The following is a 72,089-nucleotide window of genomic DNA, read 5'->3' as shown; positions in this document are numbered from 1 at the left end:
TGCACTCCAGCCTGGGTGACAGAGTGAGACTCTGTCGAGAAAGAGAGAGAGAGAGAGAGAGAGAGAGAAAGAGAGGAAAGAAAGAAGAAAGAAAGAACGAGAAAGAGAAAGAAGGAAAGAAGGAAAGAAAGAAAAGAAAGAAAAAAGAAAGAAAGAAGGAAAGAAAAGGAAAAAGAAAGAAAGAAGGAAAAAGAAAGAAAGAAAGGAAGAAAGAAAAAAATGAAACGAAATGAAACAGGAAGGACATAAGAAAAAGGTTGTTTTTTTTTAAGTTAGCAGAGACAAAAGAGAGAAAGAGCTGAGGCAAAATCTTGAAGTGATGATAACTGAGAACTTTTCAGAATTAATGAAAGACATGAGTCTATAGATTCAAGAAGTCAAACATCCTGAACAGGAGAAATAAAAAGAAATCCATGTCTAAACACATCATATAAAATTGCAGAAAACCAGTGACAGGAAAAAGTCTTTAAACAGTCCAAAATAAAAAGATGAATTAACTTCAAAAGAGCAACTGTTAGACTGATGTTGTCTTCTCTGCAGAGATAATCAAAACAAAAGAGTACTATGATATCATCAAAAATCTGAAAGAAATTAACTGTCAAACTAGGATTCTAAACCCAGGGAAAATATTCTTTCTAGAATGAAAGACAAATAAAGACATTTTAAGAACACAAAACTATCAGAGATGACTACAAATAAGTTTACACAAAGAAAATGCTAGCATGGGTGCAATGGCTCATGCCTGTAATCCTAGCACTTTGGGAAGCCAAGGTGGGAGGATGACTTGAGCCTAGGAATTCAAGACCAGCCTGGGCAATATAGGGAGGCCCCATTTCTACGAAAAATTTAAAAATTAGCTGGGCATGCTGGTGCACACCTGTAGTCCCAGCTACTCAGGAGGCTGAGGTGGGAGGATTGCTGAGTCCAGGAGGCAGCAGTTAAAGTGAACCAAGATCATGCCACTGTACTCCAGCCTAGTTGACGGGGCAAGATGCTGTCTCAAAAAAAAAAAAAAAAAAAAAAAAAAAAAAAGAAAGAAATACTAAAGAGGGAGAAGAAAAAGAAAAAGAATATCAGATGGAAAGTCAGATATTCAGAAAGGAATAAATATCACAGAAAGTGGTCAAAACAAAGTAAATGTTGACTATATAAAACCATAACAATAATATCATGTTGCATTAATAAATCTACATATACTTAAAATGCAGGACAATAGCATCTATCAGGAGGATTAAGTGAAAAGACAGTATTTTAAGGTCCTCAATGGTCCAGGAAGTTAATGGTGTTGATCAACATTAGACTTTGATAAGATAAAGATGTATGTTATCAGCTGTAGAGCAAACACTAAAAAATAGAAATACAGTGTATAATTTTCAACCTAATGGAGAAAAAAATGGGAAATTTTTAAAAAAATCAATCCAAATTAAGAAGATAAAAACAGCAAGCAGCACAAATAGCACAAAATAATATCATAGATTTAAATCTAAATTTTATCAGTAATTCACTTAAATATAAATAAATTGTTCCAGTTAAAAGGTAAAGATTGTCAAACTGAGAAGCAAATCTAATTGTGTGTTGCTTATGAGGAAAACAGGCATTTCATAATAAAATTAATGGAAGCATAAATCGGGAAGGTACTTTGGACCTTTCCAAGGTATTTTCAGTGAACAAACTACCAAGACTTTAACATACCCTTTGAGCCAGCAATTTCACTTATTGCAATTTACCATCCAGTTTTGCTCTTATTCATGCACAAAGATGAACATGTGAGACCGTTATTGCAGTGTAGTCTATAACAGCAGAGGACTGGTCTTCGTGTAACTACTTACCATCAGGAACCTAGTTACGTCGTAATAATCTATATAATGGTACGTTCTTCAAAAATAAAAAAATGAATGAAGTATATTTTTATGTGCTAATAGAAAAAGATATCCAAGCTGTATGACAAAGTAGAAAAGAATAAGATGCCAAGCAATCTGTAGGGTATAATCCTTTCTGTATAATAGAATATATTAATGTATACATTTTGCTTATTCATGAATAAAGCATTTAGGAAGAATACACAAACACATACCCAAAACAGGCAAGAGTGGTTTCCCCAGAGAAGGAGACTGCAGATGGCAGGAGGAAGGGAAAGAGATAAAATATTTAAACTGTGTGTACAACTTTTATATAATAAAATAATACAAAAATGATGTAAAAATTTTCTTTTGTCACAGTAAGGAGTTTTGCAATTGAAAGCTGTCTCCTGGCCAGCCACGGTGGCTCATGGCTGTAATCCCAGCACTTTGGGAGGCCGAGGTGGGCAGATCACTTGAGGTCAGGAGTTCGAGACCAGCCTGGCCAACATGGCAAAACCCCATCTCTACTAAAAATACAAAAGTACAAAAAAAAAATTTGCCAGACATGGTGGTGCATGCCTGTAGTCCCAGCTATTCAGGAGACTGAGGCAGGAGACCCGCTTGAACCCAGAAGGTGGCTGCCGAGATCGCACCACTGCACTCCAGCCTGAGCAACAAAGGAAGACTCTATCTCAAAAAAAAAAAAAGAAAAGAAAAGAAATAAAGCTGTCTCCTATTTGGCTGGAGCATCACCTTTGCCTTTCATTTTCCATTTCTGCCTATCACACACACACACACACACACACACACACACTTTCTCTCTCTCATACACATCATCCACAAAAGTCTTCTTCCTCCACACTATGTCAGAATCCCAGCTACTCAGGAGGCTGAGGCAGGAGAATCACCTGAACACTTAGGTAGTGTTCATATTTATAACAATGTACCAGCAACATAGGCCAGAAAAACTTTTATTTTATTTTATTTTATTTTATTTTGGAGACAAGGTCTGGAGCACAGTGGCATGATCTTGGCTCACTGCAACCTCTGCTTCCTGGGCTCAAGTGATCCTCTCACCTTAGCCTCCCAAATAGCTGGGACTACCATAGGTTCACCATCATGACCAGCTAATTTTTTTTTTTTTTTTTCGGTAGAGATGAAGTCTCGCTAAGTTGCCCAAGTTGGTCTTAAACCCTGGGGCTCAAGCTATCCTCCTGCCTCGGCCTCCTAAAGTGTTGAGATTATAGGTGTGAACCACCATGCCCAGCTTCCAGGGAAACTTTAATCACCACAAATTCAGTATGAAGTAACTAGGTGAGATATTGCTGTTTTAAATATGATTGTGGTCTTAGGTTGCATTGTAGAATAATATGATGGCTTTATTCTATTCTGTGGTGGCCAGGCCCCTGCATTCATTTCAAGCAACACGTGGCCAGGCTTGATGATGCATGCCTATAATCCCAGCACTGTGGGATGCCGAGGTAGTGGGATCATTTGAGCCCAGGAGTTTGAGACTAGCCTGGGCAACATAGCAATGCCCCATCTCAATTGAAAAAAATAATAATAAAACAAACAACATCATTTTTAAGATCCTTATTAAAATATAAATTACATACCATAAATTCACCTGTATTAAGTGTTCAATTCAATGTTTTTTAACATATTTACAGATGTATGCTACTATAGCTATAATCTAATTTTAGAAGATTTTCATCGCCCCTAAAAGAAATCTAGCACCCATTAGTGGTCACTCCCCATTTTTTGCATCCTCAGCCCCACATAACCAAAAATTTTTCCTTTTTTTTTTTTTTTTGAGACAGGGTTTCACTCTGTCACTCAGGACGGAGTGCAGTGGGCATGATCATGTCTCACTGCAGCCTTGATCTCTTGGGCTCAAACGATCCTCTTCCCTCAGCCTCCCTAACTACTGGGATTACAGGAGTGAGTCATCTCGCCTGGCCATAAGCACTAATCTCGATGTCTCTACAGATTCACCTATTCTAGAAATTTTATGTAAGTGAAATCACACAATATGTAATCTTTTGTATCTGGCTTCTTTATCATAATGTTTTTGAGGTTTATCCATGTTGCATGAATCAGTACTTATTTTATTTATTTATTCATTTTTTAGACAGTCTCACTTACTTGGTCACCCAGGCTGGAGTGTAGTGGTGCAATCTTGGCTCACTGCAACCTCTGCCTCCTGGGTTCAAGTGATTCTCCTGCCTCAGCCTCCTGAGTAGCTGGGATTACAGGCACCTGCCACCACGCCCAGCTAATTTTTGTATTTTTAGTACAGATGGGGGTTTCACCATGTTGGTCAGGCTGGTCTCGAACTCCTGACCTCAGGTCATCTGCCCACCTCAGCCTCTCAAAGTGCTGGGATTACAGGTGTCAGCCACCGCACTCAGCCCATATCTTTTTATTGCCCAATAGAATTCCATTGTATATACCACATTTTCCTTATCAGTTTATAGGTATTTGGGTTGTTTCTACTTTGGGGCTATTATAAGTAATACTACTATGAGCATTTGTGTACAAGTCTTTGCTGTATCATATAGTAACTATGTCTAACATTTTCTGAAACTGCCAACTATTATCCAAAGCGGCAGCACCATTTTCCATTCTCACCAACAACGCATGTAGGTTCCAATTTCTCCACATCCTTCTTAGCACTTGTTATTGTCTTTTTTTTAAATTATTACAGCCATTCTAGTGGGTGTGAAGTGGTATCTCATTGTGGTTTTGATTTGTATTTTCCCAAGTGACTACTGAAGTTGAGCATCTCATGTCGTTAACAGCCATTCATATTATCTTCCCGGAGAAATTTCTATTCAAATCGTAGGCCCATTTTGAAATTGGTTTGTTTGTTTTCTTATTAGTAACCCCATCTTAACAGGGAACAGTGACAAAGCGAGCACATTCAGACAAAGACCAAGAAGAAAGTAAAAGTGTTGTTAGGAACTAGAAGAGAGAATACCTGGAGGCAGAGAGAAACACAACCATTGTCTTCAAGGGTCTGAAGGGCTGTCATGCGAGAGAGAACAAAAGCCTTCTAGTTTATTCCAGGTGGGAAGAGGGATCAGGAGACAGAAGCCATGGAGAGCCATATTTTTCCCTACTTATGAAAATATGTTTTTTACCAGTTAGAGCCACATAAAAATTAAAGAGGAGATATTGAGTTTCTAGTCACTGGAGGAATTCAAGAAAATCTGGCTACCTATTTGTCGGAGGTGTTGTAAAACAGACCAACACATGGGAAGAGAAATAGATCTACCTTCATTCATTCAAAGAATATTTGAAAATATAGTGAGGCCGGGTGCCGTGGCTCATGCCTGTAATCCCAGCACTTTGGGAGGCCGAGGCAGGTGGATTGCATGAGGTGAGGAGTTCAAGACCTGACTGACCAACATGGTGAAACTCCATCTCTACTAAAAATACAAACATTAGCCAGGTGTGGTGGAGGACGCCTGTAATCCCAGCTACTGAGGAGGCTGAGGCAGGAGAATCACCTGAACCCGGGAGGCAGAGGCTGCAGTGAGCCAAAATTGCACCACTGCACTCCAGCCTGGGTGACACAGTGAGACTTCATCTCACATACAAAACAAAAAGTAAAAGAAAAAAGAGTGCAGGCCAGATACTGCCAAGCAACGGAAACAGAGAGGCCGTGACAAGCCTCAGGTAGGGGTGTTCAAGAAACTCAGCTGTGAAACAGGAGCAATAGCTGAGGGTACTAGAACTAGAGAAAAAGAGGGCACTGTCTTGGGGTTAATTGCAGTGGACTGAGAAAGAGAATAAAATGAGACCTATGCACAGGGTCGAAACACAAAGGTAAATAAAGCTGAGTGAGAGTTCAGAAAAGCAGGGCAAGACCAGAGGGGCTAGGAATTGAGATGGCTGATATCAGCACTGTTTGAATGTGAGCCTCTGAACCACACTCTCAGAGCGTGATCCTTTGTCCCCCTGCTTCAGAATCCCAGTGGGCAAGGTGGAATTGCAGGGCCCCCATCCAGCATCACAGAATCCGCATCTCTGAGGGTCGGGCCCAGATATGTGGATTTTAGCATGTCCCTGGATCATTCTTACGCTCTTTAAAGGATGAGAACTGCAGGCCAAGAGACACATACTCAGTTTCTGAAACAGAGCAGAAACCCCCAGGTTTGACATTCTGGTTTTGCAAGTATACCGAATGCATCCTCAGTGGGAAACTGTGCAGATCCTGCCAGCAAATATCCATAAACACATACTTAAAACTCTAAACTTGCTAGGCCCAGAGAGTGAACAGTAGCAGCAGCAGCAGCAGCTGCTAGTCATGGGGAGCCTGCCCTGTGCCAAGTACTGTGCTGATTGTTTCACTGACATTAACACATTCAATGCTTACTTATGAGGAGGGTGCCATTATTATTCCCAATTTATAGATTATGAAACTGAGACTGAGAGAAACTGAGCAACTTGTCCTGGGCCACCCAGCTATGCTATAGCAGCTTCATGTTCTAGGCCAATATGACTCCAAGACCTGTGCCCTTTCCATTTGCCGACAGGTGGCAAAGTTTTTCAACAATAGTTAATAAAGGGCGGTGGAGGTCGCAGCATCATCAGTTGATGATAAGTCCTTGGCTAATTGAGAAACTTTATTTATCCCGGGATGCCCAGGACATTATGAGAAGCAAGCTTCTGCTGTCTTTTCTAATCATCTTGATCCCTGAGCAAAAGGTATTTTCAGCATTTGTAATGTCGTTCAGGCCTTTTTTTCATTTCAGTGAAGAAGGATCTGAGATTAAGTTTGGGAGATTGAAAATCAAAGCTCATAGGAACAGATTAAAATGATGCAGAGACATCCTGAATCTGGAGGGAAAAAAATGATAGGACCGTGTTGATGGAGCTGCTGAAGGGAGATAAGACACCAACCTCATCTCAGAAGGAGGAGAGAAGGGGAAAGAAATAAATAGAACAGAGGGAACAGAATAAACAGGGTGGAGAATGGATATAAGAGGTGGAACAAGGGCAAGGCCAGGGAGCAGGATGGTGAGACCAGGCTTCTCTAAAGGAGAGTAGAACCCAGGCCACCTCCTTTTTTCTTTCTTTCTCTCTCTTTTTTAAGTCTTTTTGCACATTCTTTAAAAAACGAGAGGTGGCAAAATTTCTAGTATAGTTTAATGTTTGAACCTGATCATTTAATCTCTGTGCTTTAATATATGACCTCATTTGGAGATCTGGGTCTAAACTTGGGTCTCTTCAAGAAGGTGAGACCCAGCCAGGTGTGGGTGGCTCATGCCTGTAATCCCAGCAATTTGGGAGGCTGAGGCTAGAGAATCACTTGAGCCCAGAAGTTCGAGACCAGCCTGAGCAACATGGCAAAACCCTATCTCTACCAAACACACACACACACACACACACACACACACACACACAAATTAGCCAGGCATGGTGGCTTGTGCCTGTAGTCCCAGCTACTCAGGAAGCTGAGGTGGGAGGATCACTTGAGCCCAGGGGGATCACGCCACTGCACTCCAGCCTGGGCGACAGAGTGAGACCCTGTCTCAAAACAAACAAACAATGTGAGACCTAGACCCAAAGAACTTTCTAGCTCCATGCTCTTCACTCTCCACCCATCTCCATATTAGTGGCATTCAGAGAGTCAAAGGATGGAGAACACATTGATACAGGCGTTAAGAAGAAATCACTCAGGCAGATAGCAAGAGTATGAGAGTCCTCAGTAAGGCTTTTCTTTTTAATGAAGAGCAGCCCCAAATAATTTTCTAACAAAGAGCAGCCTGCAAGCTGGGAGCTTGCATGGGTGAATGCCGGCAGAACTAGGGACTAGACATGTTCAAGATGGCGGCTCCATTGTCCCTTCTCTGCCAGCCACATGTATAGTAAGAAGCAGACCAGATGGCCACGATCAACTGGAAAGTCCATTTGCATAAGAAGATTAGGATGGGTCGACCAGCCTTCCTCGTGCGCTATGTAAACGTCATACCTGATCAAACCAATCTATGAGCCCTATATAAATCAGACACTGCCCCCTCAAACCAGACTATAAAATTCTGCATATTCACCACCAGCAGGTCTTTTGCGCTGGGAGACCCCTTCCTCTATAGAGGAAGCTGTTTCTCTCTCTCTTATCCTCTACCTATTAAACCTCTGCCCCTAAACTCCTCGCGTGTGTCTGTGTTGTAAATTTTCCTGGTTCGCTACAAGGAACCCCAGGGTATATACCCCAGGCAACGTAGCTGCTCCAGCATCATCTTACTAAGGTGATTAGAGGGAAAATGGGAACAACCTAAAAGTCACAGCTGAATAGTTCTTTCTAGCTTCCACGTGTATGTAATCATTAAGAGATCAAAAAAGTGCTTTTATTTACCTGAAGGGCCAGGGCACGTGGGTTAAGGCCCTGGGCCATGGAGGTGCTTCTTAGTTAGAATCCCAGCAGACTAGCCTCTTTATCTGACTGAGCTTCCGTTTCCTCATCTGTCAAACAGAGATAAAAGTGACAACTACCTCAAGGGGTGATTGTCATGATTAAATTTAAAAGCCTATTTAAAGTGCTTAGAGCAGTGTCTGGCTTATTGTACATGCTCAAATAATATTAGTGATGATGATTGGCCATGTTATGAATTCCAAGCACAAAGCCAGGGGCACATGGTGAGCATCCCATAAAGATGGCATGGATCCGTTGATTTGAGGAGGAATCAGGACACTTGACTCTAGTCCTGTCTCACTAACCATGGTGGGAACACAGTCACTTGGCTTCTCTGTGCTTCCATTTTGCTCCTCTGTGAAATGCAGATACACTGTCCCTCTGACCCAGAGCACCAATGTTTGAAAATGCCTAGAAAAGTATGAAGCAGCATAGAAATATAAAGTGAGATTTATTTCTATTATTCTCACATCTGTGATAAAGCCGACTATCTTCTGCCAAGCTAAGAAAGTTCTGCCATAGCTAAGAATTCTTTATCTAATTTGCCTTCACCACCTAGGTCTGGATGTTTCACCTCCTTCCTCCATTGACTGGTGAGCCTTACAGCAAAGGTACAGGTCCACAATTTCAAGAACGTATCTATATATATGCAGAATTTCTAAGCATATTATCCCTTCACTCTTTTTGTTTCTCAGGCACATCAGAAATGATCCAAATATTTGGAATCATGAAATGGATGATAAAGATAGAAATGGCTTTCCAGACTGTAAGCTGCCTAGGATCAGGGACTGGTACTCTCTTGTTCCTCACAATGCCCTGGCTCCCCACAAGGCCCTTTGGCATGTAGGAGACAACCAGTAACCTTGTGGTGGATGAGTGACTATGGCAGAAATCAAGACTATTCACCCCACAGCCATTCCCAGTTTCACCCATGCTAACGGATCCTAGTCAATATGCATAGCCTAGAGAATGAATAATGATTGATTAATATAAATCATCTTAGCAGTTGCATTCCCCTTTGCCAAGGTCTGGGTATGTGACCCAGTTTGGACAATCAAACATAGGAAAGTCTTTTAGTAATGTCTGTGAAAGATGTCCCTTTTTGATAAAGCATCATATTAGAGGAAAAGCCCCATTTGCCACTTGCTTCCTTTCTTCCTACTTGGCTTTTTTTATTTTTTTATTTGTATTTTATTTTTTTGAGACAGGATCTTGCTCTGTTGCCCAGGCTGGAGTGCAGTGGTGCAATCAGCTCAATACGGCCTCAAAATCCTGGGCTCAAGGAATCCTTCTGCCTTAGCCTCCTGAGTAGCTAAGTGAGCAGGTACATGCCACCACCCACAGCTAATTTTTTAAAAAAAATTTTGTAGAGATGGGGTCTTGCTATGTTGCCAGGGCTCTTTCTTTCTACTTGGGATGCTTTTGTGGGAGGGCATATCAGAGCTGTGGCAGCCATCCTGCAACCATGAGGGAAGTGCCAATGAAGACACAGAGACCTGACTAATACCTCATTCTCGTGAAGCTCCTGAACGAACCCTACAACACTCTAAGTCCCAACTCTAGTTATGTGAAATGATTCAAAGTCTTTGCTAATTAAATCATTATTTCTTTGTATTCTCTTACTTGCAAAAAAATACAATCTTACTGAGACAATGAATGACTGCTTGTTCCCTACAGAAGATCTCCCGTTATATCTAAGTACAAAAGAAAACATAGTTGCCTTTTTACCAAGTTCCTTATTGTGTAACAAAGATTACCACTTAACCAATCTCCCACGTTTCTCTTACAATCTTGGTGTCAAGACATCTTTCCGGTGTCTTCTGAAGAGATTCACAGTGCCACCCTGACCCTAAGGACATTCCTTCTCTGATTATCTTTTGTCTTTTCTTATTATCACTTTCCATAGACTAAATATTATATCTTGGTTTGTAACTACTTTACTGGGCCTCTTCCATAGTAATTGGTTATTATCTTTATGCCTCAGATCTTCTTGAGCAACATTGATGATTTCCATATGCAAAATCATGTGGGGGTAGTAGAACCACATAAACTTAGGCCAAGCTTTGTTCTGACTAATTAGAAACATTACTTTCTGGTGCAAAGCTACCCCCTCTTTAGGGCTGAAGTTTGCAAACATTGCTGTATATTCAAATCACCTGAAGTGCTTTTAAAACTGATGCCCATGTCTCCTCGTTGTCAATCAAATCAGGACCTCAGATGGGAGCCAGGCATCAGTATTTTTAAAAATGTTTTAATTATTTATTTGTTTTATTATTTTATTTTTTGAGATGGAGTTTCACTCTTGTCACCCAGGCTGGAGTGCAATGGCGTGATCCTGGCTCACTGCAACCTCCACATCCCAGGTTCAAGTGATTTTTCCTGCCTCAGCCTCCTGAGTACCTGGGATTACAGGTGCCTACCACCATGCGTAGCTAATTTTTGTATTTTTAGTAGAGATGGGGTTTCACCATGTTGGCCAGGCTGGTCTCAAATTCCTGACCTCAGGTGATCCACCCTCCTTGGCCTCCCAAAGTGCTGGGATTACAGGCGTGGGCCACCGCGCCTTGCCTAAATTTATTTTTAATTGACAATAATTGTGTATATTTATGGGGTGCAAGGTGATGTTTTGATCTATGGATCAGGCATCAGTATTTTTTAAGTTTCCCCATGTGATTCTAGTGTGCAGCTCAGTTTGAAAATCAATGCTTTAGACCAGGACTTCTCAAACTTTCATGTGCACATGAGTGACCTAGAAACCCTAGACGTTACAAGGTGAATTCTGATTTGGAGGGTCTAGGGTAGGGCCTCGGATTATGCATTTCTAACATGATCCCAGGTGATGACAAAACTGCTGGTCTGAATCTCACACTTTGAATACAAGGGTCTAGATATAAAATGTAGATCTAGTAGTAGTCTGTTCTAACAGCGGATCTGAACAAACTAAATTCCATTTGGGTTCAACTGCAAAGTCACAGGAAAAGTGATCACTGCAATACAGTCAAGAGCAGGGGCTGTGAGTGAGAGAACTGAGAGGATGGTTGTTTTTGATCTCTAGTTTATAGACTTAGGTTGACCAACCATCCAAGAGAAGCCATCTTTGCAAAATTATAATGGTGAGAGAAATCTGACACAGTCGACCCCATTTTGCATAGTTGACATATTTTGACCCCATAGTTTCCACAATCCCTTATTGCTCAGGAGTCATATAGCCAGAGATCACAAGATTTGTGACTTCCCCAGTTGCTCGTATAGGTAACATCACTATTGTAGAACCTAAGATTGGTTTTTTGAAATATTTTTTCAACTGATCCCACCCAGACTTGTGACTCATGATTCACCCAGTACTGTGGCCCCACACAGAGTTGGACTCAGCACACAAGGAAGTTTTCCACACCACTATGATTTCATCCCCAACTAATCAGCAGCACCCTTTCTCTAGCCCCCTGCTCTCCAAACTGTCCGTAAAAACTCTAACCTTCAAGCCTTTGAGGAGATTGATTTGAATAATAACTCTATTTCCCATGTGGCTGGCATCATGTCCATTAAACTTTTTCTCTACTGCAATGCCATGGTCTCAGTGAACTGGTTTTGTCTATGCAGATGGCACAGGAAGAACCTATTGGGTGATTACACTAGTTTGCCCAGGACTGAGGGGTTCCTGCCATGTGGGACTTTGAGTTTTAAAACCAGGAAAGCCCAGAGCAAACTGAGACAAGTGGGTCACCACAGTTATGGTGCTGCTAGGAGACCAACAGAGCAGCCAAGCTGTGTGCTTTTTGCATTCTGATTCCTCTTCCTGGGGGCAGCAGCCCACTATAAAGCCAGGGGTGTGCTAAGAGAGATGGCTCACGGAAAAGAAACGCTGAATTGCATGGCCACACCAACAAGAACTTAATTACTTGACTCCAGAAGGGCAATAACAGGACAGATTCTGTGAAAACTCCTGAATCTTAGCCACAGAGACAAGTCTAGAAAACACTATTTAGTGCTTTGCTCTAGCACTGGTTTACTGTGGGACCTGGGCAACTCATGCTCCCTTTCTGAGCCTCAGTTTCCTTGGCTGAAAATGGGAGTGAAACTGACAGATGTATGTGGGTCTTTGCTGTGCTCCCGCCCCATTATTTCACATATAATATGGATAATGCATATAACTGCACAATAGCACCTTTTCAGCACAAGCAGCAAATCCACCTTCCGTTTTGTGAACAGCCATTTCCAGTGCTCCCCAAACTCCCTCTGGATAGCATTGGCATTCATCTTTTTCCGGAACACTTCCCTTCACTGTCCTTTGATGCTCAGAGAGCTGAGAACTCACAGTGCTTTTTTTTAAGGCTGTAACATATTTACAAATCTAAATGAAGCTCTATTTCCAGACCCAGTCTTTCAGTTTTGAGTGGCTTCCTCCTTCTGCTCTCACCTCCACCCAGGGAGCCCACTTCTCAACTTCCTGTTTTCTTTAGAGAGACAGAGTCTCCCCAGCCACCCATTGCTGGATTCCTGTTAACCTTTCATTAAGCCTGCTGACAGCTGGCTTCGGCTCTTCATGAGTTAGTTCAACACATTCCCATTTAAATGTGTCCCACCTGGCTTCATTAAGGTTCCTGCCAGGTTCTCCCTTTACAGCTTCCTCTGCAAATGCAAATCAGATTCTGAGTAAATAATATGGGGACAAGGGAAGATTGAGCTATAATAGGGTTGTAACTGGAAAGCCATTGATATACTTAGGTTGCTGTAGATCTGAGGACACTGAAATCCATTTGAGTCCAACACAGGTCAGTGTTACAGAGCCATATGCATGAAGTCTGGAAATTGGAGCCCTCACTGTGAAGTACAGGGTAGTGGTTAGAGTGTGCAGTCCTTCAAGCCTGGTTCAAAACCCAGCTCCACTACAGGAGATTGGATGACGTGACCTTGAGCAAGTTCCTTCACTCTGCCTGTGCTTCTGTTTTCTTAGCTCCAAAGCCAAAGTAATACACCTGCTTTATCGAGCTGCTGTCAGGAGTCAATGAGATAATTGCCTTGAAACAGTTAATAGAGTACCCAGAATATAGTAGGTGCTCATTACAAATTGATAGTATCTCTTGTATTTAGCCTAGAAAGGCCATGGTGAGAAATTAGGTTGCTTTAAATTGAGCTTGCATGCGGCCCAGGATGGCTTTGAATGCGGCCCAACACAAATTGGTAAACTTTCTTAAACATTATGAGATATTTTTGCGATTTTTTTAGCTAATTAGTTATAATTAGTGTTAGTGTATTTTATGTGTGGCCCAAAATAATTCTTTTTTCTTCCAATGTGGCCCAGGGAAGGCAAAAGATTGGAAACCCCTGCTTTAAATTGTGAGGTTTGATTGTGGATCCACCATATAATCATTAGCTGTAAGAACCATATACTGCATCAAATTCCTTCCTTATGGAAATGGAAAAACAACATTGATTCCATTCTATTGCATTACCTTTTTGTCTGTTTGTTTGTTTGTTTTTTGAGACAGAGTCATAATCCATTTCCCAGGCTGGAGTGCAATGGTGTGATCTTGGCTCACTGCAACTTCCTCCTCCCAGGTTCAACCGATTCTCCTGCCTCAGCCTCCCGAGTAGCTGGAATTACAGGCACCCGCCACCAAGCTTAGCTAATTTTTGTATTTTGGGTAGAGACAGGGTTTTGCCATGTTGGCCAGGCTGGTCTCAAACTCCTGGCCTCAAGTGATGTGCCACCTTAGCCTCCCAAAGTGCTGGGATTGCAGGTATGAACCACCACACCCGGCCTATTCTATTGCATTTCCCATGTGTGCTTTGTCTCATTCAGATGTGAAGCTCCTTAAAAGAGGCAATTCTCTCTCCTGGGTCCCACATACAATAGATACCAAAAAGTTATTTATAGATGCTAACAATTCATCCTCATTACACAAAGAGGGAATGAGAGGAACAACTACAACCATAGCCTCCTTTGATCAAGGAGTCTCAGTATAAGAATTATATATTTATTTAATTCATCTTTTACTAAAATCCACCCCTTACTCCCAGTCTCAAACTGGCTACCTTGTTTTAGCCCACAGCCATGCTTTGCTTGCCCAGGAAATTATTTTAACTAATTTTAAATTTTAATGCCCTTAAGTGGACATACGCACACTCCAATTTATCATGGCCCAGGTCATCTGCCTTCAACTCCCTCAACTGTATCAGCTGCCTGGCCTCTGAAGTCATCAGAGTTTGCCACTTCTGCCCCAGCCAGAGCTAAGTGTGCTGCTTCTAGGTAGGTCTAGGGGCCAAGGATGAAAAGGGTTGGAAGTCAGGGGACAAATCCCATACCTGTATTGAAAGAGGGTATCTCTGCCACAGCATGGAGAACAGAGAGGAAAAGGAGTAAAGTCGGAGATTATAATTAGGAAGATACTGCAGGAATCCAGGCAGAAAGTGACGTCAGCTTAAAGGAGGTGAAGCAGCAGGGCCTTTGCCCCCAGTACTGGAAGCTCCTGACCCTCTGTCTGGCCAAGCCCACCACCACACAGCCCTGGTAAAGGGAGATTCTTCTCTTGAACGCTTAATCTGTTAGGAATTACTACGGTGCAACATTTCTCAAACTCTTAACGTGCATCAGAATCATCTGGAGGGTCTGTTAAAATACAGTTTGCTAGGCTCTACCCCCAGAGTTTCTGATTCTGGAGGTATGGAGTGAAGGACATGAATTTGCATTTCTATCGAGTACCAGTGATGCTGAGGCTGCTGGTCTGAAGTGGATGGTTTGAGAGCCACCGGGCTAGACCAGCATTTTTCAGACCTTGGTTCCACATTAGAACCACTTTGGGACATTTTTCAAAAATTCAGATGCCCAAGTCATACCCTGGACCAATTACAGAAAGAATCTCTTAAAGGGTAGGACTCAGGAATTGGCATTTAAAAAGCTCCCCAGTTGATTGTTCAGCTAACATTGAGAACTACTAGGACAGAGGCTCCTGGAGGCTACTACCAGCTCTAAAATACTATGATTGCCCATGTCAGTGTTTGAGTTGGTACAAGGAGTTTCAGAAATATATTTGGGAATCGATTGAAAATACCTCTTTGCAAAACAGAAAAGTAATATTCATTGAGTTTAAATGTTCTGTTTACGAAGTGTCTGTTGTCTTCTTTTTCTAGTCAGACCCAAGTTGGTAGTGACATTGATAATGGCAGTGTTTTTGGAAGGTGGATAGGGAGCGTGAGCTAAGTTAGGGATAGCTCATGCTAACCTACTAATGTATCATTACCTCACAAGATATTATAACCTGACTACATACACAAAGCCATCTAGCCCCACTCCATTTGCCAGATGGGGAAATTCAGGCCCTGAACCTGGCTCTAGACCCACTTCCCCAACGTTTCTAAATAAATGTTGGAGTTTAGCACACTAGACAAAATCACTTTAAGTATCTTAAGCTGACATCAAAGCCAAGTTTACCTAAAAAATAAAAATAAAAAAATAAAAGGGCCAGGCACAGTGGCTCATGCCTGTAATCCCAGAACTTTGGGAGGCCAAGGCGGGCACATCACCTAAGGTCAGGAGTTCAAGACCTGCCTGGCCAACATGGCAAAACCCATCTCTACTAAAAACATAAAAATTAGCCAAGGGTGGTGGTAGGCGCCTGTAATCCCAGGTGCTTGGGAGGCTGAGGCAGGAGAATCATTTGAACCCACCAGGCAGAGGTTGCAGTGAGCCAAGATCATGCAATTGCACTCCAGCCTGGGCAACAACAGCAAAACTCCATCTCAAAAATAGGAGAAAAGAAAATAGAAGAGAAAAGAAAAGAAACAGCTGCCAATCTGCTGCTCATTGTTTTCATCATTTGCGCCAATCATTCTGCCCAACCGCAACTGAACAAATCAGAAGTCAGGCTGCCCTGGGCCAGTTTTTCCAAGTACCCAGGTGAGGGGGATTTTTACTAACTGCTGGATCAGTGTTGTGTGAACTAATAGGACAAAAAAATCTATAGGCTTCACCAGTCAAGTAATTAGACTTGACTTTTTTCTCTCTCAAATGTAATGTCAAGAGAGTTGAAATCCAAAGATGGCTACCTTTAGAGAACCACGTACTTATTCCATTAATGTTGCTATTGCTCTAAACATGCTGGGAAGTCCTTCACAGAAACGTCTTTCAGATCTGGTTTACTTTCCACATTTCTACCCAGCCAGAAGCCCCCCTCACTCAGGCACACATGTTTTTTATTCATTCATTCAACAACTGTTTGCTTTAATCTCTCTCCCAGGGCTCCTCGTGTTAGTAGTTATTAAAGTTTTAAATTAAACCTGTTGTTACTGAGGAGCGTATTTCCATGAATTATATTTAGAGAAACTTATTTGGATTGCCTTGCTTTCACATCCACGCACTGCCCCTGGTTGAATATCCCTGTCATTCACCACATTTTACTCCCACGGACTCTTCCCTGTTTCCAAAATTAAATTCCCCAAGCAAGAATTAGGATGTGACACTATGGTCACCTCTAAAGACACTCAAATGTGAAAAGAAAATAATAGAAAATTTAGGAGTTTTAGAAGTGATTCAATGTTGGCCAAGTGTAGTGGCTCAAGCCTGTAATCCCAGCACTCTGGGAGGCCGAGGCAGGCAGATTACCTGAGGTCAGGAGCTGGAGACCCACCTGGCCAATACAGTGAAACCCCATCTCTACTAAAAATACAAAAATTGGTGGGCGTGGTGGCACGCACCTGTAAACCCAGCTGCTCACTCAGGAGGCTGAGGCAGGAGAATCGCTTGAACCTGGGAGGCAGAGGTTGCAGTGAGCCGAGATTGTTCATTGCACTCCAGCCTGGGCAACAGAGCACACTCCGTCTCAAGAAAAAAAATAAAGAAGTGAGTCACAGTTATGGTGTGATTCCATGTCATTTCCTGCATTGTTAATGAACCATAGGCTCTGTGCTGCTCATATCATACCTGCAGTGAGACAATGAACTCTGAAAGCCAGACATAAAAGGAGAGATACAAATACACATGAGATGAAGGCGATTAGGGTAACAAAAGAACAAGAAATTGTATCCCAGAAGCAAGGAAATTCAGAGAAACATGAGATTCTCCTTCCAATACCTGAAGAGTGAACAGCTCTCCAGTACTTCCCAGCATGCTTAGAGCAATAGCAACATTAATGGAATAAGCACATGTTTCTCCAAAGGTAACCATCTTTTGGATTTCTACTCTCTTGACATTACCTTTAAGAGAGGAAAAAAAAATCAGTCTTATTGACTGACGGAGCCTATAGATTTTTTGTCCTGTTAGTTCACACAACACTGATCCAGCAGTTAATAAAGAAGAGATGTTCTGTATAGGCATAAGGAGCTCAACTAGGACCTATAGGCAGATGTCATCCAGAGACAGATTTTGCTTTAAATATTTCTTAATCTCAGAACTGCTCTGAGATTGAATGGACTCCCTTGTGTGTGGCAAGGAGTTCACCGTGACTGAAAGTGTTCAAGTGTACTGTGAAAGATCACTTAGCAGTGATTCTACAGGGATGATTTAGAGCATGGACAGAGAAGTTGTGGTCTCTAAAGTACCTTTCATTCATGAAACTAAAGCAAAACTGGATCGATGACATCCATGGAATAAGTGAGTCTTTTTTATGAAACAAAGAAACCTACTAAGACTTATTCTGACACTGGAGTGTCATGCCCCCATCCTCAATCTAACATGCTACTGCATCGTTAGAGGGTAAAAAGGCCGTCTTCGTCTTCCCTTCCATGCTGCACGTCATTGAGGACATTTTTACTATCTCCAAAGCCGTCTAGCCTGTAAACAGAAAAGAGGGGCTCATAATGGGAAACACAAGACTAGAAAACAAAACAAAAGACAGATGCTGCTAAGTTACAATGCAATTACCCTTAAAGTTCAAAGGGCTCACAGTTCATTTAGTCAAAGCTCCACATTTTACAGATGGGAAAACTGAGGCTGCAGGGGAAAAAGAGTTTCTGCCAATCCATCATAATGAGATTAAAAAAATACTTAGCAAAATATAAAATCATGATTTCAATACATTTATTTACCAAAAGGTCTCTAAGTGTGACCTTGAAAGGTCACGTTGCTGGGCGTCAATTCTCCTTCTTGTTAATACATATTGTGGTATTAATGCAACTAATTAGTGAATGCAATTAATTAGGTAAGGCCTTCATTAATAATTTACACCTTTTTTAAAATTTCTTTTCCAAAAGCTATAGAACAGGGCAGATAGCTAAAATCCCTTACTAGAGAATCTTCAAGTACTATTTTTAAAAAGGCCCCAAAACAAGCTGCTCCCATGGTCTAACTGGGCAGAGGAACCAACTCCCAGGAATAATATTCTACATGTTTTTTTCATTTTCCATATTGCCAACTCTCCTCAATAAACTCAGTTTAACAATGGCCTATTAAACTAACTTACCCATAGGTGAACAAAAAATTTCAGAGTAAAGTGCCATATCACCTTCTTTCTTTTGCATGCTATACTTCTGTTAATCCCACCTGCCTTGGTACTGGCATTTTGCTCAGAGTGTTAACCAAGACACAGGTTAATGTGAGCTAAATCTGCACAACTTTTTCACTTCTAATGTCACATCTTTCCAACTCTATGTTTAATCGTAACACAAGCTCAAGTCATTAAAGCACTGAGTAGTATCTAATCATTTGTAACAGCTTGTACAAGCATTACAACAGCCATTCATGCAAGAAAAATTACCTTGTGTGTTTCTGCGAACAATAGGTTTCCATGAGTTTCCCTGAAAAGACAAGGCCACAGTGTGAGCAGAGTGGCTGTGGTGCATAGAACGTGCAAAATGCTGGGGGAATTCCAGTGCTGCCTCCCAAAGAGCAGACGTGGGCCAAAGGTGAGAACCAGTGGCTGGCTTTGGCAGAAAAAGCCATTCCCTTTCCCAGGTCAAACGCTTGTTATTTTAACCACAGTCAGTGCTCATCAATTACAAAGTTGTTCCAACATTCTGGGCAATGCTGTTAAGCTATTTCATTCTGAGTCATCTGCCTATCCAGAATTCAAGTACTCACTTGGATTTTAAAACATTTCTTTACGAGACATACTCAGAATTTTCCAAAACTGTAATCATGCCTTTGTATGAAGGCTAACAGCAGGATTCCAGTAAATTTTAAATTTCCTTTTGCACCTGGGGCAGGTGTTGAACTATACAAGTTTCACTATTATTCAAATCAGCTGAGATGGTTACTAGCCTCATCTCCTGATGTACTGCCCTGAAACAGCTTTTGTTAATGAGTCCAGAACAATTTATCCCCATTTTACAACAGTACCAGGTGCCATGTGCCTATAGTTTGCATGAAAACCGTAAGCTGTTTCATGGCTACTTTTGTAGTATTTTAAAACTTTTGGGGGCGGGGAGCGGGGATGGGATGGAGGTGCAAGGTCATGGAGCAGCTTGCGAATTTAATGAAAACTACAGACCTTGTCCCCTGAAAAATGCAGGCATGAACACATAAACACTTTTGCATGTGATTTCAAAGGATTCACATTACCCTTGAAGTCCATCTGTGGCCTCCAAGTTAAGAAAGCTTGCTTTAGGGAACATATAAGAAAGCCAGGATCAGGCCAGGCATGGTGGCTCATGCCTGTAATCCCAGAGATTTGGGAGGCCTAAGTGGGTGGATCACCTGAGGTCAGGAGTTTGAGTCCAACCTAGCCCACATGGTGAAACCTCCCCTCTACTAAAAATACAAAAATTAGCCCCGTGTGATGACGTGAACCTGTAGTCTCAGCTACTCAGGAGGCTAAGGCAGGAGAATCACTTGAACCCAGGAGGCGGAGGTGCAGTAAGCTGAGATCATGCCACTGCACTCCAGCCTGGGCAACAGAATGAGACTCTGTCTCAAAAAAAAAAAAAAAAAATTAGAAGAAGAAGAAGAAAACCAGGATTGTTCATAGTCTTTGTCCTGCAACAATCCTAGCCAAAAGAAGAGACAAGCTAGGGTTTTCTCAACCAAAGAACAGAGAAAGTGAACAAAATGAACAAGGAATAGTACTTTCCTCTTAAGGCAGTAATAGGGATAAAATGAATTAGGCCCATCAAGAGTACACCATCAGGACTGGCACAGAAATATCCAATAAATGGGCAGAGAGGTCCACGGCGCCAACGCAGAGAGGCGCACAGGAGACCTCAGGCCCAGGCTCCACTTCCCAGCTGTGAAAGGCTGGGCATCGTGGTGCATGCCTGTAATCCTAGCTACTCAGGAGGCTGAGACAGGAGAATCACTTGAACCCAGGAGGCGGAGGTTGCCGTGAGCTGAGATCACACCATTACACTCCAGTCTGGACAACAAGAGTGAAACTCCATCTCAAACAAACAAAAGAAACAGCTCGGGGTGGAGCCAAGATGGCCGAATAGGAACAGCTCCAGTCTCCAGCTCCCAGCCCCAGCGACACAGAAGACGGGTGATTTCTGCATTTCTGCTTGAGGTACCGGTTTCATCTCACTAGGGAGTGCCTAACAGTGGGTGCAGGACAGTCAGTGAAGCGCACTGTGCGCGAGCCGAAGCAGGGCGAGGCATTGCCTCACTCGGGAAGCGCAAGGGGTCAGGGAGTTCCCTTTCCTAGTAGAAAGGGGAAACAGACGGCACCTGGAATATCGGGTCAGTCCCATCCTCATACTGCGCTTTTCCAACGGGCCTGGAAAATGGCACACTAGGAGATTGTGTCCCGCACCTGGCTCGGAGGGTCCTATGCCCACAGAGTCTCGCTGATTGCTAGCACAGCAGTCTGAGATCAAGCTGCAAGGCGGCAGCGAGGCTGGGGGAGGGGCGCCCGCCATTGCCCAGGCTTGCTTAGGTAAACAAAGCAACCAGGAAGCTCGAACTGGGTGGAGCCCACCACAGCTCAAGGAGGCCTGCCTGCCTCTGTAGGCTCCACCTCTGGGGGCAGGGCACAGACAAACAAAAACTCAGCAAGAACCTCCACAGACTTAAATGTCCCTGTCTGACTGACAGCTTTGAAGAGAGTAGTGGTTCTCCCAGCATGCAGCTGGAGATCTGAGAACGGACAGACTGCCTCCTAAAGTGGGTCCCTCACCCCTGAGCAGCCTAACTGGGAGGCACCCCCCCAGTAGGGACAGACTGACACCTCATTCAACCGGGTACTCCTCTGAGACAAAACTTTCAGAGGAACTATCAGACAGCTGAATTTGTGGTCTCACGAAATTCCGCTGTTCTGCAGCCACCGGTGCTGACACCCACCCAAACAGGGTCTGGAGTGGACCTCTAGTAAACTCCAACAGACCTGCAGCTGAGGGTCCTGTCTGGTAGAAGGAAAACTAACAAACAGAAAGGACATCCACACCAAAAACCCATCTGTACATCACCATCATCAAAGACAAAAAGTAGATAAAACCACGAAGATGGGGAAAAAACAGAGCAAAAAAACTGGAAACTCTAAAAAACAGAGCACCTCTCCTCCTCCAAAGGAACGCAGTTCCTCACCAGCAACGGAACAAAGCTGGATGGAGGATGACTTTGATGAGTTGAGAGAAGAAGTCCTCAGACGATCAAACTACTCTGAGCTACGAGAGGAAATTCAAAACAATAGAAAAGAAGTTAAAAACTGAAAAAAAATTAGAAGAATGGATAACTAGAATAACTAATGGAGAGAAGGGCTTAAAGGAGCTGATGGAGCTGAAAGCCAAGTTTCGAGAACTACGCGAAGATTGCAGAAGCCTCAGTAGCAGATGCGATCAACTGGAAGAAAGGGTATCGCTGATGGAAGATGAAATGAATGAAATGAAGAGAGAAGGGAAGTTTAGAGAAAAAAGAATAAAAAGAAATGAACAAAGCCTCCAAGAAATTTGGGACTACGTGAAAAGACCAAACCTACGTCTGATTGGTGTACCTGAAAATGATGGGGAGAATAGAACCAAGTTGGAAAACACTCTGCAAGATATTATCCAGGAGAACTTCCCCAATCTAGCAAGGCAGGCCAGCATTCAGATTCAGGAAATACAGAGAAAGCCACAAAGATACTCCTCAAGAAGGGCAACTCCACACATAATTGTCAGATTCACCAAAGTTGAAATGAAGGAAAAAATGTTAACGGCAGCCAGAGAGAAAGGTCGGGTTACCCACAAAGGGAAGCCCATCAGACTAACAGCTGATCTCTCAGGAGAAACTCTACAAGCCAGAAGAGAGTGGGGGCCAATATTCAACATTCTTAAAGAAAAGAATTTTCAACCCAGAATTTCCTATCCTGCCAAACTAAGCTTCATAAGTGAAGGAGAAATAAAATACTTTACAGACAAGCAAACGCTGAGTGATTTTGTCACCACCAGGCCTGCCCTAAAAGAGCTCCTGAAGGAAGCACTAAACATGGAAAGGAACAACCGGTACCAGCCACTGCAAAAACACGCCAAATTGTAAAGACCATCGAGGCTAGGAAGAAACTATAGCAACTAACGAGCAAAATAACCAACTAACATCATAATGACAGGATCAGATTCACACATAACAATATTAACGTTAAATGTAAATGGGCTAAATTCTCCAATCAAAACACACAGACTGGCAAACTGGATAAGGAGTCAGGACCCATCAGTGTGCTGTATTCAGGAAACCCATCTCACGTGCAGAGACACACATAGACTCAAAATAAAGGGATGGAGGAAGATCTATCAAGAAACTGGAAAACAAAAAAAGGCGGGGGTTGCAATCCTAGTCTCTGATAAAATAGACTTTAAACCAACAAAGATCAAAAGAGACAAAGAAGGCCATTACATAATGGTAAAGGGATCAATTCAACAAGAAGAGCTAACTATCCTAAATATATATGCACCCAACACAGGAGCACCCAGATTCATAAAGCAAGTCCTCAGTGACCTACAAAGGGACTTAAACTCCCACACAATAATAATGGGAGATTTTAACACCCCACTGTCAACATTAGACAGATCAACGAGACAGAAAGTTAACAAGGATATCCAGGAATTGAACTCAGCTCTACATAAAGTGGACCTAATAGACATCTACAGAACTCTCCACCCCAAGTCAACAGAATATACATTTTTTTCAGCACCACACCACACCTATTCCAAAATTGACCACATAGTTGGAAGTAAAGCTCTCCTCAGCAAATGTAAAAGAACAGAAATTATAACAAACTGTCTCTCAGACCACAGTGCAATCAAACTAGAACTCAGGATTAAGAAACTCACTCAAAACCGCTCAACTACATGGAAACTGAACAACCTGCTCCTGAATGACTATTGGGTACATAATGAAATGAAGGCAGAAATAAAGATGTTCTTTGAAACCAACGAGAACAAAGACACAACATACCAGAATCTCTGGGACACGTTCAAAGCAGTGTGTAGAGGGAAATTTATAGCACTAAATGCCCACAAGAGAAAGCAGGAAAGATCCAAAATTGACACCCTAACATCACAATTAAAAGAACTAGAAAAGCAAGAGCAAACACATTCAAAAGCTAGCAGAAGGCTAGAAATAACTAAAATCAGAGCAGAACTGAAGGAAATAGAGACACAAAAAACCCTTCAAAAAATTAATGAATCCAGGAGCTGGTTTTTTGAAAAGATCGACAAAATTGATAGACCGCTAGCAAGACTAATAAAGAAGAAAAGAGAGAAGAATCAAATAGATGCAATAAAAAACGAAAAAGGGGATATCACCACCGATCCCACAGAAATACAATCTACCATCAGAGAATACTACAAACACCTCTATGCAAATAAACTAGAAAATCTAGAAGAAATGGATAAATTCCTCGACAAATACACCCTCCCAAGACTAAACCAGGAAGAAGTTGAATCTCTGAATAGACCAATAACAGGTTCTGAAATTGTGGCAATAATCAATAGCTTACCAACCAAAAAGAGTCCAGGACCTGATGGATTCACAGCCGAATTCTACCAGAGGTACAAGGAGGAACTGGTACCATTCCTTCTGAAACTATTCCAATCGATAGAAAAAGAGGGAATCCTCCCTAACACATTTTACGAAGCCAGCATCATCCTGATACCAAAACCTGGCAGAGACATAACCAAAAAAGAGAATTTCAGACCAATATCCTTGATGAACATTGATGCAAAAATCCTCAATAAAATACTGGCAAACCGAATCCAGCAGCACATCAAAAAGCTTATCCACCATGATCAAGTGGGCTTCATCCCTGGGATGCAAGGCTGGTTCAACATACGCAAATCAATAAATGTAATCCAGCATATAAACAGAACCAAAGACAAAAACCACATGATTATCTCAATAGATGCAGAAAAGGCCTTTGACAAAATTCAACAACCTTCATGCTAAAAACTCTCAATCATGAGAGTTTTTAGATGACATGATTTTATATCTAGTTTTTAGATGACATGATTTTATATCTAGAAAACCCCATTGTCTCAGCCCAAAATCTCCTTAAGCTGATTAGCAACTTCAGCAAAGTCTCAGGATACAAAATTAATGTACAAAAATCACAAGCATTCTTGTACACCAATAACAGACAAACAGAGAGCCAAATCATGAGTGAACTCCCATTCACAATTGCTTCAAAGAGAATAAAATACCTAGGAATCCAACTTACAAGGGATGTGAAGGACCTCTTCAAGGAGAACTACAAACCACTGCTCAATGAAATAAAAGAGGATACAAACAAATGGAAGAACATTCCATGCTCATGGGTTGGAAGAATCAATATTGTGAAAATGGCCATACTGCCCAAGGTAATTTATAGATTCAATGCCATCCCCATCAAGCTACCAATGACTTTCTTCACAGAACTGGAAAAAACTACTTTAAAGTTCATATGGAATCAAAAAAGAGCCCGCATCGCCAAGTCAATCCTAAGCCAAAAGAACAAAGCTGGAGGCATCACGCTACCTGACTTTAAACTATACTACAAGGCTACAGTAACCAAAACAGCATGGTACTGGTACCACAACAGAGACATAGATCAATGGAACAGAACAGAGCCCTCAGAAATGATGCCGCATAGCTACAACTATCTGATCTTTGACAAACCTGACAAAAACAAGAAATGGGGAAAGGATTCCCTATTTAATAAATGGTACTGGGAAAACTGGCTAGCCATATGTAGAAAGCTGAAACTGGATCCCTTCCTTACACCTTATACAAAAATTAATTCAAGATGGATTAAAGACTTATATGTTAGACCTAAAACCATTAAAATCCTACAAGAAAACCTAGGCAATACCATTCAGGACATAGATGTGGGCAAGGACTTCTTGTCTAAAACACCAAAAGCAATGGCAACAAAAGCCAAAATTGACAAATGGGATCTCATTAAACTAAAGAGCTTCTGCACAGCAAAAGAAACTATCATCAGAGTGAACAGGCAACCTACACAATGGGAGAAAATTTTTGCAACCTACTCATCTGACAAAGGGCTAATATCCAGAATCTACAATGAACTCAAACAAATTTACAAGAAAAAAACAAACAACCCCATCAAAAAGTGGGCAGAGGACATGAACAGACACTTCTCAAAAGAAGACATTTATGCAGCCAAAAAACACATGAAGAAATGCTCATCATCACTGGCCATCAGAGAAATGCAAATCAAAACCACAGTGAGATACCATCTCACACCAGTTAGAATGGCCATCATTAAAAAATCAGGAAACAACAGGTGCTGGAGAGGATGTGGAGAAATAGGAACACTTTTACACTGTTGGTGGGACTGTAAACTAGTTCACCCATTGTGAAGTCAGTGTGGCGATTCCTCAGGGATCTCGAACTAGAAATACCATTTGACCCAGCCATCCCATTACTGGGTATATACCCAAAGGACTATAAATCATGCTGCTATAAAGACACATGCACACGTATGTTTATTGCGGCACTATTCACAATAGCAAAGAGTTGGAACCAACCCAAATGTCCAACAACGATAGACTGGATTAAGAAAATGTGGCACATATACACCATGGAATACTATGCAGCCATAAAAAATGATGAGTTCGTGTCCTTTGTAGAGACATGGATGAAACTGGAAAACATCATTCTCAGTAAACTATCGCAAGGACAAAAAACCAAACACCGCATGTTCTCACTCATAGGTGGGAACTGAACAATGAGAACTCATGGACACAAGAAGGGGAACATCACACTCCGGGGACTGTTGTGGGGTGGGGGGAGGGGGGAGGGACAGCATTAGGAGATACACCTAATGCTAAATGACGAGTTAATGGGTGCAGGAAATCAACATGGCACATGGATACATATGTAACAAACCTGCACATTGTGCACATGTACCCTAAAACCCTAAAGCATAAAAAAAAAAAAAAAAGAAATATCCAATAAATGAAGGTGCTCTTCTGCTTTTTTTCCTTTTCCAAAATGTAAACTCTACCAGGAGGTTAATACACAGAGCCATTTAGCAGCTTGGGGAGAATGAGCTTACCTGTTACCTCCCTGGCTGGGATGGGAACAGTGGCAGAACTGAGCCTCTTTGGGGAGGGATAAAGGGGAAGGAAGTGGAGACAACTCTAGATCCTCCCGCAGTCGCCAGGGTTCTGAAGTGCTCCATCACCTGGCCCTCCCTCCTTACCTCTCAGGAGAAATGCAACGAGCAATGCCAAGAGCAAAAATCCCAAGGTGGGGACGATGATCATCAGTAGTTGGGAGATGGGCATTTCATTCTTCATGGACATGGGTATTCCATCCATCTGATGGGACACAGGCAAGGAGATGGGCCCAGTCACTGCTAGACGCCACCCTCACAAGATGACATGCCAGCCCAATAGTACCTTACAACCACCAGCAGTTTCACTACATCTCACCACCTTTTGTCAAAAACCTCTGAAAGCCTAAAACACGTGACCCATATCCCAAAATCTTCTGAAGTGTCAGACATCAGGCATAAGGAGCTGTGGGGCTCAGGGGTCTGAGGATAAAAAATAACTGTTGTGAGCTGTGTTCTCCATGGTCAAATCTCTTTCCTAGCCACTGCTCAAATCCTTTGAGCTCTCCCTAGCCCTGTGCCACTCTTTTCATGGCTGACTTAGGCTTCTAGAGAAAACAGGATGAAAGAGAAAATGAAACTTAATTTCACATTTTCTATAGCAGTGGTTCTCAAAGTCTAGATGGGGGGCCCATGAGATCAAAATGATTTTCATGGGACATTTTTTTTGCCATTTTCACTATCATTCTGTCATGAGATATACAGTATACTTTCCCAGAGGCTATGTGATGTGTGATGTCATTGCTCTCACTTACACAGAATGTGGAAACAGAGATGAGAATCCCTCTGTCTCCTATTAAGCCAGATATTAATGAGACTTGCAAAAAATGTAAAACAATGCCATTTTTCTCACTAATTTTTTCATTCATTTTTCTCACTAGTATTTTTTTCAAAATAGAGTTAGTTGCCATAAAACATGTTATGTTAGCACAAAGTGAGTTTGTTATTATTTTTAAATAAATTGATTTTTTAAAATGTTTAAAATACAGACACCTGTATAACAAACTTGCACATGTACCCCTGAACCTAAAGGAAAAGTTTAAACTTTTTTTTTTTTTAATTTAAAAAATAAGATGGTATCTCGCTATGTTGCCCAGGCTGGGCTCAAGCTCCTGCCATGGCCTTCCAAATTGCTGGGATTAAAATTTTTTTTTTTTTTTTTGAGACAGAGTCTCACTCTGTCAGCCAGGCTGGAGTGCAGTGGTGTGATCTCAGCTCACTGCAACCTCTGCCTCCCGAGTTCAAGGAATTCTCCTGCCTCAACCTCCCACGTAGCTGGGGTTACAGGCATGCATATCCAAGCCCGGCTAATTTTTGTGTTTTTAGTAGAGATGGGTTTCCACCATGTTGGCTAGGCTGGTCTCGAACTCCTGACCTCGAGTGATCTGCCCACCTTGGCCTCCCAAAGTGCTGGGATTATAGGCATGAGCCACTGCACCTGGCCTAAAAAATTTTTTTAATTGTAAAAATGTCTCAGTTTTTTCTTCTGAGCAGTCTAGAGAATCAAAAACAAAACAAAGTCTCGGTTTTAAGAAACTGATTTTTTTTTTTCTTTTGTAGAGACAAGGTCTCACTCTTGCCCAGGCTGGAGTGCAGTGGCAATGATTACAGCTCACTGCAACCTTGAATTCCCGGGTTCAAGCAACCCTCCCACCTCAGCCTCCTGAGTAGCTGGGACTACAGGCATGCATCACGATGCCTGGCTATTTCTTTTGTTTTAAATTTTGCGTAGAGACAGAGTCTCACTATTTTGCCCAGGCTGGTCTTGAACTCCTGGGCTCAAGCAATCCTCCTGCCTCGGCTTCCCAAAGTGGGATTACAGGCGTGTGCCACAGGACCCAGGCTGTTATTTTTTTTGAGACAGGGTCCCTCTCTGTTGCCTACGCTGTAGTGCAGTGGCACAGACAAGGCTCACTGCAGCCTCAACCTCCTGGACTCAAGTGATCCTCCCACCCCAGCCTCCCAAAGTAGCCTGGATTACAGGTACATGATACCACACTTGGCTAATTTTTTTTTTAATTTTTATTTTTGTAGAGATGGGGTCTCGCCATGTTGCCCAGGCTAGAAACTGAGTTTCAAAAGTATAAAAAGACCTTGTGAAAGCCCCCACTGCCAGTAACATGTTCAAGGTGGTTTAGAGGTCCATGGGGCTGGCCAGCCTGAGCCTACTCACCTTCAAAGTATATGCGGCACCATAAAAGGACACCCCTCCCCAAAATCCCATGAAAGTTTATGAGCTTTTACTCTACTAAGTTCTCAGGGACCAACCTAAACATATGGAGGAGTCAAGGACTCAGCTTAGGAAAGCATCTCTCAGCTTTGACATTGTCATGAGCTATATACAAGTTGGTGTCAGGAAAGGTACTCCTAAACAAAACGCAAGATGTAAAGTTTAGTTCAATGGGTGTGAGACAGCTATGAATATCTCCAAAATGCACCTGCTGGATTTTTTCCAGGACTAGGTGTTATTGATTTTGCTGGCCTTGTTGGACTTCTTTTGGCTAGAGGTTCCAAAATAAAGAAGCAGGCATTTCTATCTGGTTTCATGGGATTAGCAGCCTCTATCCATTATCCACAACAAGCCATCGAGTTTGTGCAGGTCAGAAAGGAGAGATTATATGACCAGGGTTTACAAGGTTACATAGTTGTGGAAGATTTTTGGAAGGAGAACTTTCTAAAGCCAGGAAATGTGAGGAATTCATCTGAAAATAAGTAGAAAATTCCATGCTCTACACATTTTAATCAGTTATAGGTAAGCAACAGAAACTTCATATAGTCAATCATTATTTTTACAGAAAAATAGCAGAGAAGTCAGTATTGAATACATTAAACTGGCTTTCTTCTTCAGGAAAAACTATGCTAGGTCTCTGTTATCTTGGGTGATGCCATCCTACAAGCAAATGAATCTGAAATCCTTTCACTTAGAGATAAGGCACAAGCCTTAGAACTCCCTGCACTCATGTTGCTATTTACATACATAATTAAAATCCAAGTTTAAAAAAAAAAAAAAAAGGGAGTATAGGCCAGGCACTTGGCTCACAGCTGTACTCCTGGCACTTTGGGAGGCCAAGGCGGGTGGATCACTTGAGGCTAGTAACTCAAGACCAGTCTGGACAACATAATGAAACCCCATCTCTATTAAAAATACAAAAATTAGCCGGGCGTGATGGCACGTGCCTGTAATCCCAGCTACTCAGGAGGCTGAGGCAGGAGAAGCACTTGAACCCAGGAGGCAGAGGTTGCAGTGAGTCAAGATTGCGCCACTGCACTCCAGCCTGGGCAAGAGTGAGACTTTCTCTCAAACAAACAAACAAACAAAAAAAAGCATAAAGGGACCCTGACACCAATTGAGAGCTGCTGCTCTGCAGGCAGGCATTGAGGCATCTTGCTGGGGCTATGCTATCTCCATTGACCAAGCTATGCTCTCTCCCTCTCTTCCTGTTCCATTCTCTAACACACAGAATCCCAGAGACAGTGGGCACAGCAACCAGGACAGGACAACAGACAGTGTCTGAGAGAGAGATGGGGAAGAAGAAAGAGGGGATGGGGAAACCTAACTTATCCTTTACAGACTTCTGTACTGCCTGAAGCTTTCACTTAAAATGGCTTGAATCACTTTTGTAATAATAAAAATAGTACCCTCAGAAAATATGAGAAATATTGATGACAGAGGTTGATTCTGCAATATGTCATGAATTCTGGGTCACGCAGAAGGAACACACAATGATCTTGCATGTTTTTTTGTATTTTTTTCTTTTTGCTTTTCAAAGCATTGGCACATACAGAAGTAACAATCAAGGTGTTTTCTGCCAAGAGTACAAGTCTATAAATTCTTGGGCTGTTTCATAATCGTTGCAATGAATTTTGCCACTTAGCAATATCCTGCTTTTCCTAGTCCATTCTGCAAACTTCTGTGGATTGTTTGTTTGTTTGTTTTTTGTTTTGTGTTGTTTTGTTTTAAGAGACACAGTCTCACTCTGCCACCAGGCTGGAGTGCAATGGCGCCATCTCGGCTCACTGCAACCTCCGCCTCCTGGGTTCAAGCAATTCTCATGCCTCAGCCTTCTGGGTAGCTGGGACTACAGGCATGTGCCACCACGCCCGGCTAATTTTTGCATTTTTTATAGAGATGGGGTTTTGCCGTGTTGGCCAGGGTGATCTCAAATTTCTGGCATCAAGTGATCCGCCCACCTTGGCCTCCCAAAGTGCTGGGATTATAGGCATGAGCCACGGTGCCTGGCCACTACTGTGGATTTTTACGATTTAAGTGATATACTTCAAATACTTCACAGATTTTTTACCTGTCCTGTTTTTGTTGTTTTGTTTTGCTCAGGAACTGCTGTATCGGATGCTGGGAAGGAAAAGAGAAGAAAATGGTTATATGTCTGGTTGGGGAATAAAACATCACATCCTGAAGTAGGTAATTAAGAGCCCATCTGGAACTGCAGCTGATGTGTTTATTTAATCCCGTGTTTTTTGTATAATCTACTTATACATATCTGTTTTGATATGGTTTTAATGTAAAGTTTATCTGCTATACAACGTTATCCCCAGGAACATCTCCATTTTACAGATGAGTAGAGTCAGGCATTGGGCCAGCAGGCAATTGGCTCTAATTTTTCTGTAGGCCTCAGCAATTCATTCAGGATTTTTATCCAGCAAGAAAATTTGTCAATTTTCTAGTTAACAAATATTTATTGAGCACCTATTTTAGGCCATGCAGTGTGATAGCTATACCTTGGACCTCATAGAATTTACAACTTAGTGCAGAAAACCAAATGTAAAAATGTAATGTAAATAGTTGAAAACATAATTAGTTATGAGTACACAATTCCGGGAAAAATACAGTATAAGGGACATATCATGAGGATGCCAGGCTTGTTCTGGAGGGTCAAGGAAAACTTCCTTGAGAATGGGAGTTTATGCTGAGAGGTGGACTCGTGTATTCATAATCTATAGTTGAGTTACAAGAGAACCATACTGAGAACCTACCAAATGCTAAGCACTGTTCCAGGCACTAAGAATACTGTGAGACTGCAGCATGGCCCCTACCCTCAAGAAATTTACAGTGTGTTAGAGAAGAGAGACCGAAAGATGATTTCAGCCTAACAGGCCAAAGGTAGTGATGGAGCACACACAGGCTGCTGGAAGGGCAGGTGGAGGGAGAAGCATTCAGCTCAACATTGTAGTTCATTGAAAGTTTTATTAGAATAAAGTTTCATGAGGACAGAGTCCCTGTCTGCTTGTTCACCACTGGGACTCTGATACCACTTGGCATATACTTGGTGCTCAATAAATGTTTCTTGAATAATACTTCTGAGTTAAGGTCGTGTAAGAATTAGCCAGGCAAGGAACGGTGGCAACGGTGTTTCAGGTGGACAGAACAGCATCAGCAAAGTTGTGGAAACAAGAAAGAGCATGGTGCCCATGTCAGATGGCAAGCAGCCATGAAGAGGTGAAATGCAGGGTGGTAGCTGCAGGAGATGAGACAGGTGAGCAAGAGCCAATCAGGGAGGGCCTTTGTTTCCTGATGGTAAGTCTCCATTGGATTCTGTAGGCAATGGAAAACCACAGAAATGTTTAAGCATGATATGGTCCAGTTAGGAGAATAAGGGAACAGCCAAGAAGAGAGTTGTCATCTAATTCCAGGTCTGAAATTCAGAGCTAGTAAAACTGAAGAGAGAGAGAGATTTCAGAAATGCTTAGAAGGCAGAACAACAGGGTATGGACGTTGAATGTGGGAGTGAGAAAGAGAGAAAAGTCCTTGATACCTCACCAGTTCCTACTTGAGACACCTGGCTATGGCCTGAGCTGTCCACTAAGACTGAGAACAGGGGACGGAGTGGAGAAGGCTAAGTCTAGGGCAGAAAAGTGATGAGTTCACATTTACAGTCACTGAGTGACTATGGGGCACATGCAAGCACAATTCGCCTAAAAAGCAGTTGATGCCTTTGAATCTAAATCAAACTCAGGAAAAAAAGGGTGCAGTTGGAAATATTGATTTGGGAGTCATCAGTATCCAGGGAGCAGTTGACCTCCTCAGAGTATATAAGAAATCTGGCCCGGGCACAGTGGCTCACGCCTGTAATCCCAGCACTTTGGGAGGCCGAGGTGGGCGAAACAAGAGGTCAAGAGATCGAGACCATCCTGGCCAATATGGTGAAACCCGTCTCTACTAAAAATACAAAAATTAGCTGGGCGTGGTGGTGTGCGCCTGTAGTCCCAGCTATTTGGGAGGCTGAAGCAGGAGAATCGCTTGAACTCAGGATGGGAAGAGCACAGTGAGCCGAGATTGCCCCACTGCACTCCAGCCTGGCAACAGAGAGAGACTCCATCTAAAAAAAAAGACAGAAAGAAATCCATGGGCTGCATGTTCAGAGAGAAGAGTAGGGATCCTGGAAAACGTCAGCATTAAACAGTAGGCAGAGGAGGTGGAGGAGAAAAAAAAAGAGAAGAAATGGTCAGAGAGATGAGAAAGTAAGAGCAGTATCAGAAGCCGGGGCAAGGAGGAAAACATCCAGGAGGGATGTAAAGTCATATGTACAATAAAGTCTTAAAGTACAAACAGAACTTAAATAAAACACACAGGGAGAGGTCCTGGATATAATAAGTACCTAAGCAATTAATTAATGAAATTGATCATTGTTTCCCCAGAGCTTCCTTTGTACTTAAGGCAAAAGGATAAATGTAGATTTTGTAAGGCTCATAATTTGGTATCAGAGAGCTGATTTGTTCATCAGGAAAATGACTTGCTAAATGCCTAGGAATTAAGGGGAAATTCAGCATGTTTTCATACCCTAGAACTAAGTTATTGTTGTTTTTCTCTCCGCAATTATCCCCTAGAGCTGAAAATTGCAGGTAAGAATTCAAAACTCCTACCCCTGTTGGAATCATCCAATGGGAGAGACATTTTGCAAACACAAACACTGCTGCGTGATACCAAACAGCACTTTTTTCCTTCTTCTTCTTCTTCTTCTGAAGATGCTAAAATCCCAAATGGGAAGCACTCCAAGGGCTACAGTGTCATACACAGAATGGCAACACTGAGAACAAGTTGACGGTGATTTTTCTTCCTTGCGAAAAGTAGCCATGCCAGTGGTGAGGAGATGGGGGTTACACAAGGCAAAACTACTGATTTCCAGGTTGTCTGTGTTCCCCCAGCCCTTAGATTCTCAAGGCCCTGAGCTTTTACACATGTACATTCAGACAAAGGCAGGAGCCTCCCAGAACTCTGTAGTAAAGCAATTCTGCAAGAGGGAAGTATAATGAGTAGCATAGTATCACTACCCCCTCTCCCCACCAAATCACATCCACTCAGAACCTCAGACCATGACATTGTTTAGAAATAGTGTCCTTGCAGATGTAATTAGTTAAGCTCTTGAGATGAAATCATTCTACATTTAGGGTAGGCCCTAAATCCAATGATAGGTGTCCTTAAGAGAAGGGGTCACAGAGAGACACACACAGAGAAGGTCATGTGAAGACGGGAGAGATTGGAGTGATGCTGTCATAAGCCAGGGAATCCCTGGAGTACCAGAAGCTAGGAAGAGGCAAGGAAGGTTCTCCTTTAGAGCCTCCAAGGAGAGCATGGCCGTACCAACCCTTTGATTTCAGTCAGACTTCTGCCCTCCAGAACCGAGAGAGAATAAAAGCTCTGTTGTTTTAAGTTTGTGGTACTTTGTGTTACAGCAGCCCCAGGAAATAAATTCAAAGGAATCAACACACAAAGAATGAAAGCAACCTTAAATAGGGATAACCAACCTAAGAAAAAGTCAGGAAGTGGGTTGCTGAGCACAGGTAAGAAGACTAAATCCAATGAAAGATCCTAGTGTTAAACTCCAAAGAGTATAAATCTAATGTCATATGATTATTAAAATTCCATTGAACATTATTTATTTATTTATTTTGGAGACGGAGTCTCGCTCGGTCACCCAGGCTGGAGTGCAGTGGCGCGATCTTGGCTTGCTGCAACCTCTGCCTCCCAGGTTGAAGTGATTCTCATGCCTCAGCCTCCCAAGTAGCTGGGATTACAGGTGTGCACCACCAATTTTTTGTATTTTTAGTAGAGATGGGGTCTTGCTATGTTGGCCAGACCAGTCTCAAACTCCTGGCCTCAAGTGATCCGCATGCCTTGGCCTCCAAAATGCTGGGATAACAGGCGTGAACCACTGCACCTGGCCTCACACTGAGTATTTAATCCTCACAAGCAACCCTATGAGACAGACATTATGCCATATTGCCAGTGAAAAAACTGAGGCCCATGGGGTTGAGCAATGTGATGGAGGTTGGACAGGTGGTAGTTGTGGAGCTGGGATTTGAACTGTTTGACTGACATAAATACCTATACTGTTAACAACCTCATTATGCTGGAGCTCAAGTGCCTTGTACCATATAAATAGCATGTCCTACTGACAGAAGAAAGCCATGTTGAGGACAGTGATTTGCATTGAATGTAGAAAAAGGATAGTCCAAGACAGTGGTCTCTAAAGAGGGCTTGGTACTCATGACCATGAGTGTAGTAGGCAATCCACTGGCTGTGGGGAAAATGACATCTTCTATTTACATTTATTTATACCTTATCTTTTAAACATTTTCCAAAAGGATATATTTCATAATGTACTGAACAAATTGGTAAACAAATATAAATAAGCATCTTAATAACAAGAATACATTATTTTTCATCAGAACACATTATTAGTCTGGTCTAGAGAAGAAGGAGTCATTCGTCTCTCAAATGTAGTTTGGAGACTGTGGTCAGCAAAATAATGATACCCAAATATGTCCATGTCCTAATCTTCAGAAACTGTGAATATGTTCTCTTATATGGCAAAAGAGATTTTGCAATGTCATTAAGTTAAGGATCTTGCGATGAGAAGATTATCCTGGGTTATCTGGTGGGTCTAATGTAATTACAAGGGTCCTTATGAGGAGGCAGCAAGAAGGTTAGAGAAGAATTCAAAGGATGTGTGATAAAGGAAGAAGAGATTACAGAGAGAGAGAGATATTTGAAGATGCTATGCTGCTGACTTTGAGGATGAAAGAAGGAGTCACAAGCCAAGGAATGCCTCTAGGAGATAGAAAAAGCAAAGAAACAAATTATCCCCTAACAAATCCGGTATGAATACAACCCTGCCAACACCTTGATTTTAGAGCTTCTACGTTTCACAACTCTGAGATAATAAATTTGTGTGTTAAGCCAGTAAGTTTGAGGTAATTTGTTACAGCAGCAACAAGAAAATACAGAGACAGTGGTCCCTAAGACCTTCCAAAAGAAGGTCTTGGCTCTGGGACAGGCACAAGATATGAAAGGAAGATTGACTTTTCATGTTAACATTTTTTGCATGCTTTGTACTTTTTCCATGAGTGTGTATGATGTATCTTAAATTAATTAAAATTTAAACAATAACAAAACAATCTTAACATTAACTCCACTTTTCCTGGGTCCATGGATTCACCAAACCTTCTGGTTAATATTAGATTTTTCTACAGGATGAGAATATATTTACAGGGGGATTACAAGTTAGATCTCTTGGCAGCTAGAATTCTCACTGTAAGCTAGTAAATTGGCTTTCTAGCTTGTATTTTGGTCTCTTGAGTTCTTGGTAGTCATGGGCACTCTGGTAAAATGAAATTCCTGTAACACTTAACCTTAGGTCTTGGAGTATTGCCAAGTACTTGCCCCTCAGCCTTCCTCACTGTGGCATCCTGGGACTCTCTGCCATCACTAAGTATTTATCTCAACTTTCCTGGCTATGCGACCTTGGCTAAGATACTTTCCTTCTCTGAGCCACAGTTTCTTCATCTGAAAATATTAATATTTCACCAACTGATCTTCTATATCCTTTTTAACCTTTCTAATTCTTGATGTCTTTTTTCAAAGAATTTTACTGAGAAAAATTATCATTACACAGTATTCTTTTTAAAGGATATAAAACTATACTTAGTATAGGGAATGAGTATGCAAATACTTAAAAATACATACAGAAATACAATTATGTATTCTTAATTATTTGTATACTCATTCCCCAAAGAAAACTAGAAAGAAACTTAAAGACTAAATACACCTGCTTTCAAGTAGAAATATCAAGACAATTAAAATTATTCTTCCTAGTACCATTTTAATTTTGTCTAATTTCTAAATTTTCTCACATGTGACTTTTTAGTGGTAAAATATTATTTGTGTCATGTGTTAATCACTGGAAACTCCACGATGCTTGAGGCAAGAGCAAACCCTTGCGGTGTGTGTCATTTCCCTGAAGCAGCGTCAAAGCGACCTTCTATGTGAAACTTTGAAGACAGATGTTAGAAACCCAGTAACCCACAGCCAAAAAAGGGTTAGAATTATGCTATTAAAAAAGGACACCCTCCAGATCTAAAAGTACTGACATGGAAAGCTGCACAATAGAGATATACTGCTTGTTTTTATAAGTCCAAAGAATTTTTAACAGTAAGTACATATAAAACCCAAAAAAGGCCTGCTAGGGTTAATATACTAGTTAATTGTATTGTGCCAGCATCAGTTTCCTGGCTTGGACAATGTACTATAGTTACATAAGATGTGATCACTGGGGGACACTGGAGGAATATATAGGATAACCTCACTGCACTATTTTTGCAAGTTCTCATGAGACTAAAATTATTTGAAAACAAGCTTTAAAGAAAACGGTTTAAGGGCCAGGTGCAGTGGCTCATGCCTGTGATCCCAGCACTTTGGGAGGCCAAGGCGGATGGATCACCTGAGGTCAGTTCAAGACCAGCCTGGCCACATGGTGAAACCCTGTCTCTACTAAAAATGCAAAAATTAGCCGGGCGTGGTGGTGCGTGCCTGTAATCCCAGCTACTCCGGAGGCTGAGGCAAGAGAATGGCTTGAGCCTGGGAGGCGAAGGTTGCAGTGAGCCGAGATCGTGCCACTGCACTCCAGCCTGGGCAACTGAGTGAGACTCTGTCTCAAAAACCAAAAAAGAAAAGAAAAGAAAATGGTTTAAATATCAGCCATTTCACATTGTTCTATTGAATATATGAATGGTATGTAGCAGCTTTGTGGTAAAGATTTCTTGAATGAAACTAATGAAATTTAAAGTGAGTTTAAAAGAATATAGAATGATTTTGAAAAGAAAAAAATTGAAATTTTTTTTTTTTTTTTTTTTTGGGACGGTGTCTCACTCTGTCTCCCAGGCTGGAGTGTAGTGGCGCAATCTCGGCTCACTGCAAGCTCCGCCTCTCGGGTTCACGCCATTCTCCTTTTGTGAAAAACAATAATCTATTGTTATGAGGAAAATTAAAAAGACTGGGCAAGGATGGTGACTCATGCCTGTAATTCTAGCACTTTGGGAGGCCAAGGTGGAAGGGTCGTTTGAGGCCACAACTTTGAGACCAGCCTGGGAAACATATCAAGATGTTCTCTCTACAAAAATATTTTTTAACAAATTAGCCAGGCATTCTAGGCTGCAGTGAGCTATGACCGGGTCACTACACTACAGCTTGGGCAACAGAGCAAGATCTCGCCCCCAACTCCCCCCCAAAAAAAGCTGAAAAATGAAAGGATATAGTCCAAACTGTAACAGTGATAATCTCTTTATCTGTTCATGTGTGAGAGTATTGTTTTGTTTTGTTTTGTTTTGTTTTTTTGAGACAGAGTCTCACTCCGTCTCCCAGACTGGAGTGCAGTGGTGCGATCTTGGCTCACTGCAACCTCCGCCTCCCAGGTTCAAGCGATTCTCCTGCCCCAGTCTCCTGAGTAGCTGGGATTACAGGCCCAGCTAATTTTTGTATTTTTAGTAGAAATAGGGTTTCATCATGTTGGCCAGGCTGGTCTCAAACTCCTGACTTTGAGGAGCTGCGATCCACCCACCTTGGCCTCCTAAAGTGCTGGGATTATAGGGGTGAGCCACCGTGCCCAGCCCCTTCTGGCCCTTTACAGAAAAAGTTTGCAGATCCCTGTTGGTCTACTGGTGCAAAAACAACCCCCATGGTATCAAGGAATTAATGTAATTGTAAGAGCCTTCAGAAGTTAGGGTGATGATAGACTTCCTTTTCAACATGGCTATGCTTACCGTGGTACACCAGAACCTGCTCTGTCACTTAATTAGAACTGTGCTATGTGCAGTTGTGAAATGGCATTACAATTTTAGACAAGAAGATCTTTTAAGAATCCACTTTTAATATCATCCCCGTTCCCATCCTATGCATAGAAACTTGCTTTAAAATTAGCAGAGACTTTCTCTTTGAATACATTTATTGAGTGCTTACTATGTGCCAGGCACAGTTATAAGCACTTTGTATAAATTATAATTTTTTAAAAACTTTGAGACAGGGTCTTGCTCTGTCGCCTAGGCTTGACTACAGTCTGCAATCAGGGCTCACTGCAGCCTCAACCTCCCGGGCTCCGGCTCAGGGTATCCTCCCACCTCACCTCTGCTTCCCAAATAGCTGGGACTACACGTGTGTGCCACCACACCTAGCTAGTGTGTGTTTGGTTTTTGTTTTTTTGGTTTTTTTTTTTTTGTTTTTTTTTTTGGTAGAGGTGGAGTTTTGCTATGTTGCCCAGGCTGGTCTCAAACCCTGGGCTCAAGTGATCCTCCCACCTCGTTCTCCCAAAGTGCTGAGATTACAAGTGTGAGCTACCATGCCCCGCCAAATTATCACATTTAATGTTCATAAACCCATTTTACAGATGGTAAACTGAGGCTGAAAGAAGTTACATTGATTGCCCAAGGTGACACAAACAATTAAAGGACATTTGAACCCAACTCTGAATGACTCAAAACAAAAAAATGTTCTTAACGCATCTGACAGAAAAGAAAAAAAGCATATTATAATCCTACTTGAAAACACAAATTCTCGAATGAGTGAGCTTCGAGCCAGAAATCAACAGAAAAGAAGAGCACTCTGTCTTCTCAGTGGGTGCATTTTAGAACAGATATCACATATGTTGACTCATCATTGAATTCATAGATGCTGGGACTCATCTGTCCTATGTTTAAAACAAAATTAGTTCTGAAATAAGTCAACTCAAAGATACAACTTTAATGCAATCCGAGAATTTTAGAAGTGACAAGTGCAAGCCTTCAGAGAACAGTTTCTTTTCTTTCATGGGTAGCCTCGGGCTTACGCTGCCCCCTGTGGATCATGGGCGATATGGTCTTAAAAAATCCAAAAGACAGCAAAAGTATCCAAAAATCACAATCTGAATGTTTAAGAGTTGGGAGGGATTTGAAATTGTCTCCTCCAGTTTCTTTTTTTTTTTTTAATTTGTCAAGAGGGAAGCTGAAATCTAGAGAGAAAGGTTCATTTGCGCAAGATTTTACAGTAAATAACAAAGGAAGAGACTACGTATTTTGCTGACCTCTACTCAGAATTCATATTTTCTGACCTTTCCCAGCAGCACTAATACAGACCTGGAATTTCAATACTCCTTTTGAAAGTGGAAGCACACATTTATTGAATTCGCGTGCTTGCTTTAAATTCTGAAGGCCTTTACATGTTTTTATACATTTAAATGAATATATACACTGAAATGAATAAACCAACAGAGCATTACATACATCAGTCAGGCGTTCCTTAGCTCCAAGGGAAGAATTGGGTGGGGTCCATGTTGGTAATTTTGACAGAGAACAGAGAGCAAGTTGTGTTGGCACCCAATGTGGTTCAGAAAGAGGAAGAAATGGTGAGACACTGTCACATTTCACGCAGATAAGGTAGATAGAAGGAAACCAGAGACTCTAGAACATCATTGTTCAAGAGGCACCTTGGTTATGAACCTTGGCCTCAACCTTTCACTGCTCTTGAGACACCCTAGCAACAAAATCTCATCAACCCTGTTAGAGCCTAGAGTCACCTCCTTAGGCTTCTGTTCTCATGTGCCAATAGCCGAGGGTCTCAGTAAAACACAGATAAGACCTCATTCCTAATCCTTCATCACCGGACTCTCCTCTGGAGGGTAATGTCTAGCACTGGGCTTTGCCCACCTTAGCTGATCAATAAATCTTCACCGAGGCCAGGCGCAGTAGCTCATGCTTGTAATCCATCACTTTGGGAGGCCAAGGTGGCCAGATCTCTTGAACGCGGGAGTTCAAGACCAGACTGGGCAACATAGGGAGACACCATCTCTACAAAATAAAAAAAATTAGCTGGGCATGGTGGTGCATGCCTGTAGTCTCAGCTACTCAGAAGGCTGTGGCAGGAGGATCACTTGAGCCCAAGAGATCGAGGCTACAGTGAGCCATGATCGCACCACTACACTCCAGCCTGAGCTGCAGAACGAGACCCCATCTCAAAAACAAAAATAAATTAGTTAATTAATCTTGATTGAGGGAGGTGGGAAGATCTCCATTTGACCTAAAACCCTCAGAATTATTGATAACAACAACAATAATAATAAATGGCTACCATATACTGAGCACTTACTGTATGCCAAGTACAATGTGAAGTACTTCTCATGTTCTCAGTTAATTCTCAGAAAATGCTCGGCAGTAGTTCCCGTTACTGCCCTCATCTCACAGTGAGAAACTTGTGCCCTGGAGAGGTCAGGCAACTTGCTCAAGTTGCATAGTAGGAAAGCACAGAGCAAATCTCGGAGCCAGGATCATCTCTCTTCGGAGCCCAAGCTCTTATCCTCTGGGCTCTATGGACTTTGGAAAATGTGGCAAGATGAGTGCTGGAGAGTGAATACAATGGGAAGAGTGGCTCACGCCTGTAATCCCAGCAGTTTGGGAGGCCGAGGTGGGCAGATCACCTGAGGCCAAAAGTTCAAAACCAGCCTGGCCAACATGGTGAAACCCCATCTCTACAAAAGTACAAAAAAAAAAAAGAAAAAAAAATTAGCCAGGCATGATGGCGGCTGCCTGTAATCCCAGCTACTCAGGAGGCTGAGGCAGGAGAATCGCTTGAACACGGGAGGCAGAGGATGCAGTGAGCCGAGATGGCGCCCTTGCCCTCCAGTCTGGGTAAGAGAGCGTGACTCCATCTGAAAAAAAAAGAAAAGAAACCCCAGTCCTGTACCACCTGGATGGGTACAGTTTTTGGAAAAGAAATTCTAATAATCATTATTATCGATGATTATTATTGTGAGTACAATGTAAGCATCCGAAAGTGCACAAAGCACTTTCACATACATTATCTCATTGGAGCTTTAATATGAGTCTATGAGCTAAGTAAACTTGGGCAGACTTATTGAAAGAGGAGGAAATGAAAGCTCTGAGGGGTCCATATCTTGCCCAAGGCTGCATAGCTAATAATGAGAGCTAGTGAATGGTAGGGCAATGACATCTGATTCCAGGTTCCACTTCTTTTCCTCTCTACTGTACTGCTGAGCATCACAGGGTTCAACAGCCCCCAATTACAGATGGTAGATCTTACCAAAGGGCATTTGTACCTTTATTTGTTGACTTGTTTATAGGGCAGAAAACAGAGAGAGATCACACTGCAGAACTCACTGAGGTTTATTCATTTATTCTACCCACTGTGAAATCAGAGACCTCTCCAGTGCCTAGAAACCCCTCCCTGGCTCTGCATCAGAGAGATGTTTTGGCCTACAGAGGGGCCACCCAGCTCAGTTTGTTAGCCATCAATGAGGACCTATCTTGGGGCTGGCTTTGTGTTCTATTTCAACAGCTCACCCCTTATTTCTTTTTCACTCTTTGTTTGTCTTACATGGACATACGTCTTTTAAAGCTTGGCAATTCTCTTTGATCTTATTTGGCTGACATTTCTGAAGGTGAGCTGTTAGATGCTAGAATTACATGGATTCAATTCCAATGTTATTAATAAAAAATTGTACAGTTGGTAGACTAGAATGCTATTGTGAGAAAAAATAATAAGAATCCACTTTTGTCTTTTTCCTTTATCCCCCAGCCGGGCTACCAACTGATTCAAGCCTGTGAACAGCACTGGGCATGAGAGATAAAACAAATCTGTTAATACCTCATGAAAGATGTTGACTTTGAAATCAAGTGCATCCAATTTCTTTCTTCCTAACAATGGCATTGGTGAGTACAAATGTGGTTTGCTTCATTCCTCTGCCTTTCTCTGTTCCTTCTGCTGAACTTGTACTGAGAATGGCAATTCCTCCTACAACTTTTCCATGCCCTTGATCAGCGAAAGGCTCAGAAAATTGTCAGGTTCTGACAGGGCTCAATTTTATCTTTACTTTATTAAAATAGTGCAATGTAGGGCAATTAGCTCTAATTTGGGAGCCAGAAGAGACTCCTACCTAAGGACGAGTGCTCACTCCTCTTTAAACTTTTTAGATGTCTCTGTGCCTCAATTTCCTTATTTGTAAAACAAGGAGAGTGTACTATACTAGGAATTCCTAACTGCCTTCTTGGGACCAGGGCTGTGGCTTCAAAAGACTCATCTGAGGTTTGTTAAACATATGATTTCTTGACCCCACTGCCAGAGGTTCTCATCTGCAAGTCTTGGGTACACTAAGGAGACCTATACTTTTACTAAGTTCCCTGTGATTCCAGCGCATGATCAGGTCTGGTATTCATGGAGTAGATGATCTCCAAGTTCAAGGTCTTGCTTCCCCAGTCTTCTCCTACCTCCTAGAGGTCAACACGAAATCTGATTGTTCTCACACATTCATTTATTCTCTCCTCACCCTCTTCTCTCTTATCTCCAGGTCTAGATCAAACCTACCTCTGCCATGTTTGACTGCATCCTCCTATGCAATGCCAGAATACACCTTGCTCATTCAGCAGCTCCTTCCTTCTCTACCCAGCCTTCCCTCTAAATTTCTTGAAAGAATGTCAAACATTCATCCTCTAGCAATTACTCATTTTGGGATTTCATGGAGTCCGCCCACAGAGCTCACACTCTCTGTCCACTTCATGGTGACCCTGCTGCAGTACACAGCCACATCTCTAAATGCCTCATTCTAGAATTTCCTAATCTTTAACTACAGCCTCCTTAGGCCTTGCCAGCCCAGCTTCCTCTGCCCTTGTGCGCTTATGCATCCAATTCTAGTTCTGGTGTCTTCCTGTCTAGCTCCTTAGCTGGCTTAGGAGTAGCTCCTTAGTTGGCTTTTCTTCCTCCACCACAAGCTCCCCCAGTGTACTGCTCCTTTATGGGGAGGGAGTCTCCCTTTGCACCTCTTCATCTCTCTCTTCATCTCACACAATATCTTTAGGTGATTATACAGGAGCTTCCATTATCCCTCCTGTGCTAATGAGGCAAGACAATAAAGTGTGTAAGAGCTCAGGTTCAAGCACCAAAGAGACCTGGGATTCAAATTCTGGCCAAATTTTTAACCTCTTCAAACCCTAGTTTTTCTCCTTTATCATGGACCTTATAATAGAATCTTCCTCGCAGATTTGGACAATTGCTCACAATGAGACAATGCACTGGATGTATTGAGCCAAGCCTTGGCATATAATAAGTACTCAATAAGTGTCGTTTATGAGCAATGACCTCCCAAATTATATCCTTAGTCTTGCACTACCCCTTTTGAGAGAATATACATGAAAGTATTGGTATACTGGCAAGTCTTTATTTAGCACTTATAATGTGAATCATTGTAGTAATTATTTTGATCAGATATAAGTGCCAATTAGCAAAGACACCCACCCAGGCATCCATGAGTCAGCCCAGACCCACACTTTCAACTGCCTGTTAGACACTTCTCAGAGGCATTTCAAACTCAAGATCTCACACACAAACTTAACGCTTCCTCGTGGAGCTGCTTTACCAGTTAACCCACACATTGACCCATTCTCCCAACTGCAGAGAATTAGCTGTCCTTCATTCTCCACTTAGGCCACCAAGTCCTCTGACTCCTAATTGCTAAATGGCTGTTATTCTGTCCCCTCTCCATTGTTGTTGCTGCTGTCATTCTAATCTAGACACTCATGCTTCACCTGAAGTATTGCAGGAGACTCCAGCCTTGCTCCCATCTAATACATCTTCCATACCCTTGCCAGAGCAATTTTTCCTAAAACAACTGAAAATGTCACTCCCTACTCAAAAAACATGAACGATTCCTCACGACTCTGAAATAAAATATAAATTCTTTAGTCAATCATACAAGCCCCTTAAGAACCTAGACCATTACCAGCTTCCTATCTCTATTTTTGGATTAAACCAGACTGTTAAATAATCACCAAAGACATCATGCTTGTATTACATTTCTCCGTCTTTGCTCATGCTGTTCTTCCATCCTGTTGGCTCTTCCCTCCTTAATAGCATTTTCTCCTTGAAGAACCAATTCAAAAGTCAATGAGTAAAATCAGGCCTGACCCTGGCCCTCATTTTCATTTTCAACTCTTCCGTCTTTGGGCCCCAGTGTGCCTTTTCTCACCTCTATCTCAAAGCAGAGCTCACTAAAGGATGGTTTGTTATGCACAAGCCTGTCCATCCCGCTAAAGTGTGATCCCTTTAAAGACGAAGGCCATGACTTACTCATTTTTCATGTCCTACGCCACGTAAAGCAGCAACCAAATATATTACCAATTGTCATATATCTAAACCAAATGCCAGAGTTACAAGGTACAGATTTAAAATTCTATGTTCAACCACATTTCCCTCTGAGCATGCCTTAACTCCATGGAAAGGCCAGCTTGTTTTGGACCTTGAAGCTTCAACTGGCTTTGCAAAATAAAAAGATATAGTAATAGAAAAAAATGTTTCTAAACTCATCCCTAACCCACTCCCCTATATTCTTGCCCCTGGGACCAAGAAATAACTACTGTTAAGTATCGCAAGGAAAGAAAAATGTTATTGTCAGAGCAATCTTCATTTTTCCCAATTTGAATATTGACAGCAAAGTCCTCATGTGTTTTTCAGTGCATTCAATTTGAATTTGTGCTAGAGTTTTGACTTCCTGCTGATTATAGGTATAATGATTCATTTGGGGCACAAGAAAAAGTAAAACCTCATATTTTAGGAGTAAATAAGGAACCCTGCCTTCAAGAAAGCTCTGTTGAGAAAAAGTGGCTGCCAGTCCAGGAACACAAAGACCAACTTTGCATGGGATCAAGACCACTGGCCTTAGCTCTCTTCCTAACTCACTGCAAGGCTTCTCTCAATTCCCTGGCCTTCTCTGGGTCTCAATTTCCCATCTTCTTAGTTTCCCAGCATTCTACAGACAAGATTTCCCCCCTCCATCCCCCGGAAGTTCATAGACACAAGTTTAAAATCCCTGAAATGTGGATGTGAGTCCCAGTTCTCCCTCTGTCTAGCTCTGGGACCTTGGATAAATCATTCTACATCTCTGAACCCTATATCTGGCATCCAGAGAGTGGAGATTAGAATTTGCCACACTAAGTAGGGCTTCTTTGGTTGATATCTGCAGACCAGCCACCTAAAAATTGGAGGAGAGCATTGAACTAGAAGACATGTACATAGAGTTGCTTTGTAAAATAAATAAGACAAACCTGGAAGCATTTGAATGGCAAACTGGACCACAGCTCTTTTTCAGCTGTAACTTGATTCTCAAGCCTAAATTATAGAGTGGAGCCTCAATAGATTGAGCGATGTGAGAACAAAACAACTGAGAGGCCATTGAAAATTAAAGATGTTCACCCACAGGAATAAAACCAATAATTGAGAGTTCTGCAGAGCCATCTAAACAGAGGTCAGTGAGAAGCTTTCAGAATCTCAGATTTATTCTAATACTGAGAATTACTACTATGAGATTGTAAAAGCTTTTGTAACTTCTCTGGGTTTGTGATTTTGTCACTCCTCAGCTGTTTCCCTAGAGTGATTAGTAGTTAAAAAAAAAATCATAAAACCAAAAAGTATCTATATACTGATCAGGAACAGCCAGTCAGTTGGGAGCTGGCAGAAGTGGCCTCTTGTTACCCTGCTGTACTCCTGAAAATGAAGGTTTGTGATCTGGAATAGCAGCAGAGATGTAAAGAAAAGAAAAAAATAGAAGTCCTTCCTAATGACTATTATTTACAAGCCAGTAATTATGTACTAGGCATTTTTCTCATGCATTTTCTCACTTAACAGCCCTACACAATAAGTACTACTGTTATCCCCATTTTACATTTTGAGGAAACTGAGATTCAGAAAAGGATAGAACAAATAACTCACCTGAGATTCTACAAGAAAAACAAAAATCTCACAAAATGGCAGAGGTAGGATATAATCAGGAGCCTTTGCTCTCCCTGACTCAACTCTTTCAACTCCCACCTAATGCTACCCAACAGGCTATGAGAAGCAAGGACAAGAAAGAAAGGATAGGGATTTGGGATGTTATAGAGGCAGTGAACATGAGCCTGAGATACAATCAGTAGGGAACTTAATCCCAGGCCACCTGATTTTATTTAGGAAATGGCATAGTTATGTAGCTTTTTATTCCCTGGCTTCGGAGTCCCTACCCAGTAGAGATGGGGCCTTTTGGGAGCAACTGGGGGCCATTTCATACATTCCTGCTACCAAGCAAGAAATAAAATTAATCCCAGCTGGGTGCAGAGGCTCACACCTGTAATCCCAGGACTTTGAGAGGCCGAAGCAGGTAGGTCATAAGGTCAGGAGTTAGAGACCAGCCTGGCCAATATGGTGAAACTCCGTCTCTACTAAAAATACACACAAAAAAAAATTAGCCAGGGGTGGTGGTGGGTGCCTGTAGTCCCAGCTACTCAGGAGGCTGAGGCAGGAGAATCGCTTGAACCCAGGAAGCAAAGCTTGCAGTGAGCCGAGACCATGCCACTGCACTCCAGCCTGGGTGACAGAGGTGAGACTCTGTCTCAAAAAAAAAAGAAATAAAGAAATAAAATTAATCCCATAGGCGAGAAGGTATGATCAGAGTTCCTAGGTATCTTGAAGTATGAGTTTGTATTACTCTAATAGATTTTGGGGGAGTGGGGCCTATGTCATATTTTCATGTGAGTTGTTACTGCTGTTTTATCTGTTTGTGCTTGTATTTGTTACTGAATTATAGTTTCTAGCCATTTGGGGTTTTGTAGAATATTTAGAGAATTGAATGAAAGTCCTGGACTTTGCCCCAGAAAAATGTGTGTGCACACATACATACAATTATGCATATAATTTCAGGAGGGTCATGCCCTTCCTGCAAGAAGCTCATCTACAGATATCCCCCATCCAGGAGTCCTTAGACACAGTTTAAAATCTCTAAAAGCTGGGTATGACTCCTAGCTCTCCCGCTGTTCAGCTGTGTGATCTTTTTTTTTTTTTTTTTTTTTGAGACGGAGTCTCGCTCTGTCCCCCAGGCTGGAGTGCAGTGACGCAATCTTGGCTCACTGCAAGCTCCGCCTCCTGGGTTCACGCCATTCTCCTGCCTCAGCCTCTGGAGTAGCTGGGACTATAGGCACCCGCCACCACGCCTGGCTAATGTTTTGTACTTTTTAGTAGAGACAGGGTTTCACTATGTTAGCCAGGATGGTCTCGATCTCCTGACCTCGTGATCCGCCTGCCTCGGCCTCCCAAAGTGCTGGGATTACAGCCTCCAGCCACTGCGCCCGGCCAGCTGTGTGATCTTAAGACAAGTCACTCCACATCTCTGAGCTCCATTCTAGGCAGCCATAAAGTGGAGGCAAGAAATTGCTACCCTGGGTCATGCTAATTTTAGAGAACAATGATTGACAAGACCCTCTTTAAGGATTTAAATCAGCCCACAACCACGGAAGCTTTGCCATCCGAAAATTACATGAAAAAATGGAGAGGGAATTGAGGATTGTTGGCCAGAGAAAGAAAAACCCATAGAAGCCTGTAGGCCCTCTGAAGTGGGTCGGAAGGGTTTTCATGTGAATGAAGATGTAGTCTTATTCTGTAAGAATAAGAAGAGGCCACGCCTGGCCTCTTCTGACCTTTTGAGTGATGCTACATGGTCTCCTTCACAGAATTAAACGATGCCTGTTTCCTGGCTAATAAACATATAGAAAGGAACTCAAAATCTCTGTTAATCAGGATAAGAAAAGAACAAGATGGGCCGGGCATCCTGTAAGAGGCACCAGAAGGGAGACCAGGAGGAAGCAGAGCGGCATGGTGTTAGAGTGATTTAGAGTTGAAAAGACATGGGTTAAATCCAGGTCAGCTGTTTACTGGACAAGTTTTAAATCTTCAAGGGCTCTAAAATGGAGGTGATAATGGTACCCATTTCTTAGGAATGTGTGGACAATCAAAAGAGATAATACATGTAACGTGCATGGTGTTAAAACAATGACAGACCTACAACGGTAGGTGTTAGCTTCCCTAATAAAGTCTCTGACCCTCCATTTCTTTACCTATAAAATGAGGATAATATCTGTAGCTGCCTAGGAGGTTGTTGTGAGATTCAAATAAGAAAATTAATGCAAAAACGCTGAGCACAGTACCTAATGTATAGATAAATCCTCGGTGGATGTTAACCACAATTATCGCTGTGAATGTTTCATTACCAAAAAACAGTGGCAAGAGAGGAAGTAGGGAGTGAAAGAATTTCATTTCTATCTGTTTTTATGTACCCCTAACAAAAAAGCATGCGTGTAATGTTTGTGTAATTTAAAATAAATGAATAGTAGTTAAAAGAATATGACTTTTAATTTCAGGTTAGAAAACCAGATAAAATAAAATGATATCTAAAGAGTGTAGAATCAGAACTAGACATCCCGGACCTGACAACCTGGGAGCTGTGCGGTCTTGGGAGATTTTGATAAAACAAAAATGTGAGCATCTGCTAAAGAGGGATTAAATTAAGTGGCCCAGGAAGATGGCTTGACATAGACCTAGCACATAACACATGGTCAATAAATCCTGCTTTTCATCCCTAATGACTAAACGTTCCATAGAGACTGACTGGCCTTCTTACACCAAGCTCCTCTTCAGCCCAGCAGCAAGTGCTCTCTCTTCTGGGATTTGGTCAAGGAGGAGAGAAATGAAAACTATAAAGAAGCTTATGGAAGGTAAACATCACATGACCTCTTGTTCCCTTGTAATTCAATGTAAAATAGTCCAAGATTTAAATGGAATAAAGGATGATGGCGTTAGAATGTTCTCCCTACTTTCCATCACCTTTCTAGTCACTGCCGTCTCTTTCTTTGTCAGAAAATAGTCCCCCACCCTTACCCCATCCCATAGACAAAAAGGGTTTGGATCTTTGGCACCCCATTTCCCTTAAATTATCAACTCCTAGTCCAGATTTTCTGTTTTCCCACTGTATGAGTTAGTGCAGGCCAAAGCGTCTTAATATCAGGTTCCCCTTGCATTTCATCCTGAGTTACAGTCTTACTTCAAAACCTGTCCCCTTCCATTCACTCTTGTCTGTTTCCTTCAATTCTGAGCTTTTTTTGTTTGTTTGTTTTGAGACAGAGTCTCACTCTGTCACCCAGGCTAGAGTGCAGTGGCAAGATCTTGGCTCACTGCAAGCTCCGCCTCACGGATTCACACCATTCTCCTGCCTCAGCCTCTGAGTAGCTGGGACTACAGGCGCCCACCACCACGTCCAGCTAATTTTTTTGTGTGTTTTTTTTTTAAGTAGATACGGGGTTTCACCATGTTAGACAGGATGGTCTTGATTTCCTGACCTCGTGATCCGCCTGCCTTGGCCTCCCAAAATTCTGGGATTATAGGCGTGAGCCACCACGCCTGGCCTCTTCTGACCTTTTGAGTGATGCTACATGGTCTCCTTCACAGAATAAACGATGCCTGTTTCCTGGCTAATAAACATATAGAAAGGAACTCAAAATCTCTGTTAATCAGGATGAGAAAAGAACAAGATGGGCCGGGCAAGGTGGCTCATGCCTGCAACCCCAGCACTTTGGGAGGCCGAGGTAGGTGGATTGCCTGAGCTTAGGAGTTCAAGATCACCCAGGGCAACATGGTGAAATCCCGTCTCTACTAAAATACAAAAAAATTAGCCAGGCATGGTGGCATGCGCCTGTAGTCCTAGCTACTCAGGAGGCTGAGGCATGAGAATCACTTGAGCCCAGGAGGCGGAGGTCGCAGTGAGCGGAGATCGCACCACTGCGTTCCCACTTGGGCTACAGAGTGAGGCTCTGTCTCAAAAAAATTAAAAAGAAAGAAAGAGGCCGGCGCGGTGGCTCACGCTTGTAATCCCAGCACTTTGGGAGGCCGAGGCGGGCGGATCACGAGGTCAGGAGATCGAGACCACGGTGAAACCCCGTCTCTACTAAAAAAATACAAAAAATTAGCCGGGCGTGGTGGCGGGCGCCTGTAGTCCCAGCTACTCGGAGAGGCTGAGGCAGGAGAATGGCGTGAACCCGGGAGGCGGAGCTTGCAGTGAGCCGAGATCGCGCCACTGCACTCCAGCCTGGGCGACAGAGTAAGACTCCATCTCAAAAAAAAAGAAAAGAACAAGATGACATTTTCTTCTCATAAGATTGAAAAAGTTAAACAAATGGTCATATCATATGTAGGGAGAATATGGGAAAGCAGACACTCTGTGGGTGGAAAAATAAATTGGCACGGCCTTTTCTGAGAACATTTTTCTACAAGCTATTAAATTTAAAGGTGCACATTTCTTTTAACCAGTAATTTTTACTTTTTGGTCAACCATCCTAACTACAGAAACACTTGCATGAATGGTTAGGGAGGCATGCATGTACTAGGATGTTCACTACAGCACTGTTTATAAAAAGGAAACATTGAAACAACCTAAATGCCCCTCAATAGACAAGAAATACTGTGAGTACTCATAATATGAAATATTACACATCAATTTGACATATATCTACATAGATTAAAGAAGAAAGTGGTCCAATATACAACAATAAGTGAATAAAACAAAATGCAGAATGCTGCATATAGCATGATAACATTGTTTAAAGACATGCACGAAACTGAACTATATATTTCTATATTTATGTAGACACATAAGGGAATGGAAAAAAGACTAGAATGATCATCTTCAACTAATAACAGTTATTATCTCATGGCAGGGGGCTGGGATTGAAGACAAGGAGTGAAAGAGAATTTTATTTCTATCTGTTTTTATGCACCCCTAACAAAAATGCATTAGTGTGATATTTGTGTAATTTAAAATAAAAAAATAAAAATTTGAAAAATGAATAGGTGGTTTTCCTACTATCATTCCTGGCGTCAGGTCAGCAGTTTCTAAGGAAGAAGGAAGATTTCAACGGAGGGACTTCAGAGATGAGAAGAGGAGAGGAGAAGCCAGCACTGATGCTTGCAGCATGTTTTGCTTCCACCCCAGCTGGCAGGAGGATGTGGTACGTGGCCGCAAAGGAGACAGAATAGTTGAATCCCAAGACAACCAGACAGATGACAGATTGTTTCCACATCCAAAGACAAGCCACTCATGAGAACACAGCCCCAGGCCAGGCAAGGTGGCTCTAGCACTTTGGGAGGCCAAGGCAGGAGGATCACTTGAGGCCAAGAGGTTTGAGACCAGCCTGGGCAACATGGTGAGACCTCATCTCTACAAAAAAAAAAAAAGAAAAACAAAAAAGCGAGACTCTGTCTCAAAAAAAAAAAATTAATAAAGTAAAATAAAATATAAAATAAAAAATTACAGCCCCCTTACCTCCAGGCTGAGAAGACACTGAATCACTCGTTTTCCACATTGACACGTGGGATGTTGATGGGAGATCCCAAACTTTGGACTCTTTGGAAAAACAAAGGAAAACAGAAAACAGACTGAGGTAAATGCTCGTCTTCCTGCTTTTGGTACTCAACTGTCCCTATGCTGACTTCTGTCACTGAAAAAAAAAAAAAATTAGTATGTGCCAGACACTGTCCTAAGTGACCTACATGCATTCTGTCATTTAATCCTTAGAAAGAGCCACAGGATAGGTGTTATTCCCAGTTTACCAGTGAGGAAACTAAGGCCCAGAGAGATTAGGTAGCTTAGCTAAAATCACACAGCAGGAAAGAGGTAGAATTTGTATTTAGGCAGAGTGAAGCCACAACGCCCAAATAAATCACTCTATCATACTGTGTCCCTGCGTTGTACTATCACAAACACTGATTTACTTACCTTACAGATGTCTGTTTTCCTTTGCTAGATTATTAGCTCCATTACGGTAACCCCTCCCATATGAGTGCTTACAAATGTGCCAGGCACTCTTCTAAGTCCTCACATGCGTGAAGTTATACAACCCTACAACAAACCTAGGAATAAACTGAGGCCAGGGACCCCAAGCCAAAAGTAATAGAACTGGGAGTCAACCCCAAGTGGTCCTCTCTAGCACCCCCAAGGATGCCAATCGTGTCTTATTTCAGGGTATACCCCATCCCAGGCCCCACTAACTACCTAAAGAAGTTTTGATGGGTAGATGACAGGATAAATAATGAAAGAGTGACCAATTCTCCCTCCACTCTAAAAAGCCAACGCATTGAATGAGTAAACCCCTCAATAGTCTCAACAAAGAAGATTCGCGTGCATGAAATTAGAATGAGACAGCTAAGTGCTACTTAGCCTAGAGTCTAAAAGCAAACATCCTAGAGATGTACCATGAGCTAGTGTGGAGAATTGCACCAATCAAGAAAGGCCTTCCTTTTCCCTCCCTCCCTTCTCCTCCTCCTCCTCCTCCTTCTTCTTCTGTCTCCCTCTCTCTCTCTCTCTCTCTCTCAGCCACAACAAGGAACAAACTACAAAGGCTGCCCTGAGGCCAATTTGCTGCAGGGGGATTTTATGACACAAAAGACCCAAAGAGGTTATCAGTCATCTGATTCAGCAAGACTTTTAGTAATTTCCTTCTCCTCAGTCCAAGGGGTGAGGGAGGACAGAGAGGGTGAGTGTCTGCACACCTTTGGATGTCAGCAGGACAGTGTCAGCAGAAGCAGACTCAGCACTACTCCAGGAGTCACTGGGGAGGACAGTTTCTGATTCTGGAAGAGAAAAAAGTTGGATAAAAGGCAGCTAAAAAGTAATTATTGTGTTTGTGGTGCGTGGTGGGATTTGGGAATATCTTTTTTTAATTGATTTATTTATTTTTTGAAACAGAGTCTTGCTCTGTCACCCAGGCTGGAGTGCAGTGGCACAGTCTTGGCTCACTTCTGTCTCCACCTCCCAGATTCAAGTGATTCTCCTGCCTCAGCCTCCCGAGTAGCTGGGATTACAGGTACCTGCCACCACGCCTAGCTAATTTTGTATTTTTATTAAGAGACGGGGTTTCACCATGTTGGCTGGGATGGTCTCAAACCCTTGACCTTAAGTGATCCACCTGCCTTGGTCTCCCAAAGTGCTGGGGTTACAGGCATAAGCCACCACACCTGGCCACTTTTTTTTCTAATTTATCTAATTTTTTTAAAGACAGAGTCTCACTATGTTGTGCAGGCTGGAATTGACTTCTTGGGCTCAAGGGATCCTCCTGCCTCAACCTCCCAAGTAGCTGGGATTACAGGCTCACATCACCATGTTCCAGGGTATTTTTATGGCTGTCTTGGTGCTTCTTTATATATTTCAAGTTTTCTTCAAGGATTGCAAGTAATTTTTAGAATCAAGGAATAGAAACTACAAATGTTGTGTTTTACGGTAGTTATTTATTTTAAAGCCCAAAGGAATAAAAAAATACATACAAGAACTGATTGGTTTAGGGTTCATGGATTTTAGGTGACTATTCAGAGTATAATAGAATTAGCCAATTCAATTTTGTAAAGCTATTTGAATTATCCAAGACTTATTGAGGCAGCTGAAATGTCTAAGAAAGCCTTCAAGCTATCTCATGATTGCTTTCCCAATTCTTACTGCAGAATCAGAGTCTGACATACAGTGACAGCCTTGACAAGCCCCCCTAAGCAATAGAGCAAGTCACTCAGTGAGAGGTACAAGTTGCAGGGTCAAGAATTCCAAGGGAAAAAAAAAGAAACAAAGAAAAGAAACAAGGCTAGAACTAGTTCACCAACAGGGGATATTTTAAAGGCGTCTGGAGGTCTTTCCTCAACCAATCTCTAATGCTCAGGCAGCTACTTAACCCCTGAAAGAATGGAACTGGAGTCTGACCAGGAGTGACCTTTCCTGGTTCTTCAATAAACATCTCTTGCAAGACTCCTTAGAGGTCAATTAGAGAACCCAAAATGCTGACTTTTCAAAAACACAAAGGATAAGGCAGAAGAAAAGAGAAATCATAAAAAAAGAAAAGGAAGAGTTTGGTGAAAACACCTCCTTACACACACACACACACACACACACACACACGCACACACACACACACAGATGCCTACTGTTAAGGAGTAAATTGTGTCCCCTCAAAATTCATATGTTGAAGTGCTAACCCTCAGTACCTTGGATGCAAATGTATATTGAGATAGCGCCTTTAAAGAGATAGTTAAGGTAAAATGAGGTCATACCAATGGACCCTAATCCAATACGACTGGTATTCTTGCAAGAGATTAGGACATAGAAGGACAGACAGAGGGAAGATGGCCACCTGCAAGCCAAGGAGAGAGGACTTAGAAGAAACCAACCCTGCTGACACCTTGACCCTGGACTTGTAGAACCCAGAGCAGTGTGAAAATAAATTTCTGTTGTTTAAGCTACCCAGTCTGCGGTGTTTGTTTGATAGGTCTAGCAAACTAATATACGCATGTGCACATGCACACACACACACACACTGAGAGAGAGCAAGTCACTGGGCTGCCTCATTCAGTGAGCTCTGTTCTAAGAAACCCAAGATACATGTGCGTACCTGCAGTGACGATGGGCCCTTCCTTAGAAGGCTCAGGAGTCAGAAGACCTGTGGCTGCCTCTGGAAGGGGGCTTGGGGTTGGTGAAGGGCACGTGTTTGCTGTTGTGAAGACGGCAATGGTTGTCGTCTGAAGTGGTGTTCCGGTTGTGAGATCGGGTGTGGTCACGACTGTTGGAAGTGCAGCTGGGGTTGTTGTCATTTGTGGGGTGGTGGTGGGGCTCGTTGTTGTTCTGCGTGTGGTGGTAGTTGTTGTTCTGCGTGTGGTGGTGGTGGTTGTTCTGTGCGTGGTTGTCGAGGCTGTAACCAACAACAGACATGTCTGGCACCAAGCGGAGATGGAGGAAAAAGAAAATCATGCAAGTATATCTGGGACCCATCCATTTCTGTTGCCCTCACCTGGTCCACTGGCCTGGACCATTGTAATGCCCAGTAAAACTGTGTTTCCTGCCCCCACCCTGACCCGTTCCTTCCAATCTATTCTTCACACATTGGCTACAGTAATCATTTAAAATGTTGGCCAGGCGTGGTGGCTCACACCTGTAATCCCAGCACTTTGGGAGGCCGAGGTGGGAGGATCACTTGAGGTCAGGAGTTTGAGACCAGCCTGGTCAACATGGTGAAACCCTGTCTCTACTAAAAATACAAAAATTAGCTGGGCATGGTGGCATGCGCCTGTAATCCCAGCTATTCAGGAGGCTGAGGCAGGAGAATTGCTTCAACCTGGGAGGCGGAGGTTGCAGTGAGCTGAGATAGCGCCACTGCACTCCAGCCTGGGCAACAGAGTAAGACTCTATCTCAAAAAAAAAAAAAAAAAAAAAAAGTCAGATGTAATTATGTCCCTCCCCTGCCTAAATCTTTTACTGGGTACTCCTTGCTCTTAAGATAAAGAACCCAATCCTGCACCTTGGACTTCAAGCCACAAGCCTCCATTTGACCCCATCTTGCCTTTCTTTCCAATCTCATATCTCCACCCCCAGCTATCACTTTTTTCCACCCAACTGGCATTTCTTTAGCTCTTTGAATACATCAGCAACCTTCCCACTGCATGAACCTTTGTACCTGCTGCTTCCTATTCTCATTCTTCATGAGGCTGACTCCTACTTAACTCTCATGTCTCAGCTAAAAGGTTACTTCCGCAAGGAGGCCATGTAGATTCTCCAATAATGATTAGGCTTTTTTGTTATGTACTCTCATAGTTTACCTCCACAGCCTTTATTGCATTTCATAACTGCACATTTATTTCATTGCTATTGTTTAAAGTCTGTTTATCCCATTAAACTTTAAGCACCATGAGGGAAAATCTGACATTTATTTTGTTTTATGCTACAAATCCAATAACTATCACAGTGTCTTGCATATAGTAGGTGCTCCAAAAACATTGCATGAATGCATAAATGAGTGCATCAAAAGTGAGCTCAAAGTATGCAACCTAGAGTGAGAATGTAGTCTCTTTCAGACAGTAAAGATCGGTTCATACAAACACCACTCACCTCCTAAACATCTGATTTGAGCTTCGTTAGCCACCGTTTATTCTACAAATCTTATCCTCCCTAGAATATGCCAAATTTCCATTGACTCCAATGGACCAGAAAGACACCATTTGTTCCAAGTGAACTTCGAAATGACCTCATAGTATATTAAGGTCAAGTATTTTATAAAATAATAGCTGGTTATACCCAACTTGAAAAGAGAAGACTTGAGTGGGAGTCATCTAACTTCAATAAACCTCATTTCTCTCTTCTGCAAAATTGGAATACCTTTTATCTCATAGTGTTGCCTTAAGAGAAAGACATACTAATATGTATGTAAGTTCTTAAATTAGAAGCATCTACATTAGTTGGTCTCAAATTTTAGAGTGCATTAAAGTCACCTGAAAACTTAAGAATATAGGCTGGGTGTGGTGGCTCACGCTTGTAATTCCAGCACTTTGGGAGGCCAAGGCAGGTGGATCACTTGAGGTCAGGAGTTCGAGACCAGCCTGGTCAACATGGTGAAACCTTGTCTCTACTAAAAATACAAAATTGGCTGGGTGTGGTGCCAGGTGCCTGTAATCCCAGCTACTCGGGAGGCTGAGGCAGGAGAATCACTTGAACTGGGAAGTAGAGGTTGCAGTGAGATGAAATTGTGCCACTGCACTCCAGCCTGGGCAACAAGAGCAAAACTCTGTCCAAAAAAATCAAAAGAGAGAGAGAGAATATAGATGTCTAGACTCCTGTCTTCCAAGGTGCCCATCCAGTTAGGAATAGAGCCCAAGGATCCTCCAGGTGACACTGATGCAGGTGGAATACAGAGCTCACTTTGGGAAGCTCCATGCCGGACAAGCCCTAAAGGTAATTATTGTTAGCATTATTCAACCATAGGCTCAACGCAGCTCAAATTTTTGAAGTCCCACCATATTCCAAATTTCATCAAAAGCAACTGATAGTAACAGAAGAAAGAGATCCTAAAAATTGCTATGACTGTGTCCAAATTTCATGCCCTTTCTCCCCTGCCAGAAGTGGCAAACTATTGGTTTACTGGTTGAAGGGGACCCCTGAATACATTTTTCTTAGTTCATGCAGTTTTTTTATTATTTTAAAATCCGGCAACTTGTAAAAAATCAACAGAGTTCACATAAAACTTCATAGATCTGAAAACACTGGACCCAAATATCTGCAAGGTGGTAATCCCCTAGATACGTAGCAGCTGCCTCTTCAGATTGACCCTGCAATTCACGAGTTCCCTTTCCACCTTCCACTCATTGCTGTGGCTGCTTTTGTGTTTACTTGCCTACTTCAAACCACGGCACTTTATTTCAAATTCAACCTTCCCACTCACTGTGAAAGCAACTCCAACCTCTTCACCACCAGCCACTGATCCCATTATCCATTAACCACTAAATCTCTCCTTCCACAGACATGAGGCCCTTCACGTGCTTACCTCTCTGTAGATTCAGGCGCACATTTATCTTTACATCGTTGAACCAGCCAGGCACCTCTATGCGGCAGCAGTACACACCGCTGTCACTTTCACTGGGGTTTAAGATGGTCAAGGAGACATCACCTCTCCGGATAGTCCCCTGAAGTCTGTATTTTGCTGACTTTCTTGAGGTCACCCTCATTCCATCAGTGCGGATGAGCGCCTCCTTGCAACCGGAGTAGGGGCACTGGTCTTTCCCCCAGCACATGCTGTTGCTATTGTGAGACCAGGATGAGTACTGACAGGGCAAAGTCACCCGGTGACCCAAAACCTCCGTCACAACAGTCTCTGAAGTGACTGGTGCTGCAAGGAAAAATGCAAAATTTAGGTCATGCAGTACTGAAATCTCTCAAATATGCTACATAGTTTTTGTGCTAATAGATGCTTCCAGGAAGATGAAGAGAGCTGTAGTCTATGTTTTTTTTCTTTCTTTCCTTTTTTTTTTTTTTTTTTTTTTTTTGATACAGGGTCTTGCTTTGTCACCCTGGCTGGAGTGCAGTGGTGCCATCATGGCTCACTACAGCCTCAACCTCCCAGACTCAATCCATCCTCCCACCTCAGCCTTCTGAGTAGCTGGGACCACAGGTGCGTGGCAGTATTCCCAGCTAATTTTTGTGTTTCTTTTATACAGACTGGGTTTCCCATGTTGCCCAGCTTATGTGGTTCTTCAGCATAAGTTTTGATGTTCCTTGCTGTGCCCCTGTGCTCCTAACTCCACATGATTCTATCCCCTAAGTGGAATCAGGTGACCAGTTGAGTCTCTAACCATGGCAAGACCTTTTTGCTGATTTAAATACTCCGATTTGAGTTATATTCGCTAACCAGTAAACTCTCACATGAAAAATCCTGACCTTGTAACTCAATTTCACTTTTTCATATAATCAGGTGGGCTGTTTTCCACAAATAGATATTGTAAACTACAGACTTAAAAGCTTCAAATGGCTGGGCACAGTGGCTCAGGCCTGTAATCCCAGCACTTTGGGAGGCCGAGGCGGGTGGATCGCCTGAGGTCAGGAGTTCAAGACCAGCCTGACCAATATGGTGAAACTCCGTCTCCACTAAAATTACAAAAATTAGCCAGGCATGGTGGTGGGCGCCTGTAGTCTCGGCTACTTGGGAGGCTGAGGCAGAAGATGCCTGAACCCAGGAGGTGGAGGTTGAAGTCAGCTGAGATCGTGCCACTGCACTCCAGCCTGGTGACAGAGCAAGACTCAGACTCAAAAAAAGAAAAAAACAAAAAAATGTGGTATATAAACACAGTAGAATATTCAGCCATAAAAAAGAATGAAACTGTCATTTGCAACAAAATGGATGGAAACAGAGTTTATTAATATTATGTTAAGTTAAATAAGCTAGGCACAGAAAGGCAAATATTGCATGTTCCCACTCATACATGAGAGCTAAAAAAGTTGATCTCATGAAAGTGGAGAATAGAATGATAGTCACTGGAGTCTACAAAGGATAGGGGAAAAGGGGTATGAAGAAAGGCAGGTTAATGGGTACAAAATACAGTTAGAACATGTGGAAAAATGGAAAAAATACAATTAAATAGAAGAAATAAGTCCTAGTGTTTGATAGCATAGTAGGGTGTCTATCGTTATTAATAATTGCTTGTGTATTTCAAAATAACTAGAAGAGAACATTTGAAATGTTCTCAGCACAAAGAAATTTAAATGTTTCAAGAAATGAATATCCCAATTACCCTGATTCGATCATTGTACATTGTATGTATATATCAAAATAACACACATGTAGCCCATAAATATGTATAGTTATTATGTATCCATTTAAAAAAACATGGACTTTTGTAAAACTGCAAGGGCCATTCAATATTATCTTGTCCTAGAAGCATAGATTGTGACAACTGGTCATTTAAAAAGCCAGGTCTCTCATTTCAAATATGGGAGAGCCAGAGCAATTTAGACATATTTGCAGTGTCAACAGTTAGTGCCCGAGATGCAGCTGCAGCGCAGGCAAGAACACTTGACTCTATATCACCAGGATGCAAAGAACTTCACTGGAAACTGAGTGTGTACATTTGCATCATCCAAAACCCAAAAACAACGTGCAGAAAAGAAACCTTACCATAAAGCCTCACCCCAGCAAAACAAAACAAAAAGCAAACAAACACTTCTAAAAACAGAGGGAATGATAAGAATTATCACAACTCTCACCAGAACTAATTCTCCTGGCTTATTGATTATATGAATAACATCCATAGAGGAAATCTGTTTTCCCCAGTTTATCTGACCACTTATTTCCGTGTCTCTTCTTCAGTTGCCATTTCCAATATAAGCCCAAATTACCCCAGCCTAAAACCCCCAGACCAGTCTGGATAAACCTCTGCGTAACAAGGCAGGACAGAGGCCCTCCACAGAAGGAAGCCTGGTAGGGAGAGGGGAGGGATGCAGAAATGAAGTGAGCTTCTGCTTTACTGAGGCCCAAACCAGTGCTTGGAAATCCATCACACAATAGCAAGTCCTCTGGGAACTTCTACGTAGAAGGTTTCAGAACACTTACTCAGGTAAAGCCACCAAAACTCAATCACCAGCCAGAGAATGAGAGGTTCTTTGGGCATTTTGATGGTTGACCGGACCCAGGAGTCTGTCTATCTATCCAAAGCCCAACCTCTTATATCCCAGTTAATGCTGACAGGGTGGGACTCTTTAGTTTCATTTCTCTTTTTGCCTCATAATCTTCCCTTTCTCCTGTCCTACATGGCTTCCCCCAATGGGCGATGCATGATGAAATGTGCTGAGCCCTTTTCTCCTGGTGACTAGTGTGTGTGTGGAGGGATGGCGTGGACATACTTGTGCTTCTTTGTCCATGTGTATAGTGGGTTTCCTATATGTGCACGAGCATCCATGCATGTGCTGGCGCAAATATGCCTGTATAACCTGTGCACATGCCACAGTTGTCCCAACTGCTGTACAGCCTGTCACAAAAGGCAATTGACTCTCCACACTGTCAAGTGTTTACGTGTAGATTCCTCATGGGGCCAAAGCATAGTTAGACTGAAAGTTGCCTCCATTCCCATTCGAGGTTCTCCTTCACCTGTCCCCTGGCCTCCTTGCCCTAATAATGGAGAAAGAAAGTGAGGACAGGCACAGTGGCTCACACCTGTAATCCTAGCACTTAGGGAGGCTGAGATGGGAGGATTGCTTGAGGCCAGGAGTTTGAGACCAGCCTGATCAACATAGCGAAACCCCACCTCAATTTTTTATTTAAAAAAAAAAGTTTAATAAAAAAATTAAATTTTTTTTAAGTTTTAGGAAGACACTGAAGCCCAGAACTTCCTGATTCCAAAGCTTATGATTAATCACTACATTGTCCTTTGACCTGTGACCCTTTGGGTATCGTGTCCATATGATGAGGCCTAAGAATTCAAAAATGTTCTAGATTTTTAAAAATCCTCAATTGATTGTAACTAGCCAACAAACCTCAAACATTCAACATTGCTTCTACTGAAGGTATCAATGAAAAATCTAAATATCAGGTGAGGTTCTAGACCCAGAGAAGCCAGACTAACATAGGCAGGGATGAAAATAAGGGGATTCAGAGTGAATCTTCCCACTGAATGCCCACAGAACCAAGGGATCCTTTCCCCATTCCCCATTCTATCCCCAGGAAACTGGAGGATTTAATCTCTGGATAAACTAAGTGGTCTCAATAAAATATTTTCAGATTTTTATAGTTTTGAGTTTTCCCCAACAAAACCACTCAACCCTCCTTCAATAAGTTCATCAGTGTATGAGCTTCAGCCATGCATGCAGAACTTTTAATTAGTTTTTAGTGTCCCTTTCAGATATGAACAGATAACCAGGGATCATCAGATATTTGAGGAAAGCATTTAACATAAAAAAGAGACAAAAATAACAGGGAGAGCTAAAGAGAACTTCAAAAACTTTTTAAAAAGCTAATATTTTCTCAGAAAGAAAGATTTTACATTCATGAAAAAGAACAGATGTTATAAAAATGTCCTGAATTTTGTGGAAGGTTTGAAAAATAGAGTTAAGAAAATTTGTTAGAAAGTATAACCATCTACAAAGTCAAAGGACTAGGATTGTTTCAGAACATAAAAAGAAAATAGAGGAGAGGAAATTACTAAAGAAATGATAAAGGAAAGACTCTTGTAACTAAAGGAGGTGACTCTCAGTATTGAGAGGGTCAATCAAATGCTAAACTCAATGAATAAAAATATCCCCACAAAGCAAGACATTATCATGTAATATGAGAACATAAGACATAAAGAAAAGATATGAAAAGACTCCAGAGAGAAAGAACAACATATTGCACTGAATGGATTTGGAAATAGAATGGCATTGGTGTTCCAAACAACAAAGCTAGAAAATATTGCATGAATGCCTTCAAAATTCAGAGCGAAGGCTGAGTGTGGTGGCTCACATCTGTAATCCCAGCACTTTGAGAGGCCAAGATGGGTGGATCACTTGAGTCCAGGAGCTCCAGACTAGCCTGGGCAACATGGTAAAAACCTGTATCAGCCGGGCACGGCGGCTCACGCCTGTAATCCCAGCACTTTGGGAGGTCAAGATGGCAGATCATTTGAGGTCAGGAGTTCAAGACAAGTCCGGGCAACATGGCAAAACCCGGTCTCTACCAAAAATACAAAAATTAGCTGGGTGTGGTGGTGCATGCCTGTAATCCTAGCTACTTGGGAGGCTGAGGCAGGAGAATCACTTGAACCCAGGAGGCAGACGTTGCAGTGAGCTGAGATTGCGCTACTGTACTCCATCCTGGGTGACAGAATGAGACCCCATCAAGAAAAAAAAAAAAAGGAAAAGAAAATCTGTATCTGCCAAAAATACAAAAAATTGGCCAGGTGTGCTGATGCGCACCTGTGGTCCCAGCTACTCCAGAGGCTGAGGTGGGAGGATTGCTTGAGCCCGCGAGGTGAAGGTTGTAGTGAGCTGAGATTGTGCCACTGCACTCCAGCCTGGAAAACAGACAGAGAACCTGTGTCCAAAAAAAAAATCCAGAGGAGAAATTTATTTTCAACCTAGAATCCTACTCGCAGACAATCTATTTCTCAAATGTAAGAGCATAATAAAGGCCTTTTTGGACACAGATTCAAAATTTACTTACTATACTTCCTTTCCTAGGAAGTTATGGAAGGGAAATCTGTAGCAAAACAGGAGAAATAACCAGGAAACAGAAAGTCATGGGGTCCAGAAAACACGACATCTAACTCCAGGGAAGAAAAATTTCACAAAGAAAACTGCAGAACAGACCTAGAGGGGAACTGTTTCACTGCATCACAAACCACCCCAAAACCTATTGCCTGAAGTATGTACTTTTCATGATTCCCTGGGATGACAGTGTTCAGCTGGGTAGCTCTCACTCAGTGACAGTGGCTATCTCAAGACTAGATTGGACTATTTGTCCAAGATAACTTTCTCACTCACATGACTGATCATCCAAAATGACATTTTTAGCTGGACTCCTATGTCTAGCAAATTAACAGAATGACTAGAAGAGGTAGGGGCTGGACTGACAACTCTCTCTCTCTCCACATGACCTTTCTACATGGCAGCTTGGGCTTCCTTACAGTATGGTGGTCTCAGAGTAGCTGGATTTTTTACATAGGATCTGGCTTTCTCAAAAATTAGCATTCCAACATGCTCAGGAATAATCCACAAAGGTTCTTATGACCTAGCCTTAGGTGACATTCTGTATCACTTTTACAGTATTCTATTGGTCAAAAGGCAAATTATAAAGCCATCTCAGAGAATTCAAGTGGAGGGAGCAATACAAGGATGTGAATGCGAGGAAGTGTGGTTCATTGGAGTGGTAGGGGAAGCATCTTTGGAGAATAATTACTTTAATAACCACCTCAGGCTGGGGCAGAAGAGCAGAGGAATAAGCCTTGGGGTGGTGGTAGTGAGTGTCACGAATAAGCTCATGTACTTAGATATTTTGAAAATAACTTTGACAGGTGTTTGGCAGATATGATGGAATACTTGGGATGAATTTTTTTTTTTTTGAGACAGGGTCTTGCTCTATTGCCCAGGCTGGAGTGCACTGGTATGAACATGGCTTAGTAAAGCCTCAACCTACAGGCTCAAGCAATCCTGTTGCCCCAGCCTCCCAAGTAGCTGGAACCACAGGTGTGTGCCTCCACGCCCAGCTAATTTGTTTAAATTTCTGTAGAGGCAGGGTCTTGCCATGTTGCCCAGGCTGGTCTCAAACTCCTGGTCTCAAGTGATCCTCCCATCTCAGCCTCTCAAAGTGCTGGGATTACAGGCATGAGCCACTGCCCACAGCCATGGGATGAATTTTTGATGGATACTTGGGAAATTAAGAAAAAAAAAACAAAAAAACAATGAAGACTGGGTGCAGTGGCTCACACCTGTAATCCCAGCACTTTGGGAGGCAGAGGCAGATGGATCACTTGAGGTCAGGAGTTCCAGACCAGCCTGGCCAACATGGAGAAACCCAATCTCTACTAAAAATACAAAAAGTTGCTGAGTGCAGTGGCACATGCCTGTAATCCCAGCTACTTGGGAGGCTGAGGTGGGAGAATCCCTTGAACCGAGGAGGTGGTGGTTGCAGTGAGCCAAGATCATGCCACTGCACTCCAGCTGGGGTGACAGAGCGAGACTCCATCTCAAAATAACAAACAAACAAACAAAAAATGAGATAATTATTACAGCCAGGAAAGATAAAATTTTGTACGAGGAAATAAATGTAATTATGGTGCATTTGCTAAGTGTGCAAAATATTAATAGTTACATGCTGATAATAATGTAAAATCTGGCTACTGGCTTAATACACAATTTTTATTTTTATTTATTTATTTTTTTGACACAGGGTCTCGCTCTGTCGCCCAAGCTGGAGTGCAGTGGTGCGATCTTGGCTCACTGCATGGAATACTTGGGACGAATCTCTGCCTCCAGGGTGCAAGCGATTCATGCCTCAGCCTCCCAAGTAGCTGAGATTACAGTCACGCACTACAACACCTGGCTAATTTTTGTATTTTTAGTAGAGATGAGATTTCGCCATGTTGGCCAGGCTGGTCTCAAACTCCTGGCCTCAAGTGGTCTGCCTGCCTCAGCCTCCCAAAGTGCTGGGATTACAGGAATGAGCCACTGTGCCCCAACTTAACACATAATTTTGATTTGACTACACTGGAAAAAATTGGTAGAAAAGAAGCGGGGTTGGGGTGTAAGAAAGCCAAAGTCTGTTCACATTTACAGGGAGTCAACAAATAGTGTCTCAAATTGGTCAATCAGACAATACCAGCATAAAGACACTATGAGTAATATGAAGGTAAAAACCAGAAGAACAAGCTCAAAAGAGTTTAATGCAAAGAAGTGGGAAAGCAATTCACTATTTTTTTAGTTATAAACCTTTTACAACTTGACTATTAAAAATGCATATATTGAGGCTGGGTATGGTGGCTCATGCCTATAATCCCAGTACTTTTGGAGGCCAAGGTGGGCAGATCACTTGGGGCCAGGAGTTCGAGACCAGCCTGGCCAACATGGAAAAACCCTGTCTCTACTAAAAATACAAAAATTAGCTGGATGTGGTGGTGGGAGCCTGTAATCCCAGCCACTCGGGAAACTGAGGTGGGAGGATCTCTTGAACCTGGGAGGCAGAGGTTGCAGTGAGCTGAGATCGCACCACTGCGCTCCAGCCTGGGCAACAGAGGGAGACTGTCTCAAAACTAAATAAATAAATAAATAATAAAATAAAATAAAACGGCTATATTGAGCATACCTAGCACCCACATCTTAATTTCTAATTCCATCCTCCCATAAGAAGAACCAGGGCTTCTTGGAGAAATGGCTGATTCTAGCACTGAGGTGAAAAACATATGGAATGAGCCTGGAGCATCCTGCAATGTCAGTAAGTAAAAGCAAGAAAGTGCTAAAAAAAGAAAAAAAAAAAAAAAGAAGAAGAAGAAGAAAAGAAAAGAAAAGAAAAAAAAAATCCCACAGTGATGAGATTATTTTAAAGGGCAAAGGAGATTATCAAAAGAGCTTCCAAAAAGCTTTGGCTCCACCTCAAAGCTGGAACAACCTGAGCAAAAAAATAAAAGAATACTGGATTATAATCCAAAGTATAAAATAAGTATCTGAGCCCATACTGACAGAAGTAAATTATTGAATCCATAAATAAGGGGAGAATAGACAAATCTTCCTCCCAGAAGCATTATAAATGATTTATGTAGATACTCCCCACTCAAGGAGATAAAGCCTAACTCCCCACTCTTTCAGTGTGACTTCTTTCAAAAAAATACAATGGGGAGTGGTGGGGCAGAAGTAGCTTTGCAGTAGAGAAAACTGACAAATACTACCTCAGGCAGGCGATCAAGGTCAACATCAACAATAAGTTGAGTTCATAATATGTACCCTTGACATGATGTAATATAAGGGTCACTTTACCTCTGTGGACTTCCTCCTCAAAACCCATGACATTGAATCATGAAGAAAACAGGCAAAGTGAGGTGGCTCACACCTGTAATCCCAGCACTTTGGGAGGCTGAGGCGAGAGGATCACTTGAGCTCAGGAGTTCAAGACCAGCCTGGCCAACATAGTGAGATATTGTCTCTATTTTTAAAAGATAAATTAAATAAATAAATAATAAACATAATGTAGTATCCCAGGTGGGGTCTTGGAACAGATAAAGGCCATTAGCTAAAAAGTAAGAAAATATAAATAAAGTATGGATTTTAGATAATAATAATGTACCAATCTTGATTCATTTATTTGATTTGATTTGATTGTTATTATTATTTTTTGAGACAGAGTCTCGCTCTGTTGCCCAGGCTGGAATGCAGTAGCATGATCTCGGCTCACTGCAACCTCTGCCTCCTGGGTTCGAATGATTCTTCTGCCTCAGCCTCCCAAGTAGCTGGGATTACAGGCACCTGCCACCACGCCCAACTAATTGTATTTTTAGTAGAGACGGGTTTTCACCACGTTGGCCAGGCTGGTCTTGAACTCCTGACCTCAAGCAATCCACCCACCTTGGCCTCTCAAAGTGCTAGGATTACAGGCATGAGCCACCACGCCGGGCAGGTTCATTAATTTTAATAAATATATCACACTAATATAAGATGTTAATAATAGGGGAAACAGGTGTATGGTACATAAGAACTCTGTTGTATTATCTTTGATTTTTCTGTAAATCTAAAACTGTTTTAAAATAAAGTACATTTTTTAAAATGCACATATTGCTTTGTTTTAGGAATGTAAATATTAAAAGTAATCTAGTATCTGCAGGGGTCAAACACTGGAAAAAGAGACTAAACTTGGTTGTCTCTTCCTACGTTAGAGTCCATGATCAAGCTTCAGAATATTCACAGACATCCTAATATTTGATGCTCAGTTTTTATTAAAGCATATTATTGAGAGAGTCCAAAGCAGTGTTGGATATTTCATGTCTTTGCCACCTTCATTCTCTGCATTTGGAGGTTTGCCTCTGGAGAACCGGACTTCCCTCATTCTCAGTCAATGTGGTTCAGGTGGCGTTTATTTCATTCATGGGCACAATTGGCTCAAGGGTAGGCAATTGACTCAAATGAAGTCAAGGATACACAATCTTGAGATGTTTATTGTGACTTTTAAGAGTTAGAGACCCTCTCTATTTTCCTTTGGTCTGAGCTGTGAGGAAGTGAGCTGGAAGCTAATGGCAGCGGTCTTGCCACCAACGACGAAAGCCTACCTCGTGAGAGAACCAATCAAGCAGAAGGCAAGTGAGGAAATAAAGCAAGTCTAGGCCTATGACATGAATGGAATCCCTGAAACAAGGCACATCAATGAGGCAATACATTTCCTTTTGGGCTTAAGTCAATTTGCATTGGGTTTGCAGTCATTTGGAATCTTAAATCTGAAAACAAACAAACAAACAAACAAACACCTCTGCAAAGTGAGAATTTGGCTGGATGATTTTAAAGTTTTTCCTGTTTTAAGAGTTTAGGACTGGGCACCGTGGCTCACACCTGTAATCCCAGAACTTTGAGAGGCCGAGGCGGGTGAATTGCTTGAGCTCATGAGTTTGAGGCAAGCCTGGGCAAAATGGCGAAACCTCCTCTCTACAAAAAATACAACAAATAGCCAGGCGTGGTGGCATGCGCCTGTAGTCCAAGCTACTTAGGAGGCTGAGGCATGAGAATCACTTGAACCCAGGAGGCAAAGGTTGCAGTGAGCTGAGATCATGCCACGGTACTCCAGCCTGGGCAACAGAGCAAGACCCTGTCTCAAAAAATAAATAAATGAATAAGTAATACAAGAGTTTATACTATTATCTGGTCCAACTACCTGCTTCATCAAACACCTGATTCACCTCAACCTTTTAGTCATTCAGCAAGTGCCTGTCAACCTATTATGCTTAGACATGTAAGAATTCTGTTAGGCCCTGAGAACAAAGACAAATAAGGCATAGATTTTACCTTTACAGACCTGACAGTTCCAAATCTTTAAACAAAGAAGGGATTATCAGACCCCATTTTACAAATAAAGGCATGACGCCAGAGAAGATAAAAGACTGTTATGTAATAGGATGAAAATAGAATCCAGGTTTTCTGGATAAAGAGTCCTTTATAGTACCAATACTTTCTTTCTGGTAAATGGCATTATTAAATAAAATCCCATTCATTCATTTTTATTCATTCATTTCTTCATCATCTATAGCAAGGGTCAGCAAATTATGGCTCATGGAGCAAATATAGCCCAATACCCATATTTGTAAAGAAACTTTTATTGCAACATGGTCACGTCCATTTTTTAGCATATGGCTGCTTTCACACTACAATAATAGAGTTGAATAATTGCAACAGATATCATATGTTCCACAAACCCAACAATATTTGCTATCTAGTCCTAACAGAAAATGTTTGCCAACCCATTGAATTCACGTTATGTGTAGGCACTGTGCTAAGCCCTGAGACTGTCATATCAGACGAGCCATTCTTGCCTTCAATAAGCTCACAACCTAGGCGCTAGGGAAATGGAAAAGGAATGAACATTCACTAAGCTGTGGCTATGTGCTAAACACGGTGCTAGGTCTTGTTCACATGTAATCCCAGCAACAAACCCGCAAAGGAGGTATTATATTTGGCACTATACGTGCAAGGAAAGAGGGATTGGAAGACATTGAAAACTTAACTCGAAATATAGCTTTTACTGCCTAGTATATTCGAGCTGATATCAGGACAAGAATAGAGATTCATTCTGATTGCCCCAAGGAAGAGATTACTCATTACAAGGGCACATGCAGTCTGGAATCAGCACCTCATTAGGAAACATCAAGTTGTTACTTCCTCTGCTCTTCTCTGGGGTGTCTCTTTCTGTCCCTCTCTGAACCTCTCCCCTGACCCGCTTTCTCATGAGTTCAGCTTTCTTATGGTCCTTATTATACACCTTAGCCCCAAATCCCCTAAGTAACCCTCAACCCAGCTCTCTGAGCTCACTCACTCATTCTTTCAATTCTAAATGCCAGATTCCTGAGGGAGAACTTGAGCTCCTCTGGTTCGCATTTTCCAAGGTAGGCCTCAGATTGTTTTCCACTGGCTGCCCTCTGCGACTGGCTACCCTGAGATCAGCCTTACCCTGGAGAAGAAAGATCCCACTGTGCAGAATGCCACCATTCCATTTGCAGTTTCAGCAACTGGGCTGTGGATGAAGTATGGTTGCTCAGAAGTGGCTGGGTTTGGTAGGCAATGACTAACAAATCTAGTACAAATAGAAATTTTTTATGAGTCTGTCGCCAAAACAATCATTTAAGTCACTTAGGAATCCAGTCAACTGGAAGGAACAGAAAGTCCAATTCACAGAAGCCTAAACATATAAGGAGTTTGTTTTTTCTTTCATAAAATGAATGCTGGGTGTAGACAGCCCAAGGAATCAAAAATATCATCAAGGAGCCAGACTCTTCTCTTTCTGTTCCTCCATGCTGGTTTGTCACACCCTGGTCACAGGAGGGCTGAGGTACTTCGGGACATCAAGTTCATGTTTGGGAAGGGCAAAGGGGAGACAGAAAGGCTTTCACATTGTTAGTCTTTGACTTTTTATTTGGGAAGAGAAGCCCTTCTCAGCAGACTTGACTTATCCAGAACTAAGCCACCAGCTTACCTTCAAATCTATTGTATGAGATGGCTATGACTGGTTTATTTATTTATTTTTGTTTTTTTTATTTTTCCATAAGTTATTGGGGTACAGGTGGTATTTGGTTACATGAGTAAGTTCTTTAGTGGTGATTTGTGAGATTTTGGTGCACCCATCACCCAAGCAGTATACATTGCACCATATTTGTAGTCTTTTATCCCTTACCCTCCTCCCACTCTTCCCCACAAGTCCTCCCCAAAGTCCACTGTATCATTCTTATGCCTTTGCATCCTCATAGCTTAGCTCCCACATATCAGTGAGAACATATGATGTTCAGTTTCACATTCCTGAGTTACTTCACTTAGAATAATAGTCTCTACTTTCATCCAGGTCACTGCAAATGCTGTTAATTCATTCCTTTTTATGGCTACATAGTATTCCACACCACAGTTTCTTTAACTGCTCATTGACTGATGGGCATTTGGGTTGGTTCCAAGATTTTGCAATTGTGAATTGTGTTGCTATAAACATGTGTGTGCAAGTGTCCTTTTCAAGAAAAGACTTCTTTTCCTCTGGGTAAAATCCTACCCAATAGTGGGATTGCTGGATCAAATGGTAGATCTACTCTTAGTTCTTTAAGGAATCTCCACACTGTTTCCCATACTGGCTGTACTAGTTAACATTCCCACCAGCAATGTAGAAGTGTTCCCTGTTCACCACATCCACGCCAACATCTACTGTTTTTTTAAATTTTTTTATTATGGTCATTCTCACAGGAGTAAGGTGGTATCTCATTGTAGTTTTGATTTGCATTTCCCTGATCATTAGTGATGCTGAGCATTTTTTATATAATTATTTGGCCATTTGTATATCTTCTTTTGAGAATTGTCTATTTATGTCCTTAGCCTTTGATGGGATTTTTTTTTCTTACTGATTTTGAGTTCATTGTAGATTCTGGATTTAGTCCTTTGTCAGATGTATAGATTGTGAAGACTTTCTCCCACTCTGTGGGTTGTCTGTTTATGCTGCTGACTGTTCTTTTTGCCATGCAAAAGCTCTCTAGTTTAATTAGGTCCCAGCTATTTATTTTGGTTTTATTGCATTTGCTTTTGGGTTCTTGGTATGACTGGTTTAGACCAATCAGGCCTATGCCTTGAGCCTGGGGTAGGGATCTAGGGTCCTTCAGATCAGGAGATGAAACATGCTGGTTCCCTGAAGAAAATTAGAGTTCCGTTAGAAGAAAAGGCTGTTGCCTGAGCAATGGAGAGCAGAGCACAGAGACCAAGTACATACAACCCTGTGGCTGATTCAATGCCAGGCTTCTAATAGATAATAAGCACCTGATAAGTGAATGAATGAGTCAACATTTTGATTAATTAATAGGAGAAAATAATACAAAGTGGAAAGAAGGTAAGAGTAGCTGTCAGAAGATGTAAATATTTCAGAAATCTTTGTGAGGCCCTGTCTCACCTCCGAAATTTATTTTCTTTATTTGTAAAAAAGGATTGAATAATGCCTTCAGTATAGAGTCTATTTGAGAATTAAGTGAGATTACTTATGGGCAAGTTCTTTGAAGTCATAAAGACATTGGAAAAAGTTTCAATTTATATGCAAAGGAAAAAAGATGGGAAGAAGCTGGCATGAGTCAATTGGCCTCATAAATCAACCTGACAAGGAGGATCCACAAATAGAAAAGGAGAAATGGAGCTTGGGTGGATACATGTTGCAGTTGGGTCAAAAAGTCATTGTTACATTAGTTTTACTCTCAGAAGAGGAAAGAGTTTCCATCTGAAG

The 72,089-nt window shown here is 42.0% G+C and overlaps 1 protein-coding gene and 1 pseudogene across 2 annotated transcripts; one reads left to right on the top strand and one right to left on the bottom strand.

Annotated features, from left to right (window-relative positions):
- Positions 1–17,781: 17,781 nt before the first annotated feature.
- On the bottom strand, positions 17,782–60,829 carry TIMD4 (T cell immunoglobulin and mucin domain containing 4). 2 transcript variants are annotated; one of them, XM_055285487.1, is made up of 9 exons: positions 60,744–60,829; positions 58,185–58,526; positions 55,266–55,562; positions 53,386–53,466; positions 52,160–52,240; positions 31,016–31,065; positions 26,802–26,919; positions 18,954–18,993; positions 17,782–18,031 (listed from the first exon to the last, which is right to left on the bottom strand). In XM_055285487.1, the coding sequence occupies exons 1-9, from the start codon at positions 60,799–60,801 to the stop codon at positions 17,947–17,949; spliced, it is 1,152 nt and encodes a 383-aa protein (XP_055141462.1). In that variant the 5' UTR covers positions 60,802–60,829; the 3' UTR covers positions 17,782–17,946. The 2 variants fall into 2 exon arrangements, with proteins under 2 accessions (XP_055141462.1, XP_055141463.1); XM_055285488.1 differs by lacking the exon at positions 52,160–52,240.
- Positions 28,835–29,430, top strand: LOC129486108 (MICOS complex subunit MIC26-like; annotated as a pseudogene).
- Positions 60,830–72,089: the final 11,260 nt, after the last annotated feature.

The sequence above is a fragment of the Symphalangus syndactylus genome, chromosome 7 (genome assembly GCF_028878055.3).
Source record: "Symphalangus syndactylus isolate Jambi chromosome 7, NHGRI_mSymSyn1-v2.1_pri, whole genome shotgun sequence".
In the NCBI taxonomy this organism is placed as follows: Eukaryota; Metazoa; Chordata; class Mammalia; order Primates; family Hylobatidae; genus Symphalangus; species Symphalangus syndactylus.
This window is presented reverse-complemented; position numbering and strand designations above follow the sequence as displayed.

Excerpts from the sequence above, each read along its gene's own strand:
- TIMD4 (XM_055285487.1), bottom strand. The coding sequence starts at position 60,801 with ATGCCCAAAGAACCTCTCATTCTCTGGCTGGTGATTGAGTTTTGGTGG. Across the intron at positions 18,994-26,801 it reads CGTTGCATTTCTCCTGAGAG|GGAAACTCATGGAAACCTAT; the intron begins GTAAGGAGGGAG and ends TTGTCTTTTCAG. Across the intron at positions 18,032-18,953 it reads TGTTCGCAGAAACACACAAG|GCTAGACGGCTTTGGAGATA; the intron begins GTAATTTTTCTT and ends TTCTGTTTACAG.